This window comes from Ctenocephalides felis, unplaced genomic scaffold, assembly GCF_003426905.1.
Source record: "Ctenocephalides felis isolate EL2017-DRISC unplaced genomic scaffold, ASM342690v1 CF-g0.4_SCAFFOLD_01886, whole genome shotgun sequence".
NCBI classification, from domain to species: Eukaryota; Metazoa; Arthropoda; class Insecta; order Siphonaptera; family Pulicidae; genus Ctenocephalides; species Ctenocephalides felis.
Window position 1 is genome coordinate 29,049,745 of NW_020538040.1, and position 72,089 is coordinate 29,121,833.

Sequence of the window (72,089 nt, forward strand, 5' to 3'; positions counted from 1 at the left end):
AAGAAGAATCCTATGTTTTGCCAGGTCTTGGTTTCACGATAGACCAGTCTCAAAACACAGTGTTTTCTTTAGACGATGAATACACTAGACATTTAGTACCTCCTGCGCCACCAAGGTACAACAAGCATCAAGATGGCTCGATTTACCGCGGACACGTTAGTGCAAAGATTCCAGAACCAATCATCTACCAGCCAGGCTCCCTCCATCATACTATAAAATATAACATTGTGCCTGCTCAGCAACAAAAGTATAAATATGAAGGCGTTCTACATTCACTGCCAGAAACGACACCGTTGCCGGATCGTTTGTTGGTTCAGCAACAGCCATCAAGTCATATACAATATCTTGGACATCCTTTCGCATTCACAACAGAACCTGAGTTAAGAGGTCCTGTTACATTTTACTCTGAACGGCAGCCGGATATAGTAATAACAGCAGCTGGAAATAGTGGTGTATTTCGACCTCAGCAAGAAACTATATATGGAAAACATCACATAACACCGGATACCACCTTACCTCCACCAACACCAACTAGAATATCTAATTTCGGTTCACCTTTAGGAGGATTTCAGCCTGGCTTCAACATATTTAATTCAGCAAAAGATTTCTATTATGCTCATGATCCGAGTGAACCTAGCCCGAATTTTCATTCTACCGTCGCTGCTGTTACAGAGCCGCAAGTTATTACGTGGACAGTAAATGCAACTACAAAAGAACCATCTAGGCCGAGAGAGCCTGATTTCATACATAATCCTGTAAATAAATACAACCACAACCACAAATATACAAATATGTTACGATCTACTACGAGGCCAAGTATTTTCAGCTTTGAAGATCCTGATGAGAAGCCGTTTTTGCCAACGCCGATTGCAGCACAAGATATTGAGTTGAAAAAACCGCAAGAAATAGTTAAGACCCAAACTGTAAAGTCTATAGAATTAGAATTATTCACAAGACGGCCTGTCTCCACGACAGTGCAAACGCTATACCATGAGTACACTCCAAGCCCTACAGCTTTAGCAAACGAAGTTCAAAACAACGATATGCAAATTGGCGAATACGCAACTATTGCTCCAACACCGCGTACAAAAACTAAACATCGAAGGCGCAGACCACGACCACCAACGACTACAGCTGCTACCGATAAGATACAACCAGTTAAAGATTTCATAAAACATAGAACTCGGGAGAAGTTTCCACCAAGAAGCCGATTCCCTACACCTTTAACAACTCTTCCAAGTTATACTATTAACGAAAATCTTTCAAGTGATACTCAGGAGCAACAATCCGTCGCAGACAGTACTAAAATCTCTTACACGAAGCAATCCTTTGTTAAAGATGAACCAAAATTGGCAATAAATACAATTGTACCTTTGTTAACTACAAAATATGAAGAAGTACGTGATGCAACGACAATTGACGCAGTTGCAACGCAAATTTCAATCATATCGGAAGAACCCAAAAAAGATCCAAGCACTGATGCTGTTCAAACTTATGAATCCATAACAGATTTCTTCCCCACAACTTTGCCAACTACTATTACAAATACACGCAGCAAAATCAGGTACACTGTTCCCGATGTCATAATAGAAAAACAAAACACAGTAGAACCTAACACAATAAAAGAAGATAATATTAATCCGACAGAAATTAACAATATTATTTATAACATATCGACGGAAGCGACAACAGTAAAGCCACTTCGAACGAGACCTGTAGCAAATAAATTTGATACTTGGACTAGGCCCAGATTTAGCATCAAAGACCATAAACGACTAAATACACATTCCTCATCTACAACCGTAGCACCAATTGTTCATAGCACCGTAACGAGCAAACTGCGATTCCCGTCAAGGCAACGAGTAAAAGTTTCGCCAAGACCCGTCATTTTTAGCCAGGACAAAAGCAACGATAGAGCAGTGCCTACTCCTACGGAGATCGTAACAAAAGTTCAGGACAATCGTTTTATAAACGCACCGAAACTTACTGAATTAGATGCAGTTACTACAACTGAACAACCAAGAAAGAAATTTACACCTAAAGATCCGCGGCATAGAGGTGATATAAAACGCGGAAACCAGCGTAAAACATTTAACAGAGTGACGAGCACAACTGAAATAAGTTTATCGACGCCAAAGCCAGCAGTCAGCAGAAACATCAGTTCAGCACTGAGACGGCCACATCCTAGTATTCGTACACGGTTCCCAATCAAACCCTTAAGAGAAGAAATAACCACCACCGAAGGACCTGAGCTTACGACTCTCATTGAGACTCCTTTAATACCGGATTCAAAATTCGAAGTAACCACGGCAAGCAACAAAGCCGAAACTTCAATAATGAAAATTGCAAACACTAAATTCAAAACAACGTCTAATCCTGTATCAGGTAATGAAATGACCTCGCCTTCAGATCAGTCAAAAAGAGTCTCAGAGTTGACTTTGTCAGCAAGCATGGATTACAATAATCCTGGAATATTTAAATCTATTTCAACAAGTAGTAGGCGCGTACCTGGATATTTCACAATTGCAACAGAAGATCCCATACTGCCTATAGAGGCTTTCTTTCCAAAAATCAAAAATTTTGACGATGAAAAATAGATAGGCATTTAACAAACATTCATTTATTCAGTCGTAATGGGCTTCTTACACAATGAAATAAATCCCTCTTGGATAATAAAAAGTATTAAATACAAAATATCATGATAGTATAGAAATATGTATGTCTAATGGATGATATGTTGTATAAATTGGCGAAAGCCTTTTAAACTACTTTATATAGTGTGTGAAGCCTGTTAAATCATATATAATCATATATTTAATTCATTTTATTATAATTTATTTAAACTGAATAATTTATTTCGCTCTTTAGTATTATTTATATTATTAAAATCTTGATGTTTTAGTAAAATAAGCAATAAATTAATTTATGTTTAATATAAGCAGCTATATCTTATAATTTGTGTATAATTATTATGTAAGTATCATATAGTTATTATATGTTTAATTTACGATAGGGATATGTATATTACTATGCCTTAGTTGAATACCAAACAAAACAATTTTGTAAGACTTAATTTGAATAAAAATAAATGTTTATAAATAAATCACTCGTTTAAACCATCACAAGAAATTGTGTAAACTTTCTACTTCATCTGAAACACCCTGTATTTAAAATCGAGGGAATATATCGTCGGCGTAGAATAATATATGAAACTACATTCTAACAAATAATCTTAATAAAATGATGAAATCAATGTTATTTTCTGTATTAAGTCAATGACCAAATAAAAATGTAAGTGATCAACAACTATAGGACTTTGTAGCACAATTAAAAATGTACAATAATGCGTAATATTACTGCAATTTCATTAGTGAAATTTTGTTTGAAATATTTACTATAAAAAAACAGAATAATTTCGATGGCTTAATAAAGCCAAAAATCAGATAAGAAAGAATTTAATAAGTATAAGGTGTGAACGACATTAATCCGTAATGTTAAATATAATTAAATAAAACTTGATTTGTTTACAAATATTATTTAATAAAATATCACACATCTTGCACAAATAATAAATTATTAAAATTAATAGCACATGTGACACACTCTCACCATATACAAGTAATATTTTTTACTACTTATCCGTATCTTTTAGATTATCTTGAATGTCTTTAATTCGCGACTGAATTTCCGGCGCTTTGTCTGAGATTATCTTTGGCGTAATATCTTCGGCAACGGTTTTTGCCAATTTCTTGTATATGCCCTCAAGATTATGTTCTGAAATCGTAGAACTTGTTGTAGCCCACATTTAATAGCACTTGCGTTTGGTATGTTTAGTCATGTATAAAACTATATTTTAATGAGCAATGCAAAAATAATTACAATGATAATATTAAGGTGAATTAATAAGAACATGAAATTAATTATATAAAGACTAATTTATTCACAAATGTCCATGATTGCTATCGATCACTTTGAATTAAAACAGTCTTGACGGTGATATTAAGCATACGCACTTACAACAATCAAACTGACTTCCTTGAAATTTATTAATGAATATATGTTTTTATATCGGTCTAATGATATTCTATAAAAACCCTTTGAATATGGTTGATAAAAAATCATACGGTAAAATATCTGTATTCAATTTTTAGTTATATATACGAATTTAATTATATGAATATTAATAGCGTTTACCCATATGTTTCAACTTATAAAGTTAACTGCAATCATCTGATCAATCACCACATCATTTACCGCAAAACTTCAGTAGTAAACAAAATAAAATTTCAAATTCTAGTTGTTTAACTTACTTAAAAAAAGCAATTTGAATAAAAGAAAGTAAATATGAATAATTAATAAAAAAAAATCTGACCTTTAACTTTCATAATCATTGTTTGTATAATTCCCAAGGCTTCTTTCTTTATACTTGTGAAGGATATATCTAAAATATCAAATAATATATAAGATATAAATCTAATTTTTTTTTTTTTTTATATTTCATATCCATACCTAATGCATATAAAATTATTGAAATCATTTTGTCAACTACTTGTTGCACATGATCTTGGGAAACCATATTGGAGTTCTCAACTAGAATCAATTTATTGGTATACTTGTTCATTGCTATCATTATTTGTAGTTGAATATTTCTAGTGTTCATTTTTAAGCAGTCAGAGCAAATATCCAAAAATTGAGTTCTGTATTTATCTAAAACATTTAAAAAAATACTTTTATTAAGTTGGCTATTATATTAAAATAAAATTTACTTGTTTACCTTGAGTTTCAAAATTACTTGGCCAGGCTTTTCCAAAACTTTCCCAAATAACTTCTTTGAGAGCCAAGTAATTTTTCCTACTTTCAGCTTTTTCAGTTATATCTTCACTGTCCATTTCCATACTTGCGACATCCTATTATTTTATATGAAATATATAGTAATATGAAACAAAATTGATAATTTGAAGAAAAAATTGCATATTAATAGAAATAACAAACCATTTTTAATAAATCTGAAAATGCTGTGTGAAATTCCTCAAACCTATCCTCCTCATCAAATGCTTCTAACAAATTTCCTAAAGCCATAATTGCAAATTTTCTATAAATTGGTTCCTTTTTACGACATTCTCGAAAAATAGCATCAAAAATGGCACTTTTGTTTATTGAAGTATTTTTGTCAGCACATCTATAAATGAAATAAAAAAATGTATTAGTAATATTCATCAATTAAAAAAACTGAATACAAGTGACATAAATTGATCGATTCTTTGACAAGAATGGAAGAATTAAATGTAGATATCCATATACCACATATTACTCTATTAAATGTATTTATTTAGTCATTTCAACTGGGTTCGAGTGGCATATTGCCTTCAGGCAAGTTGCATGCGAATAAGATATCAATATATGAATTTGTGTGCTTACAAAGGTAAATTTTATAATTAAACCACACTCTTGAAGTATACATATAATCAGTAGTGTTGTGCTAATATTTTTTTTTGCCGGAACGCTAAAACTACAAAAAACTTATTAAATCACTTTCTGTATGTAGCGATTTTTTTAACTTCCCATATGGCAAGTTCTAGTAATCACAAAAAAATCGAAAATGAAAATTTTTATCTCTCTACGTTTCAAAACCTTCTGAACATTTTGGCATACCTTAGAAAAAATAGATGTATGTGTGTGTGTGCGTGTGCATGTATGTGTGTGTTCGGATACAAATTTTCGACCATAACGACGTTCCGGCGCGTGCCAGCTCGACAACACCACTGCAAATAATATTTTAATATGTCCAGAAACTAGGAGCTCTAACGCCATACAAAGTTTCATTAAAATCGCAAACAGATTTGTAAAGACGTATCAGGAGTTTTGGCGTGAGCGAAAATTTTTGCACTTTTGTGCTAATTGCTATGAAACGGCGAATGTCGCACAAAACTTATGAACGCGAATCCCTATCGAGCTACATCGAATGTCTTTTAAATGTTTGAAATTGGTGCAGTTTTGAATTTGATTTAAGAAAACGTGGACAAGAAGGTCATAAATCGGCTTACACGCGCACACATACTTTTTTTAAATTTTGTTTCGAACGATTCAAAATGATAAAATGTAGAGAAAATATAAAACTAGCAAGTCGGATTTTTTCGTGAAAAGAATCTTCTCCTTCGCAAAGTTAAAAAGTTATATTATTTACAATATAACTCACTTGCATATGTCGACAACAGCCGCAAGAAGATGTTGTTTACCGCTCCATGTTCTACCAGAAAGCCCACTTAATAAAATGTCTAATATACCAATACGTTCTTCTTCTGATAACGAAGATCCAACCTTTTTAGCTACAGTAGATACCGCATTTGCCGCCTAAAAATATACATTGAAATGTGAAAACAATAGGTATTTGTTTAATTCTACATTCTTTGATTATCAGTAGTTTAATAAACTGACCTGAGCTTTCATTGACCAATGTTGAGATTCCAGTTCTACTTTGAGAATATTCATTATAGGCTTAATATGATTCTTAACATCAGAGTCACCAGATGTTACGTCATTCCAGATATTGTTCCACATTTCAACAGTTTTAGCATTCTCTAAACAACATAACACCATTATTTCACTCACATTTTTTAAAATTAACTGCATGTTGATAGGATTATGATACCACAACATACCTTCATTTTTATCTTCATGCATGGCAAAGAACACTAATGGAATAACTTTTTCTGAGTAAGTTCTTAACACATCGGGTTCACTTTGGTTAATAGATAAAATTGTTCGAGCTATTGCTGCTCGCTTATTCACTTTATTTGAAAAGTAAGATTTCCAAAGTTTGTCAAACAGCTTTTGCAACGAGGTTTCCTAAGAGAAAATTGAAATAATGAAAGATTTACTCAATTCTCAATATATTACAGAGAAATATATTTAACCCTTAGATGAAATACATCGCCATAAAAAATTGTCAACAGATAGAAGTTTTAGACCTAAACAAGTGATTGGTATCTGATAAAAAAATTACAAGTTTTGTAAAAATAAACAATAAAATAACATTCTAACTATGCGCATGTAGCATTTTATTTTAAGGCAATTTGCATGAATGTTCCGATAAGTGTAAATAATCCACTTAAAAAGAATAGAGATTTAGATACAAATTTTAAAATAACTTTTATTTTCACTAAAAACTAATCAACGCGATTTCCAATTGACATCTTTCAAACATACTTTGCATTAATTTAGCCATCTTCAAATCGCGGCTCATTATTCCAAATTTTAATGAATTTGTATAATTTAACCACTTCCTCGTAAAATTACAATATTTTACTACGTTCGTTTAGTAGATTATAAACACTATCTCCATATCAAGTTTCTAATATTTTAATATGTTTTTTAGAATCGTTATCGAGGTACTTTTGAAATCGGTTTTTTAGAAATTGCCGACGAAAAGTTAAAAATCGGCTCACATACAAAAACACACACATACTTTTTCCTAATTTCAAAACAATTCAGAATGACTTGAAACGTCGAGAAAACATGAAAATTAGCGATTATTCTTGTCGAAAAAAAAATTTTTTTTCAGGAAGTTGAAAATAATCCACATATTGGAATAAATAAAAGTATTCAATGATAATACCAAATAAATAAAGAATAATGTAGTGGCTATATAGAGTTTACCGATGCTACTCCCACCATATGCCCGATAGCTTCAGCATGACTCCGTTTCACAGCGGCGTTTCGATCAGCAAGACCACTGAGTAAGGTGGAAAATATTTTATCCATAAGTGATTTGTCAAAACTTTTAACTTCGACTCGTTTTACACTAACAATGATGTTTAGATAATGAGCGCAGGCTACTTTCGTTCCAAGCACCACCGAATTACGCATCAGATCCACCACATAAGGTGTAGTGTTTTGCAAAGCTTCTAGGTCCATAAACTCTATGCACTGAAATAGATAAAATCCTTCAATTGTTTTCAGATCTCTCATTATATTATCAATTCATAAAATAAATTATTAAAACCTTGGACATGGTCTTGGTAGCAGCATGACCTTTAGCAGCATCAGCTCTAGCACAATCAAGGGCCTCTTGAGCCTCTTGCCTGGCTCCCCACATAGTACTCAATTGATTCAAATAAGCCGATTCCAATTCTCCAGTAGCCTGCAGCAATGCTGGTATCAACCGCAACATATGAGGTTTAAGCATTGGTCCAGAACACTGAACAAGCTCACTGATTGTACTTAAACTATATTAAAAAATAAAATCAATAACTGGCAATTAATTAGAATTAAATATAATCTTTAGTTGAATGAAATAAAAGTTTGGCATCAAAGAGAAAAGAAAATAATATGTAATATGTATGTAATTTAACATTTAACTGTCATCAAATGTAATATTATCATTTTGTTTATTAATTGGTGTACTATTGGTGTACTACTTATGATCTAACCTTATATTACGAATTTCCTTCACAGTATGCGTAATTCCCTTATCTAGCAAAACTGGTAGGAATGTTGAAGCAAGTGCTATTCCAGCTTTACTATCACCATCACTTTTACAGGCTAATACACAAATCTAAAAATATAAATCCATTATGTCATTAAATAATGTTTAACTATATTATATCCTATCAAAGTGATACAAAATTAAAGCAAGATACATAATTTCTTTGGTAAATGGCAAATATAATAATACGCAGGATCTTTAGCATGAAAAGATGAAAGTGTATATAAGTACAACATTAAATTCTCAACTGAAAGATATACCTTGCTTAATGTTTTGGTAGTATTTTCAGCAGTATTTCTTGTGGCTTCGTGAAAATCATCCATAACTCTGAATAAATTTGTCCACATCTGCTCAACTTGCTCATTGCTGGGTAGCGGATGCGACCTGAGTATATCAGAGAGTGCTAAGCAACATGACATTCGTACTCTCCATTGATGATGTGTTATATTTGACAGTAAATCAGCTATAATCTCATTATGAAACTGGGATATCTGTAATAATAAATTCTCATTTAAACATGGATGTCTTTGCATAAACAAAAAGCCTTCGACACTTTCAGCATATATTTTCCTAAAGATAAATGTAGCATTCATTAAACTTCTAGAAGTGATATTGGAGTTTAAATTATAAAAGAAATATGTGTTTTTTGACTTAATTTCTAAATAGATAACTAAAATTTAAAATACTTGTATATATGTTAAAGACTTTTCAAGCCAAATTAATTTAAATTTGTAAATATTAAAGTTATAAGTTGAATTTATATTTATTATGCATGAATTAATTTAAAAAAAAGCATAATTCCATGCATAATTTACATGTTATTCGGAGAAAAAAAGTGAAGGTTTGATAACAAACATAACAATTTTATTATCCATAAATTTCCGGTAACATTTCTAATTTGGCGCCTATAAGAACTTTATGTATAAAGTAAATAAAAATAAAGTTAACAATAAATAATTTTAGTTTTTAGCTCTATCTTTAAAAATGTTTAAAGTATTCTTATGTATTCAACTTACTGTGCTCTTATTATCTTGAACTATGGCATTCCAAATCGAGCTCATAGAATTTTGAATCTTTGGAATAGGATCAAACTTATATCTATACAATCTAGATATGATTTTTGGTAAATAAACTTGTATCTCTTGCTGAGCTAATTTAGCGATTGATTGAATACCAAATGCAGCACCAAGTTTACTGTTCCAATTAGCATTATGATTGGCCAGTTGCATAAATTTGTATATTAAATCAGGCTGATTTAGATCCGAAGCTAAAGAACACAATTCTTTATATGTTGACAAATTTCCTCTAAAAATAAAACAATAAACACCATATACATGATTCCATATTCCATGATTTGTGGCAATAACTTACCCCGTTGGAGACTTTCCCAAACTGCCTTCTTCATAAACTGTTGTATCACTAGTGACTTGTTTCACATTTCTACTACCCCCTGATAACTGTTCCAACAATGTTATTGCAAGTTGTTTTTGCTGATCAGAATCTGTATTCAAATACACTAAGCCCAAACCACTGGATGCTGAGTCTTGAACTATATCTAATAAATAATGATTTACATCAGCCTTTGTAAACATTCAAACAAAACTTCATTGTTGAATACTTTAACTTCATTGAGTGATTTAAAATACAAATCAATATAAAATTCATTTATATATTTTTATTTGTATATTACTAATTATAGCCAGTTGTAAGTAACATTTTGCCTTAGGGCAAGTTATATGAACTTCCCGATACATATACATAATCAACTTAATAATAATTGATATTCAGCTTAAGTAAAATGTTTAACCGTTGTTTTGAAAATTGTTAATGTTATTTGTAATTGTCTTCGAAATATAATATCTGTAATTGTGAAAGTTAAATTAATTTGTTTAACAAATTTCATTTCATCTATTTCGAGTTCTAAAAATGTATTTTATTAAAATGTGGACGTCAACCATGATCAGTAGCTGCTTACGAAACAAGAAAGAATTTACAAATCTACGGCGAAAATCTAAACATTGATAAATTTTTATGACTTAATAACTTATCGTAGCCCTATAATATATAAGTATGTTATTTCAGACAATGAAATCTATCCTTATACAAAGTTTCATCAATATCATCAAAAAAATGTTTAACGATTAATTACGAAGAAACGGCCCGACCGATTTTTAGCAAAAACCGAGTTCAAATAGTTTTAGAATTTTCAAAATCAATTCTTAATTGTAGACTAAAACGTGGACAAAAAATTTTACACCTTTATGCCGAATACAAAGAAACGACTCGGCTGGTCATAGTAGAAAACGAACAAACGCTAGTCCTTAACAAGCTACATCGATTGGCTTTTAAATTTTTGAAATTCGGTTCAGCCGTTTTTGAGAAAATGTCGACAAAAGATCAAAGATCTACTCACGTGCACACACACACATATATTTAACAAATCTTGACACATTCAATTCAGAATGACTTGAAACGTCGAGAAAACAAAATTAGCAAACCAGATTTTTTCGCGGAATAATAACTTCTCCTTCAAGAAGTTAAAAAACTGTAATATGATCATAAGTATTCTGAATAGCACTCACCATTTTCTTCAGAAAGTAAATCGATAAATGCAGACTGTATTGCATATAATTGTTTCTTAACCATTGGATGTGTTGAACAATTTTTGACAATAGCTAATAACCATATTGCACATGCCTAAAACAGAAGCAAAAAAATGAAACAATTTTAACTGAAGACTCAAGAAATAAAATGATATTTTGCTAAATAAATGATTCACTATTATGATAAAAGATTGTTCAATTAATATTATAATGCCTGAAACACACAAAGGTGCAAATATAATAGTCAATTGCCATAATTGGTGTACCTGTCTTGAGTTCGGATGTACAGATTTAACGTTTGAAAGTAAATATTCTAAGACATATTCACAATTATCATTTGATGAATCATCCATAGAAATAGAGGGTTCCAATTTATCACTCGACCATACATCCTTTGCTTCTGGAGAATTCGTACCCAATATGCAACAAACGATACTCTTGCTAATGCTCAAATGCATGTCCACATCTTTTGTCTGAAGAAAAAATAATAATCAGAATTAAATAACTTTAAAAACAATTGATTATTAGTATTTAGTTGTTTATGCATAATTTTTACATATATGGGTATAAATATTTTTCTATTGAAATAAGTTGTTCAGCCAACGGTTTGAATAAATAAAATCAAAATATCTTCATATTTTTATAACAATATTATTTTCCAAAAATCAGTGTTATTAAATATAGAATCTATATTATAGATGGATACTTATTAAAAACAATTAAAAATTACATAACTGTGAATTAAATAAAGTAAATTATAATCAAGAGTAAATAAGCTTTATACATACATACTTATTAAAATCAATTTTAAATTCAAAGACAATTAAGCAAAAGACCACATTTTCTATTTCAGGCAAATATTCTATTTTGTATTCTATTCTATACAAATTAAAAAATTCTATTTATTCTACTTTTTAATAAAATATGATTTTAGAAAACAGAGGATGTTTATCGATTAATACTTAGTTTATTCACTTTTTTTTATGTGTTATTCATACATTAAAATCCGATATTCAAAACCGGTTTCAGAATTTCATAATTTTCACCAAGAAAAACGGTTTTTAAAAATTATTATTTAGTTATGACAAAATAATAATTAATCATATTACAAAAACATACCTCTTTCAAATAACCCATGAATCCTTCAAGTATATTTCTGGTCCAAGGAAACTTCTCTCCGGTACAAATATGGCCCAAACAAAATATTGCTTTTTCTCTAACTGTAATCAGTTTTATTTTATTTTTAATATTAGTATCATTCAAGTATTAATATTAATACAATGTATCAAAGAATCTCAAAAAGGGAAAAATAACTGAGCACTTGATAATGATCCTAATTCACATCATAATCTTAATATTTATATCAAATATTTTTTAATATTTACTCACTTGTGCTTTTTAATGAAGAATCATACATAAGTATGAATAATTTCCTAACTAATATTGCTTTATCATTGATTTCTTTGAAATCAGTGTCTTTAAAGTTTCCTATTTCACTTCCATTTGGCATAGGAAGTTCACTGCAACGAGAAATCAAACTTATACCTACACAAGCTGCTTCAATAATCATTGGTTTAGAGGACATAACATGTTGTAACAATGCATTTACTGCAATTGTATAAGTATTGCTTTCAATCAGTTTACTAGAATCCCTTTTTGAAATTTGTATTCTACGTTCACATGCATTGCTAAATGCTAATATCAGCCCATGTTTGTTTTCATCAGATATGTTAGCTGATTTTGATTGCGTTATCATAGACTGAATTTCTTTTTCAAATTCAAATGCTTTCATAGTGGTACAGAGCATGCCATACAATTTGGCAGCTGAATCCCTTTTCTCACGTGAAGTATCATGCAAAAGTGATTGCAGTAATGGTAATAAATCCATATGTTCTGTAGCCATGCTTTGTACGCAACCCAATATGTCTATCATGCATGAGATTTCAGTTTCACCTAGAATTTTTTAGAAATATATATATAATATATTATTTTATATACATGCATATATAAACTTCACTGTATCTAGCGATACAAAAATATAACTAAATTGAACTCATCTTCTGCAATAATACCACTTATCATATGCGATTTTTGAACAGCCATAAAAAAAGAAAAACAATATTTTTACTACTAATTTTTTATAAGTTATTATTTAATGTTTAAAGAATACAGCAAAAAATTGAAAGTAACAAACAGTCAAACAATTTTAATTGCAGCAGATGAGGAAAGTCTCAAAAAAAAGTGGCATATACACCCTTGATTACCCGTGAGTGCAATAGATTTTAAAATTAGACACAAGATTCAAAAACATAAAATAAACAGTGAAAAAGTAAAATATGTACAAAAGAAAAGCAAAAAAAACTGTGCTTTTACCCCATTGAACTATCATCTATTATAACATATGTTATTTCAATAATAACTAAAGAAAAATATCTTTAATAAATTGAAAGAAAAAATATACATTTATCAAAAATATATTTAAAAATCAGACAAAAAAATGATTAAACTTCTATAAATGCATCATATTTTCGCATTGCTAAGTTACCATACCTCACCTTTGGATACCAGAAGTAATTCTTTTAGTAAGTTTATATATTTTTTAACTGAGGCAAAAGTAGGGTCTTGTTGAATATATGTTGACAAAAGTTTCACATTCTCTAATGGAGATGGTCCATTAAGACCTGCACTCATAAACAGACAAAGATGCAGATATCTGATTATCTTAAAAATAAATATTAAATATATATGTATATACAAATTCATTTTCATATATTTCATATTTTTTAAATTTTGTTTTATTGTTTTACCTCACTGAAGACTTTGGTGTTATATGGCAATAAAATATTTTTATATGATATAGCAACTTTTCGGTTTTCTCTTCTTTTTGAAGCTTGTTCATAAACATAATCGACAAGTGCTTTGAAACTAGGTAGAATAATCATTTTTTCTGATTCAGAATCTGATGATTCCTTAGAATCATCAACTTCCATTTGATTATTTAATGTATCAATTGATTGTAGTTGAGAATATTTTATATTGTTTAATTTATAAGTGCCATAAATATCTGTATAAATTTTTTCTTTGAGCAAACTGGAAAACAATTAACTTTATGTAAAATAATATAATATAATGTAAACTAATATAATTAAATAATTATTTTTCTTACTCATTGTGTAAACCCATCAACAACAAATATCTGGCAGCTACATTTTCAGGAGGAAAACAAGTCATTAGGTAAACTGTTGCAACAAATGAAGCATTGAAAGAAGAACCCTCAATGTGCTTTGCCAGTAAAGCAATTACTAAGTTTGTTTCCGCAGCAGATTCTGAATTACTTGTAGAAGAACTATCATAACGGAATAATGATGTTATTGCTATCAAAAGATCTCTAATTGAGCTTTGCAATGTTTCTGATTCCTAAACAAATAAAGACACATAAAATTGGTTTTCAAAACAAATAACTAAAACAGTCAAAAATATTGCAATCTTATATCTCTTGTATCTACTGCTGATAGTATATCGGTTGCGTAAGTCTAGTAAATAAAATAAATAGAAACAAAAAAATCATATGCCACCATTTATGATTCAAATGATTTATTATTATCACCTAAAAATTAGGTTGAAAAAGCAGTTAATGTAGCTTAAAAATTAATAAAATCGTTATACTTTAAATCGGCAAAATAATAAATAAAAAATAATTTCTTTTTTTTTCTAAATATATATTTATAAATGTCATACCTGTGTTATTTTATCGAACAAAACAACAACAAGATCCCTCCTTTGTAAAAATACTTCAGGGCATTTTGCAGGTATGATTGCTAAAGTCATATAAGCAGCATTTCTAACATCTTCCGGATATTCTTCTGAAGTTATTTTCAACAAACCATTAAACAAAATATTTATAACTGGTTGCAATTCTTCTTTAGAGCACCTGTAAATTATTTTAAAAATAATATTAGCAATGAATTATATAAAAATTATGTCTTATTAAATAGATAATCAAATAGACTTACTCATTTATCATCAATTTAGCAAAACTTAAAGTCATCTTTCGACATTTATCATTTGTATTCCCAAACAATCCCTCAAAAATTACCTGTAATAATCATTATATTGAGATCTCACATATAAAGATATGTTAACACATATATAATAACTAATGAAAAGCAAAATAATAACTAAGAAACTTACTAATCAAAATATAAAACTATCTTGTAAAAATGTTCATTTTCAACAATAAAATAAGCAAACCTTTAAGGCCAAAGTAGCATTCATCGCACCCCCTCTTACTTTATGTAAATACTGTAAAACCTTCATTTTAACTCTAGGATCAGCCGGTGATGTTTTTCTTTCTGCTAACTTATGAATGCTACCACTAAATAATACATATAGAGGTTTAACCATTGTGGAGTTCGTCCAGTCTAAACTTCTGTAAAATTCAAGTAAATTAAAACACATGCTTTTAATACTTAAAAAATTATAAGAATTAAACTTACGAAGTAATTTTTGCTAATTCTGATATAGCTGGGTTGACAACGCTAAATCTAGTGTCTGAAGAAGCAATAACTAATGGAAGTAGAGCATCTTCTGGTGATATTATACCACTTGACAAAAATGATGTTATACACTCTTTTAACTAAAACATTAATATATAAATTTTTTTACAAATTACTAGTTTGATCAAATATTATTATATATATTATAACATACATAATAAATGAAAAAAACTACAATTCAAAAAAGCTATTTTGTTACATATGAATTTATAACCAATTCTTTAATTAATTAAAAAGATGGATAAAAAGATAAAGATAACATAAATGAATACAGTAAAGTGAAATAAAATTACTCTTTGCAAATCCTCAGGTTTCACAGGCTCTAATGTAACTCTTTTAAAAGAATACATACTCATTGCAGGAGGTGGTGTGAAACCAGCAGTAGTAGCATCCTGGTTATAACTTAAATAAAAATTTCATTTCAAAAAGCAATAATATAATAACTCGATAATGTATATAAATTTAACTAACCCATAAGGAAGCAACAGAATATCACACACATAATTCAGGAATGCGCTCTTCAATTGCGGATATTCATCCAACCCTAAAGCATTTTCTTGATTAAATGTACCCTTATTCTTTCCTATGTCTGATAAAATTGGAAGAACTAATGGAATGATCCTAGAAATTATGATTAATGAAATTAATGCTATAATTCAGTATACTAATGATAATATACAAATTTATCATGATGCTAATGTTGATTCAAATTAATTATTATCACTTGAAAATTGATAAATAAGAAAAAAAAAGCAATAAGAGATTCAATAGATTCTGTACAAATGCTAAAATAATAAGTAAACCATTTTAACATTTTAGGAACTTATATCTTCGGCACTATCATTTTATAACAATGAACTAATTATATAATGACTGACTAATCTGAAGCATCATTTAAAAATCATTTTTGTCAACTAATTAAAAATATTCCTTACTTGTCATAATGCATCTCTGGTTTTCCTACGAGACATCTTAATAATAGAGGTGATAATTCAACTTGTTTATTTAGAGGTAATCTTGGATATCCTATTTTGATGTATATTATAGCAAAATTCTAAAAATAATAGAAATTATGTCAGAATAAAAAAAAACTATTAGAAACGATTATATATAAAATTTTGAGTAAAAAAATAATAAATAAGATATAAATCATATTATAAACTTTGATTGAGATTGAAATAATAAAATTTCCAACACTTACTATTAGAAAAGAATTGGCTTGTGGATCCTTATACAAATCTAATAACGGCTCAATAGGAACTTGAACTAAAGGTCTAGATTTAATACGTTTGTTAATGTGTGTCAAAACTTCCATGACCTATAATAATTTGATCATAAATTAAATTTTTTTAATCATATCATTTATGAAATTGCTGAATGCAGAACATACTCTGGAGCGAACATTTGATTCCGTTGATGATATTTTTGATAGCAGTAGTGGCAAGTATTTGAAAACAATTGTTTGAAGTTGTTCATCAGTATCAGCTGATCCCAGCCGTATTAATACTAGCTCGAGATTGACTGGAAAATATAGAATCGTTTCAAAATAATTCTAAATAACTATAATTATAAAAAAAATAAAGGATTTTTACCTATATCGTCAGTGGAGGACATTTTTAAGATTCACTTTTAAATCTTAAACCTAAAGTTATCTAGATTTCATATAAAATTTAGTAATATGCTGTTAGCAATTTGTTCTACTGTTGACGAGTTAATGACAATTAAAAAACATAACCTAACAAAATTTGTGTTCAAAACTTCAATATCATTGTACAACTTATTTTGTTTTGTAGATTGGTGTACTTGATTGACGCGGTAAAAAAGCGAAATGTTTGAATTTTTTCTTCCAATGTATTAAAATCCTATTTACATTGTTTATTAATCATATCTATGAAATTATTATGTAAGTTGCAAATGTATCAAATGCAGATAAAGTGAATGTATGAACTAGTTGAATATAAACGGTGTTAGTATCATAGATAAGTAAACATTTATTATATTAGATTATAGATTATTATATTTTATTTTCATTATTATATAGATTAGTATATTTGCTTGTAGCCCCATAAATTTATTTGTCTAAAAAATAGAATGTTTTAAAGAAATATCATTTTTATACAAATGATATTTCTTCAAAACATTCTATATAATAAATTGTTATAAGTTAATTCTTAATGGAACTATTTATAGAACAAATTACAATAAAAATAAACCAGATAAAATTGTCCAAATTTTATTAATCACAGAAAATCAATTTTGTACAATATTTCATATATATCTTGTAATTAAGTATTATTTAAATTTAAATTTTATTTTTTTAAACAATTTAATCATTTAGTTCTAATTTATATTGGTTCATATTACTTCCACAATAACTAATTCTTGTACTGTGTTAAATCTATTTTCATATAGTAAATTTATAAAACATGAAAGAAAAAAGACAAACACTGGAAACATAAAAATCACAGGTACAATTTGTAAATTGTGTATGGCTTGATATTTTCGTGGCGAGTTCCCAAGATTTAAATGTTCACATAATCTAGCAAATAAGTTTATAACTTCATTTTTACAAAGTAGTACATGCCATTTTTATACTTGAGATACACTAGTTTTTTTTAAAAAAAAAAACTTTTGTTGATTTATGAATTATTTCCATGAAAAATATGAAATTTGATAATTATGGATATTTATGAACTGTTTGAAAACTTCTGAGCAAAAACTATTCCCTTCTCGATTTCTTTCTTCAATTGGGGTAAAGCATCATCCAGCAATTTCTTTTCAGCGGTATCTAAAGCTGGCAGTCCCAAGTTTTTCTCCATGCCTTCTTTACCTAGAACAACAGGATTTGCAAAGTATTTTATGTCTGGCACCACATCCGAGTAAACATAGGCACATTCAGTAACATTTTGTTCCCCTTTCAAAGCTCTAGCCATCTTGAGAGCGAATCTTGTTGCAGCAAAGGCCATGGATAAAGTGGCTGATCCAGCACCCTCCTTAGCTTTCACTACCTGCATAGAAAAATTACAATCTTAGTCACAGTAGTAGTAGTAGTAGTAGCAAAGGACAATTGAGTTTTTTTTTTAAAACACTTAAATTACTTTAATATTTCACTCCATTTCAAACTCACAAATTCAGATCATACATCAGGACATCACTCGAAGTATTTCAATCATTTCACCCATAGCAATCCATATCCACTTAATAAAATATACCAAATTGTTAATAAGAAATATTCTGCAATGTAATGCATGTTACAAGATAATATGATAATCTTTTTTGTAACAAAAAAAAATCAAATACTAAATACTGTTAATTTTAATAAAATATAATTAGAATATTAGAATATTGAGTCTCATTAAAAGATTCACAAAATATCTGAGAACAATTCAATAGAATATCTTAAGTTCTATTTGTGGATCTTGCAATATAGGAAAGACTAAACATGCTAAACAAAAAAAAATAAAATTGATTATGAATTAAGACACTATTTACAAATAGAACTTACAAATCATTACAAGCACACATTTACACTAACACTACAACTAATTACTCGAAGCAAGATTCAGCCGACTTAGTTTTGCAACTCTGCTGACTTCCTAATATATGAGAAACACATTATTATAAATGTAAGCATAATAAATTATAATATATTAAATGCACATGCTATGATTATTATACCCATGCACACACAAGAAATATTGTGTGAAGAAATTATAACGTCAATAATAAATGAACTTTTCAAAAGGGAATGTTTATTATCCAGGATCTATAATTGAATAGATATTATTCAGCCATATAAAATTGTTAAAAAAATAAACTATACCAAATTCAACAATTAAAAATATTTAAAATATGAAAATATATAAAAGCAATATAAAATTTTCAATATTCAAAAAATATTGTTAGGATCGGAAAGACGATTATGAATTTAAAGCCAAATAATTAATTTTGACATTATGGATCTACAAGCAGTCCAATGTCTGTGGGTTTTTAGTCTCCTTGGGCTTCTCCACTTTACCCTTCTTGGATTTCTTATCTTTTTTGCATTTAGGTTTCTTTGGCTTTTTGCATTTAGGTTTCTTTGGCTTTTTGCATTTGGGTTTCTTAGATTTGCATATGCTTTTGCACTTTTTGTTGCCTTTACCTCCACTTCCACCACACTTCTTCTTTGGCTTCCTAACATAATCAACACCACGTTGAATACTCTTCTTCAACTGAGGCAGTGCTTTCTCCAGCATCTTTGTTTCAAATTTGTTCAATTTTGGTATACCACAACTCTTTTCGTAGCCACACTTTCCAAATACAACTGGACTTGAGAAATAATCAACACCTTTCATGCAGTTCGAACGCACATAAACACATTCAATGACATTCTTCTGACCCTTCATGCCACGTACAACTGCTAACATAACTCGCGCGGCAGCATATGCCATGGACAATTGTGCAGAGCCGAAGCCAACTTTGGCTTTCACCACCTGCACAAGGATAGGAAAAATGGAATTAAGGAATAGGATGGGGGAGTAGGAAAAATAAATAAAATGATACAGCAAGCAATAACATTTTTTCTGCTATGCGTGTTAAGTTTTGCAGACAGCCTGTTATTACAGTATTCAATAGATTTCCCTTTGTGAAATCAAACCAATTATTTCATAATATACTGCACTTATAAAAAATAATCATTCAAATGTTGACATGCCAATAATCAAACAACAATAAACTATTTTAATCATTCATGACTTAAATTTATAGATTTATCACAAGCAGCAAAATAAAATACTTGTATCAAAATATTACCTCTGTTCCTGCTTCTTGCACTCGTTTACAGAATTCAGCTGCTTGTTTATCAGACATCTTTACTGGTGGTCTGCAATGTGACAGCAAAGGTATAATTGTTGCACCAGCATGTCCACCAATGACAGGAATGTCTACATCCATTGGATCCCAATCATTCATTTCAGCAATGAAAGTATTGGCACGGCATAAATCGAGAGTGGTGATTCCAAATATTTTGCGAGGATCAAACTTCTTGTGCTGTAATCACAAATCATTATTTAAATCAAACAATGTTTTTATTGCTACTAAATAATTCATATGTGAAAAATAACAAATTTCTTACTTTCATCATAATTTCACAAGCAATTGGAACTACGGAGTTCACTGGATTAGTTATGATACCAATGATAGCTTTGGGGCATGTATTGGCACAAGCTTCAATTAATTCAGCAACAATTGAAGCATTGATGTCAAACAAATCATCACGAGTCATACCAGGTTTACGAGGGCTGCCTGCTGGTATGACGACTACATCCACTCCTGCAAGTTCAAGTAAAATTATAAGTTATTATTTTAAGTCTACAAAAGTAACTAATTTTCTCAAACTTCACCTTCTAAAGCCTTGCACAAAAACTTCTTGCCATTGTAACCACATACTTTGGCAGGTGTTTCAATGTGACTTAAGTCAGCTGCCACACCAATCGTTCCAAGGATATCATACAAATTCAGGCGACTGATCAAAGGGGACTGTTTCAATAAAAGACTAAGGGGTTGCCCAATTCCACCAGCGGCTCCCAAAACCGCAACCTTGACATTATTCTGAAAAAAAAAAAAAAAACAAATACAGACAAATTCAAATTATACTTAATAAACTTCTAAAAATAAACGTATCTATTGTTTACTAAATTTGATTTATCTATAATGCAACTTTGAACTTGCAGATTGCTATTGATAAAATTGATAAACAAGGTTCAAACTCCAATTTAGCAAACAAGTAACCTCAAAATACATATTATATAACATATTAAATTCATTATTAATGGACTGAATAAAATTGACTTAAACTACGAGAAAACGTAATCGCAACAAAAACTATTACTAACAGCAGACACTAACCTTGTTTGTAGTCGAAAACGCTCTAGTAGATCCATTTAAAAGAGGTTTTAGAATCCGAGATAACATTTTGAAATTTTTATTGATTTTGTTCTAAAAAATATTTTTGTATGGTTGTTCGTCTCGATCGTCTTTCCGATCCTTGATTTTAGCCTACCCAGATGATGGAATATCGGCCAACAATCCTAAATAACCTAATCTAGCACTCGGGAACGACAAACGCTGACAAGTGCCAGTCACACTTTGCCTACTCTGCCTGTGTCTACTTTGTCAAGTGACAAGTGCCAACCCGACTGACAGTCAGCAAGTCAGCAACTCAGCAATTGCACAATGGGAGTGTTGCCTGATTCAGGCGCTTCAGGCCATTGCAATTTGCAATGGATCATCAAATATCGAACACGAACATTTGCTAGGGGTCAAAAACATTTTAAACCAACCAACCTCCTATATATTATATTTGAATTTATCTACCTCTATATATCTTATGGTAATGTCCTTGTATTTCAGGTATGATTACAATACAAATATTAAGCAAATTGCTAAATCTCTTTGTTATAAACAGAAAAAAATAAAAATATATAATTATGCAAAAATAAATTATACCAATCGATCACTAAAATTTGAAATTTGCATACAAACAATATAGAATTGAGAACTAAAAAAATTACGCAAACGCAAAATAAAAAAATAAAAATTTGCAAGTTTTTAAATAATTCATTTCAAATTTCCTGTACATGAGTACTTACATATCCTTAAACTAGTAAAAAAAAATTTAAACTTCGTTCAATATATATTGCATAAGAAATGATACAAATCATCATAAGCATCAAATCCAAAACTTAGTGTAAAAAAACGAGTGCGCGTAAGGTTCACACGCGATTGGAGTAAAACTGATTTGCTACTGTGCAAAATAGCAAATTAAAGTTAAGTAAAAATAAATACATCATATAACAATTTTGAATAATGTTTATTAGTAATATGGTAACACTCGTGATGCACACATTTATTAGTGTCAACCGTTATACACATTTATATAATGATAAATTATAAATTATATATTTATAATAGCATTAAAAATATGTATAATATTTAAAAACAATAATATAATTAAAGTCATACTTTAAATATGACATGATCGTATTTCATTGTAATTAGCATTTAGAAATGACCCTTTATTAGAGAAATGAAGTAATTGCTGATAAATAAATTTTATAATATTCGTTCAAAGTGGATTATGTTAAACTACGCCTAAACAAATATTGTTTTCGCAACTTCACTCATCACGTAATTGTGTTTGAAAAACTTCATGTAATTAAAATTAACGTACATTTATTGACTGCTTGTATTTTTTTTACTTTTTCGCTGAATATATTAGGTTGTCAAATATCTCCCTTCCGCTTTTTTGCTCTTGGTTTATAATACAACCTAATCTCATTCTTTGAACAGCTGTAATATCTGTCTTGCCTAAAAATATTTTCCATTTTAATAACTTTAAAAGATTTATAGAAACTACAAATAATATAGAAATAATTTCTAATAAACTTACGTTTAGTACACGACACAAATGTTTAATTTGTTTTATTATTTTCAAAAACAGGGTAAAATATTCTTCCGATTCAGGCATTTTTCATTGAATCAAGATTTGTACTACGATGTAAGTTTAATATGTTTATTTATCTATGCCGATTTCCGGGTTGATATCGGTACGCATACCTACAACGTTGATGCCGGTACGCATACAACGACAGATCTCTTTTCACATACTTGACGACTAATCACAATCGACCTGTATTGAAATGATTTCATCGAGAGCGAATCACGTACAGTTCGGGCGTAACGCTATTTCCGTTGCATTTGTACGGATTTACACCCTAGTCGCGCCTAAAGAAGTTTTACTTCAAAAATTCTGCTTTGCCAAAATTTGTAGTTTGAGCCTATTTAGTGCCATACATATTTTACCAATATTTGCCAAAAATGCCAGTAAAAAGTACATATTTATCACATATGAACTGGAATAATATTTACCATTTCTGTTACATTACACCGATATTCATAATTTTTTCAACGTTCTCTTCAGAATATTTTATACTATGATAATAAAAACACAGAAATTGAATACTACATATTCATTGACAAAAAAAATACAGAAAGTATATGAAAAATGAAAAAAATATATTTGCAAACGTGCCAAAAGTGAACTATCAATGGATAAGAAAAAAAGGACATTTTCCGGATCTAACGTTAGAAGCGCGACAGCGCTCGGTAGCACTGAATGGGTGGATTTACAGTTTTCGACTTCAACCTCTGTGTTTAGTACGTAGCACTAAAACCGCAGGGTTTGATTTTTCCAAAATTGATGGGTTCTTCAAACTATTCATAAGAATCGAGTAATCGAATGTTTTTTCAACCATCTAAATGCGTTGATCCATTCTTTGTAGAACATGGTAGAAAAGTTATATACAAACAATACCTTACAAAGTTGAAATGATAGAATTTGAAATATTTATTTGAGTTGATTTCATATCTTTTACTTCAGGTGGAGAAATGAATATTAATTTACGGATGCAAGATTTTGAAATATTGAATTCACAACGATCCCAAATAACAACCGAATCAACATACAAATACAATAAGGAGAGCTTTATAATATTTTGTCATGATATTATAAGGATTATTATAAGCTTGATATTATGTGTTTATTTTAGGCTTCTTCAAATTATGGAATATTTTAATTTTTTTCGCATAATTTCTCATAATATTTAAGACCTTTTCTGTAAACAAGAAGCAGTATCAAAGACAAAGAAAAAATTGTACGTGTATGCATAATAAGATACTTATGTAGAATCTATATCAAGAGAACACAATTAATACTAAATTATGATAGTATAACGAATGTAATATGAAAGAAATTGTTAAAATTTCAAATAATTACAGACTGTAATTCCAATTTATTTTTTTATTTCGATACTGAGACATGGATTATAAAGTCGAAGAAATTTAGAACATGATTATTATCACCTTGATAGATAAAGAATTTGAAAAGTCAACATTTCATAATTTTGATAATGTTGATTTTTCTCTATTACATTTTAGATAATTAGAATGTCTTCTAACTTATTAAGTCGATTAACAAGAGCATCAACCTGTTGAGATAGAAGCATGGTGTCGTTGACACGATTATAGATAAACATTTAAATGTGGTGTCCGAGATAAAATATCTCAATGTATTTATTTTTACTGACTAATTGGCATTTCGTTGAGCAAAAAAAAAAAAATAAAACGTAATTCTCATAATAATTTATTTAAATTAAATAACATATTAAAAAATTAAACTTCTTTTAAAATTGTAATGATCATGTAAATAAAATAAAATAGTGTTATGTCTGGATCCTACCTCTATACGGATCAGAGACATGGAATCGGAGAAAGGCCGACAAAAACTTTCTGGAGAGTTTTGAAATGAGGTGCTGGAGACGTATGGAGAAGATAAAATTGACAGATAAACTAACAAATGAAGAAGTCCTGAGAAAAGTGGGCGAAGAAGAAACTCTACTGAGGACGATCATTAAAAGGAAAGGAAATTGAATTGGACCCATTCTGCAAAAAGGATGCCTTCTACATGATGTCGTCGGAGGTAAAATAAAAGGACTGAAAGGAATAGGAAGAAAAAAATTCAGATGGTTGAAGAGTTGAAGACTTTTGCAAGAAGAGAATATACAGGGAACTGAAAGCCGAAGCACAAGACCAGGAAGCATTGAAGCAGAAGTTTGGATTGATTTGAGATTGCAAAAAGTGATTAATAGTACCTAATGGTAATAATAAACACGGGAGGGAAGGGGAATCATAAATTTGTGGTGCTCTCAAAACATGAACCTGCCTTCGGGCATATTACTATTTCTTATCAATATCATGCAAAATGCATTGTTGTAAAACATGTTTCATCTTAAGCTATGATCATGTTACAAACAACAGGATCTCTTTTGAAAGATAAATCTAAGGATCCCAATATAGAGAATTCGAAAAAACATTATATTGAAATAAACATTTTATTCAAATTAACATTATATTTAAATTCATTTCTTTGTAATATGAAATTTAATCACTTTTGGAAACTAACTTAATGATTTGTGATTCCGTATCTGGTATTGGACAAAAGTAAATCATTTTTATCATCATAGTTAGTATTATTATTATTTATCATTTTCAATTACTTCTATCATCACAATGTTTAATATTAATTTTGTTATTATTATTATTGTATTTACCTATTAATAAAATTAAATATTGTTAATAATATTTGAATTCATATTTTCATTACAATTATTATTGTTTTTAAAGATTTTAAAACTTTTCTTGCATGTTAAATATTATATTGTTACCATTTGTTTTAATAACATTTGAAGATTGAATTAAAAAAATTGTGCCTCTATTCGATAATAAATCTTATAAGTGTATCGTAAACTAACAAATTTTCAAAATGTACAGTTATCCTTTTGTTTTATACCAATTAATTAACTATTTGAATTGATAAACTTATTTAACTATTTTACCTTAACATTTACCTTATTTATCTCCTATACCTGTATTTCACTGATGTTCACTTATAATCAAAAAAAATATCTTGACGAGAAAATTGAATTTAATTTTAACTTCGTTTTTAACACTATTCTGCTTACGATTACCTTCGAAATGTTATGCACATGCATACGAAATTAAATTTTTTCTCACAAATAGATATAACGAAATTATTCCATCGCAAACATGACCCTTATGCATGTTCCAAAATGTTTAAATTTGAATGATCAATTGAATCAGAAAAGAAATTTTAAGGAAATTTACTAACTAATTTACATAACGATGTTATTGGATTCGATTTAGTAGGATATTAAGTATGTTTACGTAGTAGACTCTAAATTGAGATACAAATTCATTATTCAACATTTTGTCTTTGTGTATTTCACATTTCTATAAAACGTTTGCAGGTACAATATAATGTCGCAATTGATTATGATTCTCTATGCAATTTTATATTAAATATTATTTATTAAAAATTTTCAGTATGAGTTTATGCAAATGATTAGTAAATAATTCATATAAAAATGTCACGATATAGAAGAATATATAATTAAGGTGAATGCAATTGACCTTGTCGATTGTTTATTCGATTGTTCTAAACGATTTTTTCTACATTTTGCTATCGAGTTTGACCTCTTCGATTGTTTGGCGCAAACTTATAATACCGATTATGTTACCGAAGACTGTCTATAAATCGTTGATTTTTATATACTTACTGCCAATTGCAAATAATACGCTGGAAAAATTATATAGGAAACTCTAAAATATAGAAAAATTGAGATTTAACAACAAATTGTGACAATAGAATTGTGAAGATTTTTCTTTCTACCAAAAAAGACACAAAAAACATGTCACAGCCTTGTATTACCACAAAATTTGTCACAACCATATCCAACGCACACTTTTGGAGACAAATCATCGCTATGATCGAGCTGAATTATCTACACAAAAACTCATTACTCGTAATTAAGTACTAATGTTCAGCGTATAGCAAAATTATAAACAAAATAATCTATCTAGTTATTATAAATCGAACAAAAAAACTTTCTTTTGACTCTTTAAAAGCAACGCGGTCTACAGAGCTAATGTAGGTCGCAATAATGCACTGAATGCAATAATGGAAACATGTTCAAACAATCATACATTTCTTTTTGGACTCTATCTGAAAATCAGTTATGGCAACTGTCATTACCATACCGTGGCACAACCGTATCCCGTATCCAGTCTTTCCTATATGGTCCAGCAGAATAATGGATGAATTTCCGACGACCATTATTTCTATATGGATGGAGGTGAAAAAATGTATTGATGCTTTGAGTGACAAATTACTAAAGTTTTAGTAGCTAATAATTTCAAAGACGTGCGTGTCGGGTCATTCTTCGATGGTGTTTGCATTTTTGAGCATGGGAACCTTCGAGCAACCTAAATTGGAGCAATAAGACCGGGATCACAGATCACATAAAAGCAGATGTTTCCCGGCTGCTTTATTTCACCAGCGCTTTCAACCGATCTAATGCCGTGTGATTTTTGTCTTTGGGCCACCCTGATAAAAAGAGTGTACACTAATTGTCCTTTATCCATCTATGCCTCAAAAGAAGCAATCACTGACCAAAATGGCAAAGATACCGCCTGAAATGACAACAGATGATATGAAAAACTTCAGGGATCAACTAACCCTCTGTATCGCAAATAAGGGACACCATTTGGAAGATATTATTCTTCATGAATAAACTTTAATATATTGTAAACATTTAGCAATACACAAGCTTTTGGTTGATGTGGTTATTTAATATTTATAGTTCTTGGAAATCTATCCGTTATTTCTGCCGTTACATTTTCCCAAATTACTACTATACTATTTAACTATTAAAACGAATTCATTGGTTGTTTGAACGATGTATGTCATTTGCAACTCATTATCAAATCAGGTTAAAATAAACGAAAACAAATTCAAAATAATAAAATCAAGTAAATAAATTAAATCTCAATAAGTAGTCCTCAAGTGTGCACTTATTAAGCTCTGATAAATTTCAACGGATGAAACGCCCCTGATAATATAATATAATATACTAAATAGTTTATACAAAAAACAGAAACAGATAAAGAAATAAAAACCATGATTTGTGATTATCGAAATTACAAAATTATATTAGCAAAACGTATAGATTCATGGGACCGAAATCTTTAATAATAAGTTGAATATTTACCCGTCTATAACCAAATTGCACAAAAACGATTAAAATCAAATTTGAAAACTTATTTAAAATTATTCTCATAAAAAATTAGCTATTTAAATAAAATACAAATTCCCGTCATAATATTAACAATAATGAATTATATTTCTTAGAATTACGTAAGCCGATCACATATAAAACATACTGATTATGAGGCTGAAAAATTAATTCCATGTTAAATTCTCAATATAATAAAAATATTTAAAAAAGTTTAGTTATTCTTCAAATAAATTGACTGGAATGTATTTTTTTAAGATAAATTAGGTTGATGCAAATTAGGGTAATTAATGTAAGTATTCTTTTATTTAATGATTTCGTTTACAAGTTTAAATGCAAATTATTTGTAAGTAAATCATGTGTTTCGTTTAATGTTGTGGCTAGTAAAACTATTATAAATTGAGTCTTATCATTAACAAAACTTAAAACTACACAAGCGTTAATACATTATTCATCTGTTAATCTATTATCTAATTATATATATGAATAAAACCTTATTGTTAATTAAGGTAACCATCCGTCGCGGACAGGTCTGAATTTCTACCTTGCGTCCCAGATCATTCTTGGAGCAATATTTATCCCGCAATCAGGATTTTTTCGTATATGAATCACCCGATTTCCATAATTTAGGAAACATTCGATTCGTACTGATAAGGAGACGTGCTGATTAGTTTTTCGCACAGGCAGGTCCAGCCGTTTCGAAGATATGGGACAAAATGTGCAAAAAAATGGCAATTCTGTTTCTGAGAGAACGGAGCGACCGTATTGAAATTATTCAAAAATCATTTCATTTGTATTGACGCCATGAAGAATTGAATCGCTGCAAGCCAGGTCCAGCGGTTTCGGAGATCCAACAAAAAAAAGTTTTAAAAAATGTCATTTAGCGGTCAAAATTTATCATTAGCCATATGTACATATAATTATCAAATATTTTATAGAAATTTTAATAATAAGTACAAAATTTCTTTACATTTCCGTACCAAGATTTATAATGTTAGAGTGCAACGCGGCGTTCAGGCGCTTCGATATTTCGTCTCTAAAACAGCTACGCAGCGCGATCGCTTCTAAAAAATTCTAAACTTTCAAAAAAAATGATGCTTATAATTTTTAAAGGTACGAAATGCCATGCACCACTAATTTTAAATATTTTTTAACTAAAATTTTTAACTAACATTACGAAATACGCGACACGCTATAAGTCTGAATTTCAAAAGTGAGTTGAATTGGTCAATGACATTATTCGTAAACTACCACCGAAAATTACGAGAAGTAGTAGAATTTTTTGTTGACCGCGTGTGACAAATACTTTACGATAAGAATTTTTTCATTAATGAATAGGTTGTAGACAAGTGACAAAATTTGATTTGCAATGAACACTGGAAAAACGATATTTTTACTAATATAAGTTAAAAAGCGAATAAAAAGATCATAGGTCATAAAAATATAAAAAGTTCTGCACCCAGTAATTGTGATTAACCATATTTAAGTTATTTAATATAACTCCCCAACCTGCTACAAGGTCACATCACCAGTAGCTCATTATTCAAACCTTAGAGAATTTTCATGATTATGCCACTTTACGTAAGCCTATAAATTTAGGATGTTTCAATAAAATCGTCAAAAAAAATTACAATTAATTACGAAGAAACGGCTCTGGCAAAAACTAAACAGAACGACTTTCTATTGATATTTCCCAAAAAGTTGTTGATTTTTTTTGTCGAAAAATTTTGCGCTTATCTGTTAATTATAAAAAAATGGCTCAACCGAACGTCGCACTAATCAACACGATCCTTATTGATGTTCATCAACTGGATTTTAAATTTTTAAAATCGGTGCAGCTCTTCTTGAGTCTACAAAAAAATGCATATATACATTCATTTACTTATACTTTCCGGAGGAGTTTATGGTTTAGCGAAAAAAAACGATTTGATAATTTTATGTTTTCTCGACGATTCAAGTCATTATGAATTAAACGAGACCAAATTTGAAAAAAGACCATGTGTGTATGTATGTGAGCCAAAATTAGTTCTTACGTCCACGTTTTCTCAAAAACGGCTGGGTCAAAATAAAAAGCTCTTCGACGTATCCCGATAAGGAATATCGTGTTGCACGACGATCAGCCAAGTTGTTTCTTTGCAATAGACACAAAATTGTAAAGTTGTTCGCCTACGTTTTAGACCACAACCTTGAATCGATTTAAAAAAATCAAAAACTGATCGGTTGGGAATTGCGTTGCTTGGTTTTTGGTAAAAATCGGCCGGGCCGTTTCTCCGTATGTTGAAACATTTCTTTTTGATGATTCTAATGAAACTTTGTAATACAATAGATTTATCGTAGTCAGAAATAACATACTAAAATATCATGGGCTTACGATAAGCGATTGAAGTATAAAATTTCATCAAAGTTCAGAATTTTGCCGTTTGGGAGAGCAATTCTAATCAGAATCTATGCCGAAGCATCTGTACGTCCTGTGATGTTTCGTAGGTAGCTTAAAACCCAAAATGGATAGAATGAAATCTGTTAAAACAATTTAATTTATATAATTAGAGATATTATAAGTATGTTTCAAGCATATCAATTGAAAATCTTCAATCAATTTTTTAATGAAAGCGAAATCTTTATTCTCGATAAATTGAATATTTTATCTAAATAGCTAATTCTTGTTGATAAAGTCGATTATTTACCCGTATTATTAAGAAAAGTTCCTGCAATTTGCCTTAAGGCACAATGCTACTTACAACTAGTAGTTTAATTTTGATGTTAAATGGTTTAAAATAACTTGAAATGTCGAGAGAACATAAAATTGTAAAAAAAATAGATTTTCATTTTTTTTAACTTTATAGACCGCTCGTTGCCGGTCAATAGACTATGGCAATCAAAAAGCCGATTGATAGGCTAGCACTACAGTAGTGGATAAAATGCGGATATTTATTTTTTGAACGGAATATTCCATCGGTTTGCCTTAAAATACAATGGTGCAAGTAAACATGAAATTCTATTATATAAAATTTTCCAATTCCCTGGCGACACTCTTGAAACTGTGTTTATTTATTTTTTATCAATTTACTTACTCAAGATTTTATGGTTTATACTTATACATTTTAGGATAGGCTCATAAAACTTATAAAGATTTAAAGATATTATGCCATCGACATAAAAATTAGTTTGAAGTTTTGTTAAACAAATAATAATACTCTTAATTTCTATTTTAAATGTAGATATTTACGTTCAATGACGTCGAGGAAAGAAAAAGTTTCAATGAACGAATAAAATTTGTAATAATAGTATTATCACTTAATTTTGATTGTACTCGGCTTATTACACCGAGCATTCCAGAGATCCATTAACGTAATTCGACGTGTGGGTAATATGCAAAATAGTTTATTGTATTTTAAAATCTGATGTTTATTCATTTGAAATAATACGATTGATCAAATGTTATAAATCCGCCAAAGAGCCCGCACTGAGAGGCATTTGGTTGGTGGTCGTCGTTCGGTTAGTTGCACACGTGCGTTTAGTGCTTTTCCAAAATCTTGCATTATTTTCTAATAAAGTTTGAAAATAGTTTTCTCCACCTTTTGCTTAAGTTACTCTCGTTTTAGTGTCATATTAAAAGTGTTAACATATTAGGTGAGTGCCAATAATTAAAATGTGAATTTGAGAATGGACATCATAACCTGACGTACAGTTTTAATTTCTAAACTCTCAACTTGTTGATTAATACTAAAAACTTAATTTTGTGAAAATAACGTCATTTAAATAACAATAATACTTCATATAAACAAATACAAAATTAAATGTTATCTATATACAAAATCAAATTATGTATATATACATACATGCATACACACACACATATATATACATATATATATATATATATATATATATATATGCATATATATATATATATATATATATATATATACCTTTAAGTCGATATCGCATTATTAGATTAGGAATATAGTATTAATATTGTGTGAACTTTATATTCCTACGGTTTACCCTATCGTTCATTTAGTTTAAATATTGTTAAAACATAAAATAGAAAGTTATTTTTAGTATATAAAGATGAATGTTTGTTTGTATTCCTTTCCATACTTGATTAAAATTAATGAATTGAGCTTGATAATCTAAACTACAAAAGGCGGTTAATTTAAATATCACTCACAATTAAAGCATTATTTAATAAATTTTTTAGTTATTGATTTAATAATAAACCTGGTATAATTATATCTTTCAAGAGCTGAATTGAAAATACATTACAAAATTTATTAAATTTAATTTATAATAAAGTAAAAATTAAAATATATTTAATTATTAAATGTTTTTTGGGAAATGGTACTAAATAAAGAAAAAATGGTTAAAACGGTTCTCCTTAAACTGTAACCATCAAAATAACTGTAAAATTTAATTTGAGGTCGAATATTCAGATATTCAAATGCATTTATGTTTGCAGATTACCTAAGGGCAATGAGAAGTATATATATTAGCAAATTACAGCTGATATATACAAAAAATATCAATAGATCATTTGATTGAAACTCAATAGTCATTAAAGGTAAAAAAGGGCAGGAAACAACAGAAATTATAAGATTTTAATTATCGTCGAGAAAAATTACTAGATCTGAAATTTTGTCGCCTTTCTTAATTTTTTTTCCAATTTTTTTCCATTTGATCCCCAGTTTGACTTCACATTCATAACCAGCGGTAAAGCTACATTAGAAAACATGTGCCGCACATCCAGTACAGACAACTTTTTTTGTAGATCTGTATTATTTTTTATTCTGAAATAATGATAATATATTGAAATAATTATCTTTATTAGTCTGACAATGGCGCCACCAGCTGCTGTAGATTTACAGAACGCACCCTCTTCAGGAATGGACCGTGCGTTGGCGGCCGGCATCAGGCTGTCCAGCCCGGAACCAGGCGAAGAAGTAGTCATTACCGGATTGTCGGGGCAGTTCCCCGAAAGCGACAATGTCTACGAATTTCGTGACAAACTGTTGAATAAGGTAAACACTATTATGGATATAGTACAAAATTTAAATATGGAAGTTAATTATGTAGATTGGTAAATAACATTTTTTATTATTATCATATATATATATATATATATATATATATATATATATATATTCCTAGAACTTGTTTTCATAAATGAAAATTTTAATATATGAAAATTTTGCAAAATATGATCAATAATTATAAGCTGACCCAGGACGCGTTGATTCATCATCAATTTGTGACATTTATTAAATAATAAATTATTATTATTTTTATAATACTAATTCAATTTGTTGAAATTTATTAATTTGATGATAATTGGATAGTAATTCTAATTGTTCATTTTATAATTCCAAATTTGTAGATTTACATTTACTATATTGAATTCAAATATTGTATTTTTAATTTATAGTTAAAAAAGTGTCTTTTTGACAAAAATAAAAAATTAAAATATATTTCACGATTCTTTCATGAATAGCTAATAAAATACAAAATAATTTAAAGCTTTCTTCAAATAATGGCGTGTGAATGCAATGTCAAGTTCTTTGTCATTCGATTCTGTTTTGCATATAAGTTAAAACAATTCCTAAAAGGTGTTGTTGACCTCTCTTATTCTTTATCGGTTAGTTACATTACAATAATAAGTTCAGAGGTTTCTATTAGAATAATTAACGAATTTAATTGTCCCAAATAAAAAAGTCTCCACTGTACATACATTTGCAATAAAAAAATAATAAACATACAAAAACAAAAGAAAATTATACACCGTTATAGAAAAGCAAACATGGAAATTTTAATTTTAAAAATAGAAAGTCATGTAACTCAGTGTCTTCTAGGGTATTTCAGTACGCTGATGAGTAATATATAAAATTACTTTTGATCTCAGTTTTTTATTTTTTCATTTTAATTTTCTAAATGTATAGAAAATATTAATTTATTTACAGAAAGCATTTCAATCAATCTTTTTGTAAATATGTATTTGTTAATCAAAATCTCATTATTTGCAATCTTTTAACAAATAATAAAATCATTACCTTTACGATAGGTTTAGCTGACTGTATGTGATAATTTTATAGCTTTTCAACATTTAATCTTGATAATATTTACTAATAAAATAATAGGTGTGTCAAGCCAATGATTAAATTTGTAAACTTTCAGGAATCCCCACATAAATTTTTAGTATTAACTTTATTGGTATAAACATTTTGTATTTGATAGACAGGATATGACATAACTAATTATCATATAGCACAATGAAAAATTCCTATTTGTGAATAACTTTCTTCCAAACTATTTGTGGAAAATTTTAATTCCGTATTTTTAAAATATAATTAGTTCATTTTGAACGTGGATTCACATTTGCATATAATATGGGCATAAAGCTTGCGTCAAATATTTATAACAATAATTGTAAATTTGAATCAATTTTATGCAAATTTCGATTATGATATTGATCTAATTGTATGCACATATTGATCAATACCTTTGATTCCAAGTTCATACAATGTTAATAATAAATATTCATTGAAGTGATATTAGAATATTAATTATTTATTTTGCGTTTAAATAAATATTAGTTTAAAGTTAAAAAAAATCTAAAAAATATGAATTAATTAAATATTTATCATTTATTTTTTGCAAAAAGGTTGATTTAGTAACCGACGACAACAGACGATGGGCCAAAGACCACCCGGAAATTCCGCAACGTACCGGAAAGATTAACAATGCGCAAAAGTTCGATGCGAGCTTTTTCGGTGTCCATTATAAGCAAGCTCACACCATGGACCCAATGTGTCGTATGCTGATGGAAAAAGCTTACGAGGCAGTTGTTGATGCCGGTAAATAACATTTCAAATTACTCCAAATAAATTCTAATTAATATAATTAGCTGATCACTATAGATCACAACAAAAAAATAGTTATTTATTAATTAATTAATTAATAAATAGTTTTTAAATTTTTGAATTATCAATTATGAAGAAAATGGTTCATTTAAACAAACAAATTCAAAAAACAAAATGGTTCAAACCGACTAATAAGGAGTCCCGGATTTCCACCTTGTGTCCTGGATTTTTCTGAAAGCAATATTTGTGCGAGATTCATATCTTTTATTCCAGGCTTTCGAAATGTATAGATTTAAATTGATTCTTTGCAATTACTTGATAAGAAAATTACAACTATCCATTAAATATCTGAAAATAATATTTACAACAATAATAAACTTAAAATGACGAGCAGAGCCCGCGTGCGATTGCTAGGCCAAAAGTGAATATTACGGGCATAGCCCGCGTACGATATTTGGGCCAGAAGCAAATGTTACGCATTACGGGCATGGCCCGATGTGCTGAACGCTAGTATTACAAAATATTTATTCATACGAAATTATAAAACACAAAATTATTTTTATTTTTGTGATAAACCGTACACTATGAGGGAAAATAGTCACAAACGCCGCACCAGCTTGAACAACTTTGGCCCGACATTTTCGAATCTAAATCGTAAGATAAGGGGTTAAGGCAAATTGCTGGAACTTCCCGTACGAAATGTTCAAGGAATTTTGAATGTTTTCAAATAGATTATTATAAATAAATTATATAAACTGAATTGCAAAGTTGATATTATTTGTTTAAAGTATATTAGAACTATAGTCAGAATTAAAAATAAAATCTGAATTATTTTCGATATACAAAAAAAAATTTTCTTGAAAAAAAAACAGTTGAAACAAAATTTTTTTTTCCCAAAATCAATTATTTTGTTAAGACAAGCAGAAAGGTCTTTAAATCTTTTAAATCGGACGCTTAGTTCTCTCAAAAACTGCCATTTTTTACACATTTAGCTCCGTATCTTCAAAATAGCTGGGTCTGCCTTTGCCAAAAACTAATAAACACTTCTCCCAATCATTACTAAATGAATGTTTTTCAGATCATTCAAATCGGATGCTCCGTTCTTTCAAAAACTCGATTTCTATTTTGTGCACTCTTTGCTCTTTATCTCCGTAACTGCTGGACCTGCCTTTGCCAAAAACTAATCAGCACATCTCTCTATCAATAGGAATCGAATGTTTTCTGAATCATTCAAATCGGTTGATCCGTGCGCCCGATAACGTGACTGGAAATTTGTATCCATACATACGTACACACACACACACATTCATTTTTTCTAAGGTATGATAAAAAGTTCAGAAACCTTCAAAACGTCGAGAAATGTAAAAATTTTCAATTTCAATTTTCGGCCCATTACAATAAGTTACCCTACGGGAAGTTAAAAAAAATCGTCTTTTTGGCACAAGTGCTAATTTTGTACTGAGTTAATTAAACTAAGACCATTGAACAAAATTTTATACTAGGCTTAAAAGCAAAAAAAGATACAGATCGAAAAATAGATAAAGATATAATATAACAAATAATGAAGTCTTAAGTCTGTAATTCTGAAAAAAATGATTCAATTAAAAAAACTTAGAACGTCTGAAATTCAGAAAAAAATTGATCATTTTCATTGTATACTTAATTAATATTTGCTATTTTAATTCATATTTAAGTTATTCAGATTTTTGCTAAGAATAAAGTGATCAGATTCTTATATAATTAATAAATTTATTAATAATTTATATAACTACCAATCATACTAATCAATGCGCACTAATGAGTTGTATTGGCTATAAAAATCTTAATGGTTTCCATTATCAAAGAATTTGTAAATAATCATAAATATTATTAGGATTAAATCCTCGTCAACTCAGAGGAACCAAAACAGGAGTATTTGTTGGTGCTTGCTTCTCAGAGTCTGAGAAAACTTGGTTTTATGAAAAGCTGCAGGTCAACGGTTTTGGTATTACAGGGTAAGTAAAAAGAAACTTTTACAATGATACTAAAATGCAATTTTATGATTTAACTGATTAATTTAAAGCATTTGTTAAATGTGGAAGGCAATCAAATCTTGCGATTAAATATTTGTCATATTTTTACAATTTGGATTAAATGTGCCAACTTTTGATGGAACTTGCCAACATATTTTAGTACATTTTTTTTCAAATTAAAAAAATTCATAGTTCAACAAAAATTCTTAATTCTGAAAAACATGTGGCAATTGTGGTATTTTTTTTTACTGCGGTCCTAGAAATATTATTCACGGTTACGGTTCCAGAGTTTGAATGAACAAAATTAATAAAAGTTTACCACAATAACTGAACAATGATCATAATTTTAATAAAGCTGTAGATTGAATTTAAAAGCTCATCAAAAGCTCAAGCTCCAAACAGCATAAGATAATCTCTTATTCTAAATTTTTTCGCGACAGTTTAAGGTCAATACTATCACACCGTTTCGGCTTGTCGTCAAGATCTGGGATACCGTGTATATAATACAAACGCATAAATATTTTACACATTTTGAAATCCATGATTGAAAATAAGAGTCTGTTTTAACGCATATGAACCCGAAAAATTTACAGATGCAGCAGAGCTATGTTATCTAACCGAATTTCCTACTGGTTGGGAACGAACGGTCCATCCTATACTATCGACACTGCCTGCTCCAGTTCATTGTATGCCTTGGAGCATGCCTACAAAGCCATAAGAGAGGGACACTGCGATGCCGCTTTGGTCGGAGGGTGTAATTTGTGCCTTCACCCTCTAGTATCATTGCAATTCTACAAGTTAGTAAATGAACAAAATTTACATTAATTCTCCTCAAGTCCTTAGTGTTATTTTTCTTTATTAAATAATTTTATTAAACTAAAACCATTTTAAATAGTTTGTGACAAAGTTTTGAAAATAGAACTTTTTATTTATATCAGATTAGGAGTATTATCGCCCGAAGGAAAATGTAGAACATTTGACGCCAACGGTACTGGATATGCAAGATCTGAGGCTGTTAGTTTCGTTCTCCTACAAAAGGTACAGTTTTCTAAATATCATATAACATTAGACATTTTTAAATAATACTAATTTAATTATTCTATAGTCAAAGGATGCAAAACGTATTTACTGCCGAATGATTCACGGAAAAACTAACTGTGATGGATTCAAAGAACAAGGTATAACTTTCCCATCAACTGAACTACAAGCTCGCCTCATGGGCGACTTTTATCGTGAGTGCCGCTATAAGCCAAGTGAATTGGCCTACCTTGAGGCTCATGGCACAGGTGAGAATATTGGTTGATAGTATAATTATATTATTCAGTTTGCGTAAAGTATATTCACACTATCAAATTAATTATAATTATAAATATTGCACATTGTTTTACAGGAACACCCATAGGCGATCCCGCTGAAGGTTTGGCAATAGAGAATGTATTTTTGGAAGGGCGTACCAAGCCTTTGCTTGTCGGCTCAGTCAAGTCTAACATGGGCCATTCTGAACCGGCATCGGGTCTTTGTTCCATTGCTAAGGTAGTTAAAACATTTTTGCTTAATTTTTATATTAACTTAGTTGTTATAGTAATATGATATTTGCGCAAAATAAAATATGTCGTTATAGAAATGATATATTATTTGAATCCCCTATTCTATTATTACAATTTCAGATAATCATCGCATTTGAAACCGGAATCATTCCTCCAAATTTACATTATGAAAAACCACGTCCAGGTATGAAAGCCATAGAAGATGGTAGAATGAAAGTTGTTTCTGAGAAAACTCCCTTGGAAGGAGATTTAATTGCTTGTAATTCATTTGGTTTCGGAGGAGCTAACTGTCACGTGCTGTTAGAAAGAAATAAGAAGCAAAAAGTACATATCTGCAATTTACGAAAATCAAATTCATTCATAATATAATTATAATTTTAAATTTATAATTTAAATTTTACAGATTAACAAAGGACAGCCAGCAGACGATTTGCCACGCATTTTTGCTGTTTCCGGAAGAACTGAAGAAGCAATAAGCACAATTTTGGATGACTTGGAAATACGACCATTAGATGCTGAATACGCCAGACTAATCCATGATATCCATTCTGAAGACATTCCTGGACACGTATACCGCGGTTATTCTCTGATGGGTAAAAATACTAAATAAGCGACTTGAAATACGCTTTCCATAATGTAGATTTTTATTTTAATATGTGTCGTTTATAGAGTGCGGCAAGGATGGTGGTAACGGCGTTAAATTATCCAGAGATTGCATGTACTTCTCTGGAGCTCGTAGACCCGTCTGTTTCGTATTCAGCGGCATGGGATCGCAATGGGCTGGAATGGGAGCACAACTCATGCGTCTTCCTATCTTTGCTGCAGCTATTCAAAAGTATGAAGCGATTACGATTGCTGCAAATTTCATAGAATTTATGGTACACTGGATCATACATTTCTCTATTCCTCAGATGTCATAAAGTACTCGAACCTCGCGGCGTAAACTTGACTGAAATTATTACAAACCCAGACCCCAAAATATTTGATAATATTTTACATTCTTTTGTGGGAATAGCAGCTGTGCAAGTAGGACTCTGTGATGTGTTGAAAGCTCTGGAAATTGTTCCTGATATAATTATAGGTAATTAAATCATATTAAATAAAATGATATAGAAGATAAAACACATCAAATAATCCAGAAAATTACGTTTCCCCTAGTTTATAAATTATTTCGAATAAAGTATTTCGAAAGCCTATATGGTAGCTATCATATAAAATATTTTGATAAATATCGAGTACAAAGAAAAATGAGGAAAAATTAACTCGTTGAATTGTGTCCAAAGACTAAAAAAATCAGATTTTGAACTTTCTGAAAATAATTTAAATGTAGCACCGTAAAAAATTTATATTCAGACTTAAACATCTTTATTTCTAAATAGATATAAAAGTACTTTTAGAACATAATACAAGTAAAATATATAAACATTTTATCAGGACACTCTGTTGGCGAATTGGGCTGCGCATATGCCGATGGATGTTTCACAGCGGAAGAAATGGTACTGTCAGCATATTCAAGAGGATTGGCTAGTATTGAAACAGAATTGATAAAAGGATCAATGGCTGCAGTTGGAGTCGGGTACAAAACGGTACTTAATGAAGAAAATAGCAATACACAATTATCTGAAAATACTGCATTTAAGCTATATAAACTTTGTTTTCTTTGCAGATCAAAGATTTATGTCCGCCAGGTATAGAAGTAGCTTGTCATAATGGTCCTGACAGCAGTACAATATCTGGACCAGCAGAGCAAATGAAAGATTTTGTTGCACAACTGCAAGCTAAGGGCATATTTGCAAGGGAAGTCCCTTGTTCAAACATCGCATACCATTCCAAATATATTGCATCAGCTGGTAGGATTTTTATTTTAGAATAACTTAAATTATACGCGATATAAAATAAGTCTAATTGAAATATGGTAAATTCATAGGACCTACATTACTTAAATATTTGAAGCAAGTTATACCAGAACCGAAACTGCGCTCACCCAAATGGTTGTCAAGTAGCGTTCCTAAAGATAAATGGGATGAACCACAAGCCAAATATAGTTCACCAGAATACCATACCAATAACTTACTGAGTGCTGTATTGTTTGAAGAAACATCAAGGTGCGTAATAATTGGAATCTTATTTTAGCATGTTTAATTTTTATCAGTAATAAATAGTACATAATATTACCTTTACGCACAGATTAATTCCATCAAATGCTATTACGGTTGAGATTGCTCCGCATGGTCTCCTTCAAGCCATCTTAAAGAGAAGTCTTAAGAAAGACGTAACAAATATTGCTTTGACAAGACGGGGTGACAAAGATAATATACAAGTCCTATTTAATGGCATCGGAAAGTAAGTTTTTTTCATAAAATTTGTATTAACTATTCTAGTGAACAACTATTCTCTTTAAAAAACATATAAATTGTTTATTATAGGTTATTTGAAGTAGGATTGAATCCAAAAATATCTGTACTTTATCCAGAAGTTAAATTTCCAGTTTCACGTGGAACACCTATGATATCACCACTGATTAAATGGGAACATTCAGATGACTGGTATGTTTTGTAAAAATATATCTATTAAATATTATTTTGCAAGAAATACCATAAAATCGATCGAATATTTATTATCTACAGGTACCTAATTAAATATTGCACACAAGAAAAAATCAGATCAGGTGAACGAACAGTAACTATTTCTGCAGAAACAGAAGACTTTAAATACTTGAAAGGACACGTTATTGACGGTAGATGAAATTACTTTTAAAACATAATACAATTTTAGTATATGAAACAAAATCACTGTATTCATATTTATCCTATGCAGGCCGCAATCTCTTCCCAGCTACGGGATACCTGCATCTTGTGTGGGAATCATTAGCTCTGATGAGAAATGAAACACCTGAGGGATATAGTGTAATATTTGAAAATGTTAAATTTTTGCGTGCTACAAACATTCCTACAGGAGCAGAAAATTTACAATTGATCGTTATGATTCAAAGAGGCACCGGCAATTTTGAGGTATAGATTTTTTAACTGATCCAAATATTGGATTATTTAATGATATATAGGAATCATATAGAAATTCATGCACAGAAAATGAGACTATTGATTTGTTTAATGTAGATTATTGAAGGAAATGCAGCCGTTGTATCAGGGCGCGTTCGTAGCGTAGAAGATGATGAAGTAGGCTCAGTTGATTTAGAACCATTACCTAATAAAGATTCAGCCGATGAAATGATGTTGAAGTCGAAAGATATATATAAAGAGCTACGATTAAGAGGCTACAATTACAAGTAATTATATCGCATTTAATAATACATTGAAAACCGATTTCAAAAATGTATAAATATATCAACAGTGCTTTCGAATACCTTATTGATTAGCGACTCTCAATATTGAGAGCGGGATCAGTTTCATATCACATGTAACACACACATACACATATACGAGGTGTGTTCAAAAAGTACCCGGAATTACTAATAATTAAATTTCGCGGGTCTGGAGTGTCTGATTGTCAAAATTTTTTTTTATTGTGTTGGTATACATGCCCCTAAAGTATGATGAAATTTTCAGCTATATTCACTGTTTACTTTGTCTGTGGTAGTCGCTAAGGTTCGACGTGTTTTTCTGAGCTCGGCGATTTTTACAATGGAAGAATTGAAAAGTCAAAGAATTTGTATTAAATTTTGCGTAAAAAATGAAATAAAGTGTTGCAAAGTGCAAAAATTCACCAGATATGGCTCCGTGTGACTTTTTCCTATTCCCAAAGTTGAAGAGACCCATGAAAGGACGGCGGTTTTCCTCGATTGAAGAAAATCGCTGAGAGTGCTCAAGGACATATCAAAAAGTGAATATCAAGGGTGCTTCGAAAATTGGAAAAAACGCTGGCATAAGTGTATTATATCTGGGGGGGACTACTTTGAAGGGGACCACATTAATGTAGACGAATAAATAAATATTTTTTTGAAAAAACGAAAATTCCGGGTACTTTTTGAACAGACCTCGTATACAATTCTTATATGTTATATGTTTATAAACTCTCATATTTGGTTTTATCTTCAACAATAGTGGATTGTTCCGCGGAATGGTAAGCGCCAATAGCCGCGGAACTGAATGCCGCATAAAGTGGTCGAAGAACTATACCGCCTTCATGGACAACATGCTTCAACTGCAACTTTTAGGTAAAGATACAAGGGATTTATACGTACCCACTGAGATTCAAAGACTGACTATAGATGTGCCAAAACACACCAAGTTTGTTGAAGATTTGCCGGAAGATGAAGCATTAGAAGTGCATTACTATCCGGAACTTGGTATACTGAAGTAAGTAATATGAATAATTGCACTCGATATCAAATATACCAAATGTTATTGAATAAACAAACAATTTATTATTTAAATTTTTATCCTTGAAATTTGATACCTTTTTGCAGAGGCGGTGGCATTGAAATCAGAGGACTGACCGCTAGATCTATTCCTAAGAAAAAGATATTAACAGAACCTGTCATCGAAAAATACCAATTTGTTCCACACTTTGATATGGGAGAAAAAGATGTATGTTTATATACGATAATTCAAAATATATTCATTTTAGTATTGGTATGTAATGTGAAACCTTTTGTTGTAGCTTTCAGTAATCGCACGTATCAACGCTCAACTGATATTGGAAGTGAAAAACGAAGTGAAAGTGAAATTGGTAGAATATCATCAACCCAATACAAAGCCTTTCATCACCGAGATGGTGAACGCATTCGGTGATTTGCCCTTAGTGAGAACAGAAGCTACAATTATATCTGATTCAACGCAACAGGAACTGAACCTTGGTAACGGAATTACTATTCTTGAGAGGAAAGCAAAGCGCGATAATGGACACTTGATTTATATTGGAAGAAATCTTCTCAACGACAGACAAGTAAGCTTCCAATAATTTTCATTTCAATTCATACAAATGGAGTAATTATTTATATATTTACATATTTTCTCTCCTACGTGTTTATTAACAAACTATCTGAATGCATTAAGTGCAAATAATTAAATATTTAAATTTTACCCTTTATTTTAAAGCAACTCAACGAGGCTCTCGCTGCAATCGTCCAAGACGGCTTCATAATCAGTTTAGAAAGCAAAGATGCAACAACAGCGCCTGAAGGATTGCAAATAATTACATCTCAAAAAGATGGAAAAGAAAATATTATTGTATTGAATAGAGTCAAAGAGTTAGAAAAACCTGTTACGGTAGAAATAAGAAATGATGACGTTAAATTCAATTGGGTGCTTACTCTTCAAAAGCTTATAACTACCGAGAAAAATATCATTCTGTATTCTCAAGAACAACCAACTAGCGGAATATTAGGATTGGTAAATTGTCTGAGAAGAGAACCTGGTGGAACAGTAATTAGATGTGTCTTTGTTCTTGATACAAATACTATTAAATTTAATGTGGATCATGCGATGTATAAAAAGCAACTGGACTTAGGATTGCCCATAAACGTTTTCCAATATGTGAGTAAGACAAATAAATTCATTATCTAGCATTTGACAAAAAAATGAAAGTTCGTATATGTATATCTCTTTGGTAGAAATAATTTAAAAAATAGTTTAGGTGGTCCGATTAAAAATAAGTCTAAACAACCGTAGTGCCAAAATTAAATTTATTTTTATGTGTCAATCACTAACAAATAGATATTCAAATTCAAGTTTTTTAAAATCTCGTTCGTTAAAAGTAAAAAAGTAAAGAGTAGACTATTAAAGTTTTTTAGTTTTTTTTTTTCAAAAATATATTTAAAATTAATAAATTGCGAAAAATAAGTTTAAATGCCAGAGCGAATTTGATTTCGTACGTCAACATTTTACTTTATTACTAACTATCCTTTCAATATATCTATTATTTAAATTAATTTCCGCATTCAACAGGGTAAATGGGGTTCATACCGTCATTTATTGCTAGAGAAATCGCCTTTAGTCACTGTAGAATATGCTCATGTCAACAATCTTGTAAGAGCAGATTTATCAACTTTGAGTTGGATTCAAGGACCTCTTAATTCTAACACGAAGGTTTTACCCAATCAAGAGTTTATTCAGGTATAAAAGAAATGCAATAATCCCTCATGATACAATAATCAAATGCTCTATCGTAATGTCAATTTACATTTTTTTTTAAATATTATTCAGATTTATTATTCAGCTTTGAATTTCCGCGATATTATGTTAGCGAGTGGTAAATTAAGTAATGATGTCGTGGGCTACAGTAGATTAACACAGGAATGTGTCCAAGGATTCGAGTTTTCTGGAAAAACTAAAGAGTAAGTTTGGTTATACATTTTGTTAATTTTTATTTTCTTAGTCATTCTCAAGATTAAGATCCCTTATGAAATCGTAAAAAATTAAAAATGATTTTTTTAATATTATAACGTCTCTATGATGATTGATCTGATCACCTTGACATATCATCAGCATTTTTAAAGTAAAAAAATTCTGAGAATTTTCAAAGTTTTTTTTTTATATTTGTGTATAAAACGGAAAGTTTCTTCAAAGTACGACTAATTCTAAGTTGAACTGGAAATTGGTTTAATAAAAATCAATGTTATTTTAGAGGACGTCGCGTAATGGGAATGGTCCCAAGTCAGGCCCTAAGTACTGCTGTGCTTGCTGGCAAGGAATTATTATGGGATGTTCCAGAAAATTGGTCATTAGAAGAAGCGGCCACAGTTCCTGTCGTTTACGCTACTGCTTATTACGCTATGGTATGTTTTAAAAAAAAGGATCCAAATTTTAGTTTCACATTTAGAATTGAATAATATATTTTAATTCAAAAGTTATGAACTTCTCTTATATCAGTACGAAACCGTAAACCAATTAAATTATTTCGTTAAATCGTCACAAAATATTCTAAATTATACATCGAAGTGCTAAAAAATAAGTAAGTTAATATTATAACTTTTTTATAAATTTTATTTATTTTTATAAGCTAGTGCGGGCGCCAAAACTAAATATAATTTTTAAATATTGTTATTTTTTGCAAAAAACTCTGAAAATTTAATGTTCATACGCTATACTAATTCTTAGCCATCCAATGACATTATCTATTATTGAGCTTGCTATTATTGATATTATTCAATTTCTCAATTAAATTCAAAATTTCCAGAAAAAGAGGTAAAGTGTTTGCTTAGTTAGAAATTTCTTTTTTACTTTGAGACTAAAACTCAAAGTCGTCTTTGAATGCTCATATGATAATATGAAAACATAAATTCAGTTAAAAAAAATTAAATCTGGGTTAGAAATCTGATAATTTGATTAACGTATGCCATGTATTTATTTTTCTTCAGAAAGGATTTTCAACAAAATGTTCACACAATAAAATAATTACATTCTCAAGATATTGCGATGTCAATAATATATACTATCAGTGAATAAAAAATATTGAATGAGTTCATTGAGTTGCTCTTTGTCTTTATGCAGCTTCGTATAATAAATTATAATTAAAAGGAACCCATACATCATGAGTTACATAAACACACACATGCACACACACACACACACACACATATATATATATATATATATATATATATATATATAAGGTAAAGCAGGGCACAAAAGTCCGATTTGACTTTGAGCAATTATATTATGAAAACAAAACCAATTATATAACAACTAATAACACAAATCAAGCGAACAACTAACGATTTAGTTCAGTAAAACTCCCACCTAATCATTGTAGAAATGGGTTTATTGTTATTTTCCAAAAATTTGTAACCTGATCGTTTTTACCTCATAGGCGGGGTGAATTGAGACGGCTAGAGGACAAACAATTCTAATGTATTTTTTAATTTAATTAAGGGATTTTAAAATGTAATAGCTAAATTATTCACTCAATGCTAAATATAAATTTCGTGGGTGCATTTTTTGCAGAGATAACACAGTGAATGACCTCGATCTGGTATTTCGTTAGAAATATTCATCAGCAGTTTTGAAATAATTATTTACTTAATTTATCTTTCTATAATAGCTTTGTTTCAACTCAATTTACTTTTTTATTTTTTAATATAAATTGGGTAAAGTTGGGTAAAAAGGACCAACTGACCCTGGCATTACAACTTTGCCAGGGTCAGTTGGTCCTTTTTACCCAACCCAGATGTAAGCTTTTATAGAGTTTATATAAAAAAGTGTCGAATATAACTTAAAATAAACAATAGATGTTATAAAATATTTAAATAGAGTATACTTAAATTTTATATATAACCACAAACCACAAATACAACGAAAAAAAATTACTTTATTATAGATTTTCAAACATTGCCGTTTATCTCCTGATAGCGATGTAGTAAAAATCAAGGTGATGGCTGGACATACATCTTTTTGTCTCTACTTTCAACTTTTGTTGAAGAATTCTTAACTTTATTGATTTTTGAGATATCGGTATTGGACCTGTTTACCCGCCTTTAAGCCTTATATATGTGTGTAAATACACACACACACACACACACACACATATATATATATATATATATATAATTATCTTTCACGTCACTTTTGATCATCATTAAGCAGTTCTAAAATATGTATACGTGAACAACATTGAACATAGCAATGAAACACTTCGTATTACCAATTTGTATTAATTGTAAGTCAATAGTAAAATGTATATAAATGTTTTACAGGTCCTGGTCGGAAACATGAAACGCGGAATGAAAGTTCTGATACATGCTGGAAGCGGTGGTGTCGGCCAGGCCGCAATCAACATTGCCTTGAACGGGGGATGCGAAGTTTTCACGACCGTCGGAACACCAGAAAAAAGAGATTTTATTAAGCGACAATATCCGCAAATCGACGGTATAAATTATCGTTATACATTATACACCATTACTGAAAATTTCTTCTATATATCACTACCGATTAGAGATGAATAACTCACTCCGGAGTTATCACTCCAATACAACTCCTCCCTCGGAGTAAATCCGAGTGGAGTTGTTTCACAGGATTTGTCATACCCGACTTCCTTGAACTGGTATTAAACCTGTTAACTCGTACAGGCATTTAGTGTTTTTGTCGTTTTTGCTTTGGGAAGGAAGCGGTCACTTTCTTGTCCCGCAGGCAGCTTTATGACCTTTTTTAGGTATAAAAGTCAAAATAAATACCATTGTGTATTTTCCAGAAAATACAAAAATGTTACTTTAAAGATACAGAACAATGAAATTGTATTCAAGTGTGAATAGCTCAAATGTATAATTTATTGAATAGTAAGGGGTGATATTTCTAACTACGACAATCTTTGGCCGTAAATGACGGCAATCAGGAATATACATACCGAAAAATATACGAAACGAAATACATTTATTTAATCTTGTTTTTCCATAGCCTGAAATAACAACACTTTAGAGTACAAAATTTATCAGTGATATCATTAGTATTTAAGCAGTAAAAAATATTCAGTATTATATTATTACTTTCACACAATTATATAATTTTGTAAAAGTAATAATATGCTAATCAAACTACGCAATATAATATTAATTCTCAAATGAAAATAGCAGAAGAAAAATTTTGAAAGCAGGAGTATTATGTTTTGCTTTTATCACAAAGTTTACTACATAATTTTTATATAAAATTAATCCAAAAAATCAATTATTTTCTCATCAAAAGGAAATCATTAAATTGAATTTGATTCTCATGTTTTGCGTTTTTACTTTGGTCAACACTGCTAAAAATACGAGTCACTGAGTCGATCATCTGGCCGACCGAAAAATTTTACAATCCGTCATTTTATCATGAATTTTTTAGAAAAATTATTTTATAGATAATTATTCATAAATTTTTATTTCAAATAATTAATGGGATTTGACAAATCCTTAGATACATAAACAGCATACTATAGAACACATTTGTTTCGTGTATTTCGGTTTCAAAATTGTCGGAGTCGTAACTCCACCATAAAGCGGAGTCAAATCCGAGTCGATTCGGCTTCGGATATAATAAGCCCATCTCTACTATCCATTAATAAAATTAATTAAAGAATAGTGAAAGGATGGATAAAGTATTTTATACATTTGAGAATAATGGAAATTATCATATTGCTTTTATTAATGTACAAAAATATTATATTATTAATAAAAGTGTTTAAATAACGATTATAGATGCCCACATTGGAAATTCGCGTGACACAACCTTCGAACAGCTTGTGTTAGCTGGTACCAAAGGCAAAGGAGTCGATATGGTATTGAACTCATTGGCCGAAGAAAAACTACAGGCTTCTGTAAGATGTTTGGCAAGAGGCGGTAAATTTTTGGAAATCGGTAAATTTGACTTGGCTAATAACAACCCGCTAGGTATGGGCACCTTCCTTAGAGAAACATCCTTCAATGCAATTATGCTGGACAATTTATTCCATGACCCCGATGTAGAATTGACCAAGGTAATCATGTGAATAAAACTAGCTGTAAGTGGAATTCTGTCTTAAGGCAATTAGGGCATCGTGCCTTAAGGCAAATTGCTGGAACTTCCCGTACCAAAAATTATTATTTTTTTTAAAAACGATTAAAATTGAAAAATTGAAAAAAAATTACTTCGAAAAAATAAGATTTTTGAGAAACTATAAATTGGACAAAAAATTACTTTTTTTTGAAAAAAAAAATTTTTAAAAAAAAATTTTTATTTTTAAATTTTTTTTTTTTAAAAAAAATGTTTTCTTTATTTTGACATATTTTGGAAGATCTGAACTTGTTTTTCAGAGCAATCGTACTGCTTTAACTGCATAGAGACAAAATATAAAGCGCGTAAGCGCCGCGTCGCTGTCTAACGGAAAAACATTGGTACGGAACCCATAGGAATGTAAACAAAACTTATACTTATTGTTAAAATCTCTATAAAACATCTGAAAATTTGATGTGCATATGTCTAATGATCATTTTTGACCGCCAAATGGCATTTTTTTTCACTTTTTTTGTTATATCTCCGAAACCGCTAGACCTGCCTTTATGAAGATTTGATCAATTCTTTATCTTGTCAATACAAGTAAAATGTTTTTTGAATTATTAAAATCGGACGCTCCGTTCTCTTAAAAACTGAGTTACCGTTTTCGGCACTTTTTGCCCCGTATCTCCGGAACGGCTAGACCTGCCTTCGCCAAAAACTAATCAGCACGTCTCCTTATCAATACGAATCGAATGTTTTTTGAATTATTCAAATCGGTTGATCCGTGTTCCCGAAATCGTCGACGAAAATTTGTATCCGCACATACATACACACACGCACACACACACACACACACACACACACACACACACATACATCCATTTTTTCTAAGGTATGCCAAAATATTCAGAAACCTCTGAAACGTAAAGATATATAAAAATTTTTTTTTGCGATTACTATAACTTACCCTACGGGAAGTTAATAAAATGGCAATTTGTCATTCTATTTTATAAAATATAATATAATATAGCAAATTTCAACGCTATGCTATTTAATGATATAATGTCCAACAGTTGAAATAATAAAATTGTGTTTCCACAGAAACTAAGAGATCTTCTTTATTCTGGAATCAAATGTGGAGCAGTAAAGCCTTTGCCAACAACGGTTTTCAAAGAAGATGAAGTTGAAAAAGCATACAAATTCATGGCACAAGGAAAACATATTGGAAAAGTTTTAGTCAAAGTTCGAGATGAAGAACCAGCAAATCTTAGAAATCGCCCACCTGTTCCACGAACCATAGAAGCTATTAGAAGGTAAGTGAAATTCATTAATCTACTTTAATGTTAAATTGATGTTAAATATTAATATTATAATATAAATAATTCTTTTCAATAGATTTGGTTGTGAACCCAATCACTGTTACGTTGTTTGTGGAGGATTAGGCGGATTTGGGTTGGAGCTTATTGACTGGTTAGTTATTAGAGGTGCCAGAAAAATTGTGATTACATCAAGAAGGGGTATAACCGATGGTTATCAATCTACCAGAATTCAAGTCTGGAAAAACTATGGGGCTACTGTTGTCGTAAAGTCAGGAGATTTCACTTCAGAAAAGGGTAGGGAAACATATTTATTTGATTTTATTTATTTTCATACTTAATGTAAATTTCCAATGATTATTACCAGATTAAAATACTTATTAATAACCACATTGAACACGATGATAATTAAAAGTAATAATACAATCAATGTATACTAATTTTAGGAGCATGCGATCTGCTGAAAGAATCAGGAAAATTAGGTCCAGTAGTAGCTATATTTAACTTAGCTGTAATACTGAGGGATGCAATTCTGGAAAATCAAACCGTAGAAACATTTGAGGAATCATTCAATCCAAAAGCAAAATACACACTTGCACTTGACAAAGCATCCAGAAGATATTGTCCACAACTTAAGTAAATATCAAAATTTTAATATTGTTCTTTGATTTATAATTATTATTTTTTTAATATCTTTTTAGGCATTTTGTAGTATTTTCATCAGTCGTATCAGGAAAGGGTAACGGTGGCCAATCTAATTATGGTTTTGCAAACTCGATTATGGAAAGAATATGCGAGCAAAGACGACTAGATAATCTACCTGGATTGGCTGTCCAATGGGGAGCAATAGGAGAGGCAAGTGACATTTAACAATATTTTATTCCTATCAATTGATACTAAGAAAAATATTTATTTGCAACATCTATTGACTTTTGTATCAAATATTGAAGTCATTTTATCATTAGGTTGGTTTGGTAGCTGAAATGCAAGAAGCTTACAAAGAAGGCGACGTATTTGACCTAGAAATTGGAGGCACCTTGCAACAACGCATTGCAAGTTGTTTGCAGGTTCTGGATGACTTTTTAACAAACCCAGACACACCACCTGTAGTATCGTCCATCGTTGTTGCCGAGAAACGCGAAAGTGATTTGGGAACGACTATTCTAGAAGTTATAGGAAATTTGTTAGGTAAAATACATTAATGAATGTATTAGACTGTCGAAAAATCAACTTTACAAGAGTAAACTTTTACACAAATTTATTTCTTTTAGGTGTTAAAGATCCAAAATCAGTGGGAATTCATACAACACTATCAGATTTAGGAATGGATTCCATGACAGGAGTTGAAATTAAACAAGCACTGGAACGAGAATTTGAAATATTCTTATCACCAGCTGAGATTAGACATTTGACATTTGGAAGGTATTGCAAAAACCAAAGACTTATCCGAATACATCCTCTATAAGATTGACTTTAATGCGATTGATCTAATTAATAAAAAATTAATAAAATGTTAAAAAGCATTTTTGTGATATGCCTTTATGATTGCTAGAAAACTCTATCATTTACTCGGAATATAATCATTATTAATAAATGATAATTTATACACCATGGTAACCCTGTTTCCATGCTTTTTATTCATCAAGAATATAAATGAAGCTTTTTAATCACCTGCGAGTTAACGAGTCTTTACCTCTTTAACTAAGCTTTTAAATTTATCATTTATATTATTATTTTTTCAGATTGAAGGATATGTCTGACCAACGCGAAGCTAAAATGTCCGTTAATGTTGATGTAGATGCAAAAGATGTGAAATTAGAAGATATAGGAATCTACATGAAGAAAATAGAGGATGAGTTAATAGCTTGCAAACCAGTTGTCCGCTTACCTAGCAAGGCCGATAACGGAAAAGAGGTAAAATAAATTTTCCAAGAGGTCCCGGGTTCGATACCCACTTCAAGCAGCCTGTTGTCAGGCAACATTGACAACGATTTTCACTTGGAAATATAGACAGCAATATGTTTCCAAGTGAAAATAGCCCTCACCCGGCATTGCCGCACCAATAAAAATACTCGCCCTATTACAGAAATTGTAATAATAATTTATCATACAGAGATGTGACAACTGTTTGGGTTGCCATCTGTCAAACAGACTAGTATTAGGTTGTCAAATATCTCCCTTCCGCTTTTGTGCTCTTGGTTTATAATACAAAAAGGCGGAAGGGAGATATTTGACAACCTATATATTAAGTCAAAATCAGCACAACAGCTTATAGGACTATTAGGATCTGATTGCTGTTCAAATATAATGAAAAAAATGATAATGATAATAATTAAATTCAAGTATGTAGATAATAATGAATTTTAACTTTTATCCTTAAGGTTTGTCATAGATCATAGTTTTCTAACAAAACATCAATTGTGATACTATTTTTCAATATATTCTTTCGATAATCAATTTATTAACTTTGGTCTAATTTCTGTCTAAAATAACAAATATCTTCGAATTATTAATAATTATATTTCTCTATAATTCTGTTACCTTTTTTTAACAGACTGAAGACTCGAACGAAGCTATATTCTTTATTCCTGGTGTAGAAGGTGTAGCTTCTACTATGAAACCTTTAGCTGCTAATCTCGAAAAGCAAGTGCTTGGTCTTCAAATGGGTCATGAAAGTACAACTACAATCGAAAATGCAGCTAAGCATTTATACACGGTAAATATTAAAGAAAATATAATTATAACAAAAGCGTCGAATAATAGACTTGAAATTGATGCAAACTCACTGTTGTATTCCAGCTAATGGCCCCTCGTCTAAGAGGTCGCAGCACATTCCACGTGGTAGGCTATTCCTTGGGAACGACCGCAGCGCTGGAATTATGTAGATTGTTAGAAAGCGCTGGTTACAGAGGACGGCTTACGTTCCTGGACGGCGCTCCAGATTTCATCAGGCGCCTGGCAAATACTCATTTCGCAGTGGCTGAAGAAGAACGATTCCATGACACTATTTTATTGACCATCATTCAGGGCATCCAGCCTCAAGAAGTGCCTAGAATGCAGGTATGGAAATAAAAAATAATAATCATTTATTTAAAATAATATAAATTATATCTATTTATTTCGAATATAAACTCAATACCGTACAAACAATTTTTTAACTCAAATATTATCGGATAATTATGAATACTTGCCAGGATCAGGTACAAAATACAATTAAAATTAAAACCAATGCTTAAACTTCAGAATTATCGATCAAATGATTTAAAAAAAACTATAACATTAATACATACACACTGATACAATCCTTCAACTTTTTTTTCTAAAGCCATTTACAGTGATAATTTATTAAAAATAGTACTATTCATATAAATACTATAGAGGTAGTTGAATCAATTTGAAATAGTGATTCATCATCTTTGTGTTTCTAACAAATGAAAACTTTATTTAAAATTTTCGATGATTTTTTTGTATTATTAAATATTCTTGGTCTATGGTAAGACCTGCCATAAAATAATCTATAAGTAATATTATAAGTATTATTAATAATATATAAAACATAGAACCCTATACTATAACATACCAGATAATTTTAATCAAAATTAGATACAAATTTAAATTAAAATCAATCAAATTTAATATATGGATTTGAAACTACATAATTATAAAATATTCTAATAAAGCCTTGTTTTTGCTTAGACATTACTACCTACTTTCAAAACTTGGGAAGAAAAAGTTGAGTTACTCCTGTCTTATACTGATGATGAAGGTATCAAAGAATATCAAAGAAGAGCTATTAATGAATGTAAAGCCAGAATTGAGGCTGTCATTGAATACAATCCAGAAAATGGACAGAAGAGAAGGATAGAGTCAAAGGTAATATTTAAATTAAAAAACATATTTTCATAAACATAAACTTACTAAAATGTACAAAGTATTTAAGTAAATCGATTATATTACTTATTGTTACAAGTACTGCATTTTAAAGACATTGATGCCCAAACTAAAAGCGAAAATATACGCATAGGAATGCGAACCATTCATACGAAAGAATTATAATTATATAGCATAGAAAGCTGTATTGGTCGATTTTTTCGGTCGCCTATGCTTTGATTATTTAATTGTTGGAAAACTATTGATTAAAAATGTTATTGGCACTTTTCGTAAATTAAGATTTTACGTAACCAGTTAACTAAGATTGGCGAATATAATCGTCATAGAGAAATGGCAGAATTTTGTGTATTGATGAGTGTACACTGATCAATAATAAATGGCGAATAAATCTTCGACCATTGACTATTTAGATTGCAACATTGCAAAAAATAAATAAAACATATTCTCAAATTTCAAGATACTCAGAATATTTTGAAGCTATGCCAAAATGAAATAAACTAGCTGGTATTGGTATTTTGCCTTGAGTCAAGTTACATGAACTTCCCGATATGTGTAAATAATCGACTTAATCAATAAAAAATGAATTAATTTATGAGTGATTAAAAGTATTCCAAGTGGATTTACTACACATAATTGAAAATGAACGAACACATTAACTCGGAGTACTTTCTCAAAGCAAATTTTCACAAACTAATAATTTTTATAATTGATCCAATTTCCGTAGGACTTTAATGGTTTAGTATGTTCATTAAGACCAAGTACTCTATCGTTATACCAAGTAAATCGTCTAATATTAATTTTAACAAACGTCGAAAAAACTACTCATTTTTTCAAACTTTGATATATTCTTAAAATTAAACTGTTTGTCGTAAGGCCGTAATATTTCAGTAAATTCTACAAGACCATGACATATATCGCAAAAAAGTTCCATAAAAATCGGCTTAAATTTTTTCTCAACAGTTAAATACAAGAAAACGGCTCGGTAGATTTTCACCTAAAACTAATCATTCCCAACTAATATCTTTCGAACAGATTTTTTAAATCGATTCGGTAGTATGAGCTTAAATGTAAACAAAAAGTTTTACACTTTTTTCCAAATTACAAAGAAACAGCTCGGCCGATCGCTGCACAAAACTGAGTAAACATAATCCACATCAAAATACATCGATTGGCTTTTGAATTTTTGAAATCGGTTCAGGGGTTTTAGGGCAAACGTCGATGAAAGTTCTAATTTTGACAAACGCCAAAAAAACGATACTAATTTTTGCAAAATTTGACGAATTTTTGAAATTTAACGTCTTGTCGTAGGACTGTAATATTTTAGTATGGTCTATAAGACTATGGTATCTACCGTGAAAAAAAATCATAAAAAACATCGATTTTTTTTTAACATTTTATTACGAGCAGAAAACGGGCTTTTAAATTTTTGAAATCCGTCCAGCCGTTTTTGAGAAAACTTTTTCCAAATTTGGTCTCATTCGATTCAGAATGGCTTGAAAGGTCGAGAAAATATAAACTTAGCGAATCGGATTTTTTTATGAAAACAAACTTCTCCTTCGGGAAGTTAATAATTGTAAGTGGCAGTTTATCGTAAAACAACATTTTACCTCGACTTTGACGATATAAAACTTTATACACAATTCAATGAAAGCACCACAGTTAACTAGTTAATATAAACAAATTATCTATCTAATTACCTTTCTTTACATCCCAGGTAACCTTGATCAGACCCAAAGCAATTCTTCTCCCTGACATGGAAAAGGATTATGGCCTTTCTCGGTTGTGTGCTCATACACCAGAGGTCTACTTCATCAATGGTGATCATCGTAGTATGCTGGAGCAGCAGGAATGCGCAGAAATAATCAACAGAATGGAAGCAGAGGTGCAAGATAGCCAAACTGGTAAAGCATTCAGCAACGCTACTGTATTAATAAATAATTCCCAAGAAGTCACCACCAACGGCGACAAAGGAAAGAACTGAATAGGACGGAATATCATCTACCGGACGGCCGATACACCATTTATAGTACCAAATACGTTTAAATAGTTTTGTCAAATTTCTTACAACTTATCAATTGCTATTGAACCTATGAATCGAATGAAAAAAGTCTAAAACTTTTTTTCTTCTCTCTATAATATTCTTTTTAAAAAGCAAGATGCCAAATTCATTCATGATTCACCACTCAAAATCAAATCAACACACAGACAGCTAAAATTTTACCATTATCATTTTAATTTATTTTAAAGCAATGCTATTATATTTCATTATAAATTTCTTCATATTTTGTTTTTGTCAATAACTTTTATTATTAAAAATATTTTAAATTTACAAGAAGAAGAATTCTTGCTTTAAATCGATAGATCAATATATTCAGTTATTAACAAAGATCAAATTCACATTTCTGGGTTTCAAAAAAAATGTTTCCTTTTTATTTAATATAAATAGGTTAATACAATAGCCTTTCAAATATTAGTAAAAATTTATTGGGTTTTACGTATATTTAAAAATGACCTTTTTAAAATCATGTAAGTTGTCTTTGATTATATAAAGTTATATAAATTCATATAAATAAATTTGATTATATAAATTCATAGAACCATTTATAAAATTGTCATTTAGTTATAAATTTAATTATTAGAAATATAAAATTGGATAATTTAAACTAATATATGAAAAAATTAAAAAAAGGTATTATTGGTATTTAGTAATTTATGTAATTTATTTTAGTTTTGGAGTAATCATATTTTTTTCATCACCATGCATGAAACATAACTTGAAAAATAAACGGATCATGAATTAACATATGTTTTATTTTAGTAATGTGTATACTTAGAATTTGAATCGAAATGTTAATTTTTTTATATTAATTTATTAATTTAGTAATGGGGCCTTAGTGGCATAGTGGTTAGTGTGTAGGTAACGAACAATCCTGATATCGAGCAGTAGCGATATCAATATTCACTTGAGAATGTAGACCTTAAATATGTTTTCAAGTAAAAATAGCCTTTTCCGGGTATTGCTACAACAAATTGGATAATATGTCAACCCTATTATTACATAAATTCTAAAAATAAAGTATCCAAATATAGATAGATCAACCGTTGGATTACCATCTAAAAAATACGACGTAGAAAGAGTTTCAGCCCAACAGCTTATAAGACATAAAAGTTCTGATTGCTGTTAAAATATGATAAAAAAAACATTGTAATGGCATAAACATTAAATTTTCGAATAAAATCTCGTAAGATTATTTATTCAGTTTAAAATTAAAAATCATTCTCATTGTTTGAAGATCCAAATATTTATTAAATCAATTTTTCCTAATGTGTATCAAAATGATCAGTAGCTCTAGAAAGGAAAAAGTGAAGGATTATTTATTTATAAAATGCAAAAGAATAATGAGTAAAAACTGACCAAATAATAATATTATATAAAAAGCAATTAGATACTTCAAATTACGCAGTTAAAAGCAAATAACTGTTTAATAATTTAAAGTATTATCCAAAATATCTAATACAACATCGGTTTGCTATGTAGAATAAACAAAGTAACAGTTAAATCAATAAGGTGCGCACGAAGTGTCTCTTATGTACCTAATTTCCAATTTGAAAACCGTTTAGTTCAAACTTAAAATTTATTAATGTTTTCGTTGCTGGTATTCAGAACAGACATTGTGACGAGACCTCATTGCGAGGACGCCAAATGAATTGGAACATAATATTATTGAGAGTGTTTGTTACACTTTCGTGGCTAGAACTCTAATTAGATATTAATGAAACCAGTAATGATTAATATAGTTATATTAATTAAATACGAATAAATTAATTAAAAAAACTACATTAATAATTTTTTTTAACAAAAACAATTCCACAATTCAACATTTAGTACGATGACCACAAGTCTCAGATTTTTATAGAAGTTTCATTTGTCACGGATAATTCAGTGTTGAATTCCATTAAACAACACTGCAATAATAAAATTTAATAAACATTTTAATAAAGATGTATACATCTTTGTTTTTTAGAATTAGTTTTAACAGCAATCAAATCTCAAGAGCTACGCGGCTTGTAAACAATTTTTATTATTAGAAGTTCTCTAATAATTAACTTCCCATAAGTTATGGTAATCGCAAAATAATGAAAATGACTAGTGATAATAAGGGAACTTCCCGTACCAAAAATTATTTTATTTAAAAAGATTAACATTTTTGAAAAAAATTTACTCTGAAATAATTAGATTTTTGAGAAACTATAAATTTTTGACAAAAACTTACTTTTTTTGAAAAAAAAAAAAGACTTTTTGAAGAAAAATTTATTTTGACATATTTTGGAAATTCTGAACTTTTTTTCAAAGCAATTGTGCTGCTTTGCATAGAGACGAAATATCGAAGCGCGTAAGCGCCGCGTCTCCGTCTAACGAATAAACACTGGTACGGAAGCCATAGGAATGTAAACAAAATTTATACTAATTGTTAAAATCTCCATAAAATATCTGATAATTTGATGTGCATATGTCTAATGATCATTTTTGACCGCCAAATGGCATTTTTTTTACTTTTTTTACTAGATCTCCGAAACCTACACACACACACATACACACATACATCCATTTTTTCTAAGGTATGCCAAAATGTTCAGAAGGTTTGGAAACGTAAAGATATATAAAAAGTTTCATTTTCGATTTTTTTGCGATTACTATAACTTGCCCTACGGGAAGTTAAAAATGTTTCTATATTTATACGTTTCATACGATTCTCAACATTTTGGAAGAAAAAATTATGTACGCGTGTGTGTGTGCGGATACAAATTTTCGTCAACAATTTTGGGGACATGGATCAACCGATTTGAATGTTTCGTTTCGTATTGATGTGGAAACGTGCTCATTAGATTTTGGCAAAGGCAGGTTTAGCCATTTTGAAGATACGGGGAAAAAAGTTCAAAGAATTGCAATACAGTTAGAATAGTTATTGACTTGATTACGACCACAATATACATACTTCTGATTTCTACATACTAAAATATTACGCACTGAGCATCAATGCGTGTATTGAATCTGCTAGCTCTCATATAAATTATTATTACTGACAACTTCTTAGTTATTAGTTCATGGCAAATTATCAATAAATTGCAAGTCATAATATACAGCATTTTTCCGCTTCTATTATTTGCTTATCTTTCGTTCCAGATTGACATCCGGCTATTGATTAGTGTATATATACAATAATTTATATACATACATATTGAAATGAATAAAACAGCCAATGCGTCGAATGTAAACAATTTAATTTATTTTTTATACGTTTCGAGACTAGATGTGTCTCATCATTCAGCTAAAAGAAATTTACAATATAAAGAAAAGGTTTCAAAAAAATGAATTTATACAATGGAAAAATTAATTGAAAAAACAACAAATTATACACACCAGATCAGGAAAAACCCACTTTACTAAAACATTTTACAACACCACAATCACATGACACTACTGTAGGAAAACAAAAATAATTTACGAAAAGACCGAAAAAGGTAGATGTAAAAATGTATAAAATACATAATTATTTGTTTTCAAAGCATAGCAACACGAATGGACTAAGAATGCGTCGAGAGACGTGTAGACGGCTATGCGACCAACACGCGTGCATGTGGGAAGGGATATCAGGGGTGTAGTATGGCGTCAGATTTACAGAAATTAATTATATTTTGATAACTTTCTGAGATTAAGCTAGAAGAACTGCGTTTGTTAACACAATTAGAATGTAAAAAGATGAAACATGATTCGGAAAATCTTCTAAGGTCTACATTTTTTTCTTTATATAAAATTATAGGATGGTCAGTATTAAACGAATGTTTGAAATTAATAATGTGCTCAGAAAACATTGTTTTAAATTGTCTAGGGTTTTTTGAATTATAAATATGTTGATTCATTCTCTTGCTAATGTATTGGGAACTTTCACCGATATAACAACTGTCACAATCTAAACAATTAATTTTATAAACGGCATCGGTGATTCGGTCAGACGGAGATTTTGATTTTAAGGTAGAAAACAGGGAACTGAGTGTGTTATCAAAAGTGAAAACTAAAAGAAAACCTTCAACAGAAAAAAGTTTTTTTAAAAAATAAGAAAAACTACCCAAATAAGGTAAACAAATAATGCCTTTATATTTGCTAAATAAAGAAGAAGAATTTGAATCGGCAGTAAAATATTTTTGAACAACGGAAGTGACATTATTATTATCAATATGGTAACGTTTAAAAAATTTAACCTATTTTTAATTATATTATTGATTAAATGTAAAGGATAAGAGTTATTTGTGAGAATGGAGCGGACTAAATCCAAATTTTTATTCCAAAAAGTTTTATTGCTTAAAAGAATAGCTCTATCAATGAGAGAAATGATGATGGAAATTTTTACAGAACGAGAATGAAACGATAAGTAATTAATGCATCTACCGGAAGAAGTTGGTTTTTGAAACCAATCAGTTAAAATAAAATTGTTTTGGTTTCTAATGAGTTTAATGTCTAAAAAACTAATGGAATTGTCATCTTCAAACTCACAAGTAAACTTTAAATGATTGTTAAAAGAATTAAAGGAATCAAGAGTGGAGGAAATGGAATTATTTTCTAAACACAAGAGAACGTCATCAACATATCTAAAGTAAAAGAAAGGTTGAACAGAAAGTTTGGGTAGAACAAAATTTTCAAGTAACTGTAAAGTTAAATCTGCCAAAGGAGGACTGATGCTAGAACCCATAGGCATACCAAAAATCTGAGCAAAAAATTTATTGTCAAAACAAAAATATGTATTATTGAATATGAAATTTAAAATGTATTTAAACCAAAATAAATTGATAGTTGTATGTGGTCTGATGTCATTCCAACGATCCGAAATGGCATCCAACGCAAGATCCCATGGAACGTTAGTAAACAACGAAACGACATCAAAGCTTACCAAAGAAAAGTTAGACGGTATGCTTAAGTTGTTGAGATATTTTGCCAAAATAAAAGAGTTTGAGACATTAGTTTTTGATAAAATGGTGACCTTAGAGAGAATAGTACTTAAATATTTAGTTAAATTACTTAACGGTGAGTTTATGTCAGCAACTATAGGTCTTAACGGTAAATCTGCTTTGTGGATTTTTGGAAGGCAATATAATTTAGGGAAGTCTGGATGAAAAACCTTAAGGGAAAAACCTAAAGATTTGGATATTTGTTTTTTTTGGATTAAATTTGTGATAAGTTTATGAGTTTTTCTGTTTATGTAATCGGTAGGGTCATTAGTTAAAGGTTTGTATGTAAGTGTGTCATTTAAAAGCGCTTCGGTTTTTGAGAGATAATCAGACTTATTCATAATCACAGTAAGGTTTCCCTTATCAGCTCTGGTAACTATAATGTCAGGGTTTTCTCTCAAGAACTTTTTGCATAATTTCAAATCTCTGGCAATTTCTAACTGTAAAGGATTGGAATTGGTATTTAAATTTTTTTTAATAAAAGATAAAAAATTATTGCAACAAATTAATCTTAATCTTGATTCCTTTTCTGGATCTTTTAATTTACAAATACCCAACTCTAGATTGCTAAGGATCTTTATGAAATTGAAATGTTTTTTGGAAGGGGGGAGAGAGAATTTTGGTCCGAGGGCAAAAATATATTTTAAATGTTGGGGAATGGATTTATTAGAAACGTTCTTAAGCCATTTGTCTATTAAATCGTCTTTAATTAGAGGGACAGAGCGTTTATTATGTAAAATTAAAAGTTTTTCAAATTTATTTTTGTGGGACTGTTTGAGACTGGAGAAAATTCTATCAAATTTTAATTTTTCAAACTCAAAGAAATTATTCAAAATGAAAGGCTCTAAAATGGAAGATAAAACATTTACTAAATTGTTTATGTTAGAAGTCAGATGGGAAATAAGAGAAAAAGTATGTTTTATTTCGCATGACATAGCTTCAAAGCTGACGCTTGTCAACTTTTTCTTCAAAGCCGACGAAGTTAAATGATTAAATTTATTGAGAAAATTGTTTGAATCAAAGAATTTCGGAATTATTTTGAACTTCCTACAGCGTAACAGAAAATTGCGTCTATTAATTGTATTTGCTAATTTTAAATTTAAAGAAGAAAAATTAACTAGCTTTAACCTGATGTGGTGTCCATAGTGTTTCTCAATAATGTTATAAAAAGAAGACGATCCATCTTGAAATTGGCATCTAGTAGAGTAACTTGTAGTTTTCGAGGTCCCAATATATCTCGAAGGGGACCATGGTTCAGCAGCAGGACGGCGGTATGAATTGATATTTGAAATCCCTTTGTAAAAATTTTTTTTAGAAGAAAGTTCTTGAGTAAAATCCACAGAAGAAAATGTAGGTAAATCATAAAATTTTGAACAAATATTTATACATACATATATACATATAATACATACATATATACATACATATATATATATATATATATATATATATACGAGTATATGTATATATATTAGCTTGGTCCTTAATATGGATATTTTCGAAATCCTTTGCTCCTTCTAACATTCATATTAAGGACCTATATTTGAAATAATTAGCAGCACTTTCGTCAAAAAGAATAAGAGTTGTAAGAAATAAGAGAGTACTTGATTGATAAGCATCTCCTTTACTAGACTGCATCATGACCTCTGCTTTATTTTTTTATTTAAAATTTTTAGTTATGTATTGATTATTCTTGTTAAAGTTTTAAAAATATTTTTCTCAAAACTAATTTTAGTACACACAATAATGTATGTGTTTGATCATTCAGCAAGTTTAGGAATTCTAAAAAAATATTTTACAATAAAAAAAATTACAAGATTTCTATAAAATATGACAACTAAAATATATTAGTACATACCAAACCAGAAAAGAAACACTGCACACAATTTTAAAGACATTACAGTTATTTTTTTATGAAACGATGTCTTTAAAAATTGTGTGTTGTGTATTTTTTCCTATTTTGGTATATCGATAATATTTCTATTTGTTATGTCTTCTAGTAATCTCGTAAAATTTTGTTTAAACTTTGCGGATTATTTTTTTAGAATTTGTTGCTGAAACATGCTGAATGATGACACGCATACAGTGTCGAAACGTACATAGTAGTAGTTATTTATTGCTTTTTAATTTGACTATTTAGAATATTCATTCAAGTTTGGAATAATGCGAAGAAATTGAAAAGTTTCTAAATATCAATTCTTTTTGATTAAGTCGATTATTTACACATATAGGCCAGTTCATGCAACACGCCTTAACGCGAAATGCCACTTACAATTAGCAAATATATTAAAATCATACAAATAAATAAATAATACAAATGACGGCATTCATTTATGTTTGATCCGGAACACTTGCTCAACTAATATTTTAATAAGAGAAATTTCAAACACTTCAATAATGATTATTATTCACGATGTGATGCATATTATGGGTCGCTTTATGAAAATAAAGTCTACGAGAATAATACACACAGATACATTTTTCAAGTTCTAATTCAAATTTTATCAAATTTAAATATACAATGAGCATTAAAATAATAAAGAACGATTCAAGTTCCTGAGACCATATATTATATTTGGTAAAAGATTTTATGTTGATCATGTACCAGCACATGTAAGTAAATAGCATACTTATTGTTAGTGCTATGTGATTAAAAGCAAACGTATTTTTTTATACGATATGATATGATTACAAAAATTTATTTAGAAAGGTTACCCAGTGGCCTAACGTATTTTATAGTGCTTAGCAATTTTCCATTATGTATTATGAAAACCATTAGCAAATAGAAGATTATCGTATACCCTGGTTTGGCGCCAGTTGCGATATCAAGATTCTAAGTAAATTCATCATAAATCACTGTTTATTTCATAAATTTTAGTGCACTTTATTCAATTTTTTACACAAAATTTAATGCAATGTATTCTTTATAATTATAAAAAGTCACCGAGCACAATGAAAAATGTCTACTTTTTTATAAGCTAGTTAAAATTAGTCAAAATATTCCAGTTATAAATATGAACTAAAACTAATTAAGTAAGATTCCTCTTCTTGCATCAATAATTAGATCATTTGGAATATTAAAAATGATTACAATATAATTTTTTTTAGCAATTGAGAGATTGAGAAAAAGTGGCTGCGATGAAGAAATAGAGAAAATATCATAGCTCCTTTTATATGCTGTGATACATTATCATAAAAGACTTTCGTTAAAAATTGAGTTCCCTCGCTATAAATTAACCCTCTACGGGCCAAATTTTTGTTTCACATAAAAAAATTTAGGAAAACATAAAATCTTTAATTTTAAGCATTAGAGCGGATCGATTTGTATGAGGCAAAAAAAAGTCGCTTGGGCACACATGATTTTCGGATACTAGGGACCAAAACAAGATACTTTGCTGAAGAAACTATACCTCTAAAATGAATTCTGATGTCCCGTGCATTGACCCAAAGATAAGGGTTGAAATTCGAAAAATTCCATTTTGACCCATTTAGAGTGCCCTAATCGCGTCCAAATGTATGACCGAACCCCACTAACTTTGGAAGACCAATTCACCCATGCCCCTGGTTCAACCCCTGGGACCTTCCCTGATTTTTAGGTCAGTGCACGGGACATCAGAATTCATTTTAAAGGTATGGTTTCTTCAGCAAAGTATCTTATTTTGATCCCTAGAATCCGAAAATCAGATGTGCCTAAGTGACCTTTAAATCGACCGAGGAGAGATAAAAAATTCGGTTTAAACATTTTTTTTTGGTCTTTATGAATTATGTCACAGCGGCCTGTGATGTTTGCACTTCTGTGTATAAAAATGTTATTTCAAGTTGAAAAGCACAGCAAAGGTCATAAGTATTAATATTGGTTATCTTGACAAAGATTTATGCGTCATCTCACGAAAAAAGCTACAATTATTAGGCAAAATTTAGAAAAATTTGTAATGTGACCTTAAAGTTATACGGATCTATAGAAGGTTAAAATATTTTTCTAAATATAGCAAATGATATAAAAGCGATATAAATTGCAGCCTATTTCGCAGGTAAGATTTTGTAATTAGGAATGAAGAATACCAAAACAACTTCTGTTTTTAATCAATTATTTATAGAACGCATTTCATACTCGAACTATGTGTATTGCATTAACCTAGCGCATGATATATTTAAAGTTGATTAACTTAATTAGATTTCTTAGAAATCTCCTTCCTAGATGATATTCGAATAGCACATTTGCCTACATACACTAGCATAGCATATGTTTTCTATTATATGACTCTTCATAATACGAACTCGTCAAATTGATGAATGGTCACGAATGATTTTTTACCCACGATCTATCAACACACCGCAAGCAACAAATCCTACTTCCGAAGCACATCCATTTCTCATATTTGTCATGACGCGTCAATTCACAAAACGAGATATGTTCCTTGCTTGAGGCATTATTATCTATCAGCGGTCGTCAACCAGCTAATCCGCTAATCTTTCGAGATCGCAAATAATTATATAGAGAAAATTGTTTTCTTCAATATTAAGCGTATGTGGCTTAGTCGAAAACGAAGGCCGAATGAGCATTTTCTAATTACACAAACTGTACTTGTTAACAGATCCCGAAGCAAATGTTAATTTTCAATCAAATTGCAAACGATTTTTTTATTCATTTAAAAGCAATCAGAACTTAACGATCCCTATGAGCTTTGAGTGCTATGAGCTGTTGTGCTGACTATTTAAACAATTTGGCTATTTCATAGTGATACATTTATTATTACAATTTCTGCCGGGTAAAGGCTATTTTCACTTGGAAACATATTGCTATCTTTATTTCCTACTGCTTGACATCAGGCTATCACGTCCAAGACAGGTATCGAACCTGGACCTACTAGAAGAACTATTAGAAGAACTGGACTAATAGAAGCTCATAGCTCTAGCCAATCCTCCCCGGGAGAGCCCATAAACTAATATAGTCATATAATCAAAAAAATAACTTTCAAAGTTAAGATTTTTATAAGTAATTGCAACTGCCGGTGTTCTTAGTTAAAATTCGGATTAATAATATCCAATCAAAATATATATCCACAACCAGAAATCAGTTTAAAACAGAATTAATTTGAAAGATTTCAATAAGCCAACTGTAAGATAATGGTTAAAAACGTGATTTAGCATAAACGGGTTCAAGCTCGGAACTCAATCTCGGCCTGCTTGATATCAAGCAGTATGATATCAAACTATCACTTGAGGTTATAGATCTCAAATATAATCTCAAGTGAAAATGGCCTTGCTAATTCACATAATATGATATGATTATCACTATTATATATATATATATATATATATATATATATATATAGGGTGGTCCTTAAAATGGTCATTTTCAAATTTCCCTGCTCCCAGGGGCTCAAATGGTTCCAAATAGATAAAAAACAATTCTCTGAAAGTTTTAGCTCTTAATATTAACGTTTAGATGGAGCGCAATTCAATCAAAGTTTTGTATGGAAATAGCATGGAAAAATTTTCAAAAATTTTAAAAATGTTTTTTAAATGTAATTCAGCGAACAAATGAATGAATAAAACTCATTCATTTGTCGCTAAGTTAAACCTAAAACATTTTTTTCAATTTTCAAAAATAGTTCCATGCTCTTTCCATACAAACTTTGATTGAATTGCGCTCCATCTAAACGTTAATATTAAGAGCTAAAACTTTCAGAGAATTGTTTTTTATCAATTTGGAATCATTTGAGCCCCTGGGAGCAAGGAAATTCGAAAATGACCATTTTAAGGACCACCCTAATATATATATATATATATTAGGGTGGTCCTTGAAATGGTCATTTTTGAATTTCCTTGCTCCCAGGGGCTCAAATGGTTCCAAATAGATAAAAAACAATTCTCTGAAAGTTTTAGCTCTTAATATTAACGTTTAGATAGAGCGCAATTCAATCAAACTTTGTATGGAAAGAGCATGGAAAAAATTTTGAAAATTTAAAAAAAATGTTTTAGGTATAACTTAGCGACAAATGAATGAGTTTTATTCATTTATTTACTCGCTAAATTACATCTAAAAAATATTTTTTAAATTTTTGAAAATTTTTCCATGCTATTTCCATACAAAACTTTGATTGAATTGCGCTCTATCTAAACGTTAATATTAAGTGCTAAAACTTTCAGAGAATTGTTTTTTTATCTATTCGGAACCATTTGAGCCCCTGGGAGCAAGGAAATTCAAAAATGACCATTTTAAGGACCACCCTAATATATATATATATATATATATATAATATATATATATATATATATATATATATACAGTAGAATCCGCTTAGTATGACATCGAAGGGACGCCAAAATCTCGTCATACTAACCGGTCATCATACAAAGCATACTAAAGAAAAACTATTTTAATATGTAAATATGTTACATGTATCAGGATTTGAAAAGAAAAGCTATACATACATTTTAATTAAAAATAAAAATGACATATTAAAATTTAATATAAAATAAAATTGACATAAGGTAGGGCGAGAGACAAAGGTCCAATTTGACTTTCAGTAATTATACTGTCTAAACTCAATGAACAACCTTGCAACACATAACACATATCAAACAAGCATCTATCGAACTATGTTCAGAAAAAAATTAACATAATTCCTAATTATATAAATATTATTTTTTTACTATTTTTTAAATTCGGTACCTGACCACTTTTACCGCATATACGGGGTAAAGTGGGAAACCAGGGTTCAAACAGATGCAATTTCTTCTATTAAATTTCAAAGGGATTTTACGCTACATTATTGACCCAATGCAAAATATTAATACTATATAATATATTAGGTATTAAATATATACCTAATCTAATCTACACATAAAAAGGAGAGTGATTACCTGCTGGGTAGCTCTCTTGAGAAATATCTAGTCCAACAAAAACAGATTACAAAACACGTGGTTCTGATGACTGCTGAGATATATATAAAAAAACTTTAATGCAATTTTTTTTATTCTCATATTTTAACAGCAATCAGAACCTTACATCCTATAAGCTGTAGGGCTAAAACTTCTCCGTACGTCGTATTTTTAGGTGGTAACGTAACCAACAACTAAATTATTATATTTGGTGCAGCTATGTCCGGGAAAGGCTATTTTTGCTTTTTATGATCTCTATGTCCAAGTGAAAATTCATATCGCTACCTCAATACAAAATAACTAACAAAAATTAACAGAATGCCAATAAAAGTGTGTAATACATGATTGTGTTGAAAATAATAACTAAGCTACGAAAATAGTCATTGAAGTCATGAATTTATGAATATTTCTAAGATGCGCAGCAGAAAAAAAGTAGGCGTAAAAAGGTTTTTAACATATGATCAACATTCAAGACTACGGGGACTGCTGGAAATGGACTCCCCACTTTTGCAGCATGTCTCTTAACATCAAAGTAACTGTAAAAAACGTTTTATCTTCATCGTCAACCGCACAATCTGGGCGCGCAATTTAAAGAAACGGTTCGCTAGATAACAGCGTATTTATATCTTCATTAGATTGAAATCACTTTATTTATATAATCAATAGTGCAGTAGTAGTATTGGAAATCGAACCGCTTCACCCCAAAGTTACCAGGATTTAAAAAGTGACAAAATGAGGAAAATTTTAATTGTATTCCTGTTAGTTTCCTTCGTAATCCTATGCAGCGGAAAGAAGCATAAAAACCGTAAGAACCAAAAGCAACTGCTATCGCTGTCGCAAGAAACAAACCCGGCAAATTTCGCAAGATTGGTGATAATGCGACTGATATACGGTTTGGCGAGTACGATGGGACTGGAGGATAATATTTCCGGGGTCCTTAATGGTGCCTTCGTTCCACCCGGAGTTGAAAACGACGACTACGGAGACTATTCGGACGCGCTGGACTTCTAAGAAACAGAAACACTGGAGGAAAACTGTCTTTCCTCGCTTAGGAAATTTATGTTTGTGAAACTGATAGTCAATGGATTGTATATTTAAAATTTAGCGTGTATTTTAAGTGACATACATATTTGAAAACCAAACAGTTTAAATCTGTTTGCTGTAAATTTAGAATATGTTTATAAGTCGGTGAATTATATTATAGATACATTATATAAATGTATCTATATTCATATATTCAGTGTGTTTGTGCGAACGTCTGTGTGTTTTGTACTATTCATTAACAAAATATTAATTATAATAATATATTATTTATTTATTTATTTATTCATTAACTGTAATACATTCATGATTTAAAAATTAATTAATAAATGTAAACCAAAGGATAAACAAAATGCATTTACTGTAATTATGTTAATTAAATTGCATTTATAATTTGCATTGTGCATTTAATCAAATAATTAAATAATTGATCAAAACATAGTGCACAATAACAGTACAGTGTGTATATTTTTCTCGTTAATTATCGTCGTACCATGTTCTACTAAACAAGGTGTACATAATAATTAAAGCGTGAAGTGCATTGCTTCTTTCGCATAATTATTTAAATGAACTAGATTATATCTTAACACTTTTATTGCCATGTAACTGATTATCGCGTAAATTATTTATTTCTGCCATTTCAGTAATAAAATTAGAAAATATTGCTTTAAGGCGAAGTGGTGGAATTTCCCGCAATTTAAAAATTTTAAATGCATTAAATTTTCTTTGCAAAGTCAAACGGTTACTGAAGTGTGACAGATTGCAATTACAAAAAAAAATTCTTTGAAAATTTCCTTTGAAACCTTTGGAAAATTTCAAATTTTAATAAAATTTAGTTTTTTTGTAAATTTTGAATTTTTTTTTAAAGAAATCGACTTTTTTGAAATTGTTGATACACATTCTAGTCGGTTGATTCATGCTATTGTAAATTTAAACAATATAAGTGAACTTTAAACATTATAAATCTTTGTACGGAATTTAAAAAAATGGTAACAAAATTTATACTTATTTTAAAAGTCTTTATAAAATAACTTTTAATTTTATGAACATATGTCTAATAATCATTTTTGACCGCCAAATGGCATTTTTTACTTTTCTCTGGATCTCAGAAACCGCTGGACCTGCCTTGCAAAAAATTTAATAATATTAGGAATCCCATGGAAAGTTAATGAAAATACAAATAGAACTTATCGTCTAGATTTAATAAAAAAAATTTGATTATTTTAATTATAAATAATTTGTAATTTGTAACTTATAAGCTGTATATCCTGCACCCAAACACGACTTTATCAATTCATAAAATATTTAAATTCAAAATAATTAAATTAAATTTTTGAAGAAAATGACGAAATTATGTGTTTTTGTAAATCTCTATTTAAAACAATAGTTAAATCTTGGGTACCCTGACAATTGTAAATTCCCCAAAATTATTAAATGTTCCTAACTGATTAACAAGATTAAAAAGACTTAGAAAAGAATTCAAGACGTTGTACAAAAACGAAATACTTTTACATACAATTAGATTTCACGAATTAAATAAAATTAATTACATAGAACTGCAACGAATTATAAATCACGCGCAAATTTATAAATGATAAAGAAATGGATTTTTATATATAAACAAATTTTATTACTATGACTTTATGTAGAATTGAAAATCAACTTTAATAAATAGAATTTGTACTATTATTTATGATAGTAGGAACATTTGCCGATTCCTGAGAGAACCCTTAAAAGACAGTTAAATAAAATCTATAATATTATTATTATATTACCTACAAAAATTCGCCTAAATTTACAGAATATATATGTATAAGGTATTCTTTCTCTACAATTTCCACAAATTTATTGGATTCTCCAACATTGTACTGAATTTCGCACGACTAGGTGTATAAACTCTCCTAACAAATAAAAAACAAATTTATTCTGTTCCAAAGTATTTACATTAACTACGGTTAGAGCGAAGGCAAACAATACTATTGAGCAAATAAAACTTGCGGATGTAAATGAATTATGCATTTGAAGATTTTAGTGCCCGTTATTTGTGCCATTATTTGGGTTACATTCTAACATTCAGTTGCTTCGGTGTAATTTAAAAATATTTAGTCAATGTTTCGTAAACAATGCAGGTTTTTATACATTGATGATAAAAAAAGGCAATATAGAGAGCATATTGATCTCTATATTTTTGAGTTGAAACCCTGTCATTACAACTTGACATCAAGTTGTCAATTGATATTTTTTTATTTTAAATAATAAACACTAAAACAAGAGCATGCACCATACCAAAATTTAATTAGTATTATTTTAACATATTACTCGTTAATTGGTGACTAAAAATGATTTAAATTAATAGATAAAACAGAAAATTTCTCTATTTTTGACTCTATTTAGATTCAATTTTCAAACCGATCTTTATAGCGATAAGGCAATTTCAAAACTGCCTCAATTTCATTAGAGTATATTTATAAAAAAAAATCATTTTTAAAATTTAATATAAATTATCATTTTTATTTTTATTTTTATTATATACAAACGAAATTTTAAATTAGAGAATTCCGATTTTAGAAATAAATATAAATTTATTTCACGCAAAATCACGTCCCAGATCTTGACGTCAAGCCGAAACGGGGTGAAATTGACCTTAACCGTCCGAAAAAAAATCGTTTGAAAATTATGAGCTTTTTGAGTGCAACCTACAACTTTGGTGAAATTATGACCATTTTTCGGTTATTGCGGTAATTTCTAGGACCACAATAAAAAATAACCACAATTGCCCCAGTTTTTCCAGAAGTA

The 72,089-nt window shown here is 29.7% G+C and overlaps 3 protein-coding genes across 3 annotated transcripts; 1 reads left to right on the top strand and 2 right to left on the bottom strand.

Moving 5' to 3' along the window:
* Positions 1-3,608: 3,608 nt before the first annotated feature.
* LOC113377706 (proteasome-associated protein ECM29 homolog) lies at positions 3,609-17,374 on the bottom strand. The gene is made up of 31 exons (XM_026618111.1): positions 17,237-17,374; positions 17,035-17,165; positions 16,846-16,962; positions 16,580-16,698; positions 16,116-16,265; positions 15,938-16,046; positions 15,585-15,724; positions 15,340-15,517; positions 15,102-15,184; positions 14,827-15,019; positions 14,255-14,505; positions 13,896-14,178; positions 13,644-13,809; positions 12,478-13,041; positions 12,208-12,308; positions 11,355-11,561; positions 11,068-11,182; positions 9,857-10,040; positions 9,502-9,790; positions 8,746-8,976; positions 8,430-8,554; positions 8,003-8,225; positions 7,657-7,926; positions 6,660-6,846; positions 6,436-6,578; positions 6,197-6,351; positions 4,993-5,179; positions 4,775-4,907; positions 4,510-4,707; positions 4,373-4,441; positions 3,609-3,774 (listed from the first exon to the last, which is right to left on the bottom strand). The coding sequence occupies exons 1-31, from the start codon at positions 17,256-17,258 to the stop codon at positions 3,632-3,634; spliced, it is 5,466 nt and encodes a 1,821-aa protein (XP_026473896.1). The 5' UTR covers positions 17,259-17,374; the 3' UTR covers positions 3,609-3,631.
* Positions 17,375-18,245: 871 nt separating this feature from the next.
* Positions 18,246-21,818, bottom strand: LOC113377602 (malate dehydrogenase, mitochondrial-like). The gene is made up of 5 exons (XM_026617973.1): positions 21,534-21,818; positions 21,029-21,236; positions 20,761-20,957; positions 20,439-20,675; positions 18,246-18,652 (listed from the first exon to the last, which is right to left on the bottom strand). Exons 1-5 carry the CDS (start codon positions 21,597-21,599, stop codon positions 18,332-18,334), a joined length of 1,029 nt encoding a protein of 342 aa, XP_026473758.1. The 5' UTR covers positions 21,600-21,818; the 3' UTR covers positions 18,246-18,331.
* A 10,019-nt stretch (positions 21,819-31,837) lies between these two features.
* Positions 31,838-56,563, top strand: LOC113377117 (fatty acid synthase). Its single transcript, XM_026617322.1, has 40 exons — positions 31,838-31,966; positions 33,165-33,354; positions 34,992-35,184; positions 37,064-37,184; positions 37,796-37,999; positions 38,141-38,240; positions 38,308-38,488; positions 38,593-38,735; positions 38,870-39,073; positions 39,153-39,342; positions 39,419-39,584; positions 39,661-39,830; positions 40,184-40,335; positions 40,416-40,599; positions 40,677-40,854; positions 40,937-41,092; positions 41,176-41,295; positions 41,377-41,486; positions 41,567-41,760; positions 41,866-42,035; positions 42,811-43,065; positions 43,176-43,296; positions 43,370-43,654; positions 43,807-44,244; positions 44,656-44,823; positions 44,914-45,044; positions 45,335-45,485; positions 47,403-47,574; positions 48,876-49,153; positions 50,254-50,465; positions 50,548-50,765; positions 50,915-51,104; positions 51,170-51,323; positions 51,434-51,656; positions 51,740-51,890; positions 52,211-52,382; positions 53,023-53,184; positions 53,268-53,528; positions 54,165-54,341; positions 56,074-56,563. Exons 2-40 carry the CDS (start codon positions 33,172-33,174, stop codon positions 56,338-56,340), a joined length of 7,305 nt encoding a protein of 2,434 aa, XP_026473107.1. The 5' UTR covers positions 31,838-31,966; positions 33,165-33,171; the 3' UTR covers positions 56,341-56,563.
* Positions 56,564-72,089: the final 15,526 nt, after the last annotated feature.

Bases quoted from the DNA above. Each gene is read 5' to 3' on its own strand.
- LOC113377706 (XM_026618111.1), bottom strand. From the start codon at position 17,258: ATGTCCTCCACTGACGATATAG. The intron at 7,927-8,002 runs GTTTTAATAATT...TATCTATTTCAG, and splicing joins CTACCAAGACCATGTCCAAG to TGCATAGAGTTTATGGACCT. The intron at 6,352-6,435 runs GTCAGTTTATTA...GTATATTTTTAG, and splicing joins ATTGGTCAATGAAAGCTCAG to GCGGCAAATGCGGTATCTAC.
- LOC113377602 (XM_026617973.1), bottom strand. From the start codon at position 21,599: ATGTTATCTCGGATTCTAAAACCTCTTTTAAATGGATCTACTAGAGCG. The intron at 21,237-21,533 runs GTTAGTGTCTGC...TTTTTTTTTCAG, and splicing joins CGTTTTCGACTACAAACAAG to AATAATGTCAAGGTTGCGGT. The intron at 18,653-20,438 runs GTAATATTTTGA...TTTTCTATGCAG, and splicing joins TGCAAGAAGCAGGAACAGAG to GTAGTGAAAGCTAAGGAGGG.
- LOC113377117 (XM_026617322.1), top strand. From the start codon at position 33,172: ATGGCGCCACCAGCTGCTGTAGATTTACAGAACGCACCCTCTTCAGGA. The intron at 38,000-38,140 runs GTTAGTAAATGA...TATTTATATCAG, and splicing joins GTATCATTGCAATTCTACAA to ATTAGGAGTATTATCGCCCG. The intron at 39,831-40,183 runs GTAATTAAATCA...ACATTTTATCAG, and splicing joins TGTTCCTGATATAATTATAG to GACACTCTGTTGGCGAATTG.